General features: G+C 33.9%; 4 protein-coding genes across 5 annotated transcripts in view; 2 read left to right on the top strand and 2 right to left on the bottom strand.

Moving 5' to 3' along the window:
* The first annotated feature begins 27,469 nt into the window (after positions 1-27,469).
* LOC120174076 (small nuclear ribonucleoprotein E-like) lies at positions 27,470-46,353 on the top strand. Of its 2 annotated transcripts, XM_039181048.1 has the most exons (8): positions 27,470-27,622; positions 27,712-27,738; positions 27,849-27,911; positions 28,382-28,460; positions 28,542-28,587; positions 28,667-28,676; positions 39,585-39,590; positions 46,343-46,353. In XM_039181048.1, the coding sequence occupies exons 1-6, from the start codon at positions 27,581-27,583 to the stop codon at positions 28,674-28,676; spliced, it is 267 nt and encodes an 88-aa protein (XP_039036979.1). In that variant the 5' UTR covers positions 27,470-27,580; the 3' UTR covers positions 39,585-39,590; positions 46,343-46,353. The 2 variants fall into 2 exon arrangements, with proteins under 2 accessions (XP_039036979.1, XP_039036978.1); XM_039181047.1 differs by lacking the exons at positions 39,585-39,590; positions 46,343-46,353 and having other exon boundaries at positions 28,667-28,937.
* Positions 29,980-30,739, bottom strand: LOC120174068 (anther-specific protein LAT52-like). The gene is made up of 2 exons (XM_039181041.1): positions 30,580-30,739; positions 29,980-30,308 (listed from the first exon to the last, which is right to left on the bottom strand). The coding sequence occupies exons 1-2, from the start codon at positions 30,737-30,739 to the stop codon at positions 29,980-29,982; spliced, it is 489 nt and encodes a 162-aa protein (XP_039036972.1).
* Positions 46,354-48,656: 2,303 nt separating the features above from the next.
* On the top strand, positions 48,657-50,732 carry LOC120174107 (protein LIGHT-DEPENDENT SHORT HYPOCOTYLS 10-like). The gene is made up of 2 exons (XM_039181076.1): positions 48,657-49,371; positions 50,510-50,732. Exon 1 carries the CDS (start codon positions 48,797-48,799, stop codon positions 49,346-49,348), a length of 552 nt encoding a protein of 183 aa, XP_039037007.1. The 5' UTR covers positions 48,657-48,796; the 3' UTR covers positions 49,349-49,371; positions 50,510-50,732.
* A 20,660-nt stretch (positions 50,733-71,392) lies between these two features.
* The window catches only part of LOC120174074 (tubby-like F-box protein 7), a 3,905-nt gene continuing 3,208 nt past the window's right edge, over positions 71,393-72,089 (bottom strand). Inside the window, exon 4 of the mRNA XM_039181046.1 lies at positions 71,393-72,089. This exon is cut by the window's right edge and continues 23 nt beyond it. Within this exon, the coding sequence (XP_039036977.1) occupies positions 71,536-72,089 (554 nt within the window). The 3' untranslated portion in view covers positions 71,393-71,535.

The following is a 72,089-nucleotide window of genomic DNA, read 5'->3' as shown; positions in this document are numbered from 1 at the left end:
TTCAGCTCAACGTATAAGCTACAATGTTTTCTTTTCCTGGGTGATAATCAATAATGTAGTCATAGACCTTTAACAATTACACCCATCTACGCTGTCTCAAATTTAACTCCTTCTGGGTAAGCGGATACTTTAAGCTCTTATGATCAGTGATAATGTGGCATTTCTCTCCATATAGATAATGTCTTTAAATCTTGAGCACGAAGACTATAGCTGCAAGCTCTAGATCATGGGTGGGATAATTCCACTCGTGATTGCTTAAGTTGGAGGGATGAATAAGCTACCAAATTTCCCTCTTGCATCAACACGCAATCAATATCGTTTAGTGATGCATCACTATACACGGTGAACTCTTTTACCGATTCAGGCTGAGCTAGAACTGGGGCTTGGGTTAAAAGGATTTTCAACTTCACGAAACTGCTCTGCTTCTTCTCACACCACACAAACGACACTCTTTTCTGAAAAAACATAGTTATTGGGGTTGCTATCATCGATAAACCATTAACAAATCTACAATAATAGCCCGCCAAACCTAAGAAACTGCACACCTCTATTACACTCTTTGGCGGCTCCCACCCAAGTAATGCGCGAATCTTATAAGAATTGACTCGAATACCGTCTACTACCACTACATGTCCGAATAAAAAACCTCCAACAACCAAAACTAGTACTTTCTAAACTTTGCAAACATCTGTCGAACCCGAAGAGTCTGAAATACTATGAGAAGATGCTAGTCATGCTCATTCTCTGATCATGAATAGACCAAAATGTCATCAATAAAAACCACCACGAACTAAACCAAGTAAGGGTGGAAAACTCAGTTCATGAGGTCCGTGAATGTCGCTGGGGCATTGGTAAGTCCAAAAGACATTACAAGGAACTCATAATGAATGTATCCGGTCCTGAATGTCATCTTTACAAAATTTACCTCTGTAACCTTTAGCTGGTAATACTCAGATCTCATATCTATCTTAGAGAAAACACAGGCTCCTTTAAGCTGATCGAAGAGGTCATCGATTTTAGGAAGAGATAATGGCTCTTAATTGTCAACTTATTTAACTGTCGATAGTCGATGGACCCACTTTCTTTTTAACGAAGCGAATTAGTGTTCCCTAAGGAGAAATACTCGGTCGGATGAGTGCTATTTCCAAAAACTCTTGAAGTTGCGATTTCAACTCCTTTAGTTATCTCTGTGCCATGCGTTAAGGAGAAATGAACATCAGAGTGGACCTTAGCATTACCTCTATTCCAAACTCCAACTCTATGTTCAATGGTAACCCTGGAAACTCCTCCATAAACTTATTTGGGAAGTCTCGGATAGTCCAGATGTCCTCTATCCTTGAAACTCCAACTCTGGTGTAAAAAATGTGAGCCAAGAAGGCTTCACAACCCTGATCTAACATTCATTACGCCTTAAGTACTGACACAACCCTTGCACCCTTGGCCTTCTCACCAAAAATTATGATCCTAGTCCCATCCTTCTTCCTGATTTTAAACCATCAAAGTTTACAACTAAAACTCGCGTCGTGCTCTGACAACCAATCCATGCCCAAAATCATATCAAACTCTCTAAAAGGCATATCCATAAGATCAACAGGAAAGATCTCACTTTGAATTTCCATTGGATATCTACGATGGACTTTGTCTACAAGGACATTTAATTCTAAAAGGTTGGACACTCAAACTCTTATCTTTAGATTCTAAACTGGGATATTTCTTTCTTGCACTAGGGCATAACAAATGTAGTGGGTGGATCCGAGCTTAATTAAAACAATAACTAGAAGGGAAAACATAATAAAAGTACCTGAAATCACGTCAGTAGTATCATAATCTTCTCAAGCTCAGACTACATACTAACGAGTGGAAAATCTGGGCTAGGCATTACCATCAGACCGGGCTGTACCCCTATTAGTTTGACTGGATGCAAAACATCCACCTCTCTGAGGTCCTCTAGAACCGAATGTGATGACCTTTATGTCGAGGCTGGAGTCACATCCTGAGCCTTCGGGCAATCTCTGATGAAGTGGACCAGGGAACCACAATGATAATATCCCATTGATCCCTGCTAGCAAACCCCTAAATGCCTCTTATCACAAGTGAAACATACAATATGAGTCTGTAATCTCGAAGATCCTCCAGAACTCACAATTGATATGGTGGGTAACAGTCTTCTACTCTGATTCGTTCGACCTTTAACTCTGCTCGTACTAGGATAACACCTACTAGACTGGCCTACCAGAGCTCTTAAAGACCTCTGGGAATCTCTCACCCTCTTAGGTTGTTAGGATAATCCTGAAGACCCTGCCACTCCTCTGTTCTGACCAAGAGTAGCCTTTACCTCAGTTCTTTTCCTCTCTAGAACCCTCTCGATAGCGTTTGCATGCCAGACTAATTCAACAAATACTCTCGGCGAATCGGCAGCTAGGTGGGTCAGAATATCTAAATGGAGGCCCTTCTTGAACCTCTTACAACAGGTACTCCAATGAAATCAGCTCTGGTGCATACTGACTCAAAAAAAGAAACTTTACTTCATACTCAAACACTATATAGTCCCCATGTGTCAACTGGATAAACTGGTCTTTCAAAGTGTCCATATAAGCCTCCCCTATATATTTCTGATGAAATTCTTCTAAGAAGCGATCTCAGGTAGGTCGCTCAGGCTGTAGGACATCTAAAACACCTCCTACCAATCTATGGAATCACATTTTAGCAGGGAGATGACATATTCTAACATACCCTCGAAGGTGAGGTGTAGCTAGTAAAGAGTCTGAATGGTCTCTCTAAGCCACTGATCTACTGCTACTGGATCGTCGTCTCCCGTGTCGAAGAAATATGTGGTATGGTATCTCTAGAGCCTCTCAACTGGGGTCTCCTAAGATGCTACTGCAGGTGGGGCTAGCTAAATTGGTTAGGTAGGTAAGTAGAGGGTGTCCGAGGTAGGGCTCTGTATACGCATAAGGGTCTCCCTCAAATTTCTAAAGAATGTCCCCTCCTTGACACCCTGATCCATAGGTTTCTCAAAGTCTATATCGAGGACAATGTCATCACCTAGATCATCCGCAAGGGATTCCTTACTCTCATGCCTACCCTGCTAACTGTGGCCTGGGCTCTTATCCATATCTCAACTTCTGTTTTGAAATTTAAACAATAACTGGGGTTACTAACAACATTTTCAGAACCATAAGTACTCTTAACATTCCTAGAGGCATGTATATTCATAAACTTTTACTGACTCTGACCAGTAGGTCTTAAGAACGTCTAAACTTCGCTCTGGTACCACTAAATGTAACACCCTACACGAGTACGACACATAGTCTACCGATAAGAGTGGGTAACCAAATTTTTCTTAACTTACTTAATTGAAAACATTCATTTATAAATATTCATGATAAAATAAACAATAATATTTACATAAATTAGTTTACATCGAAAGCTCTCTAAATATCAATTCAAAATATATAGACCATTAATTTAAAATGAGTTATGACTCACTTATACAAAATAGGGTTTCAAAATATACAAAATAAAGGTTTCAGAAAGTACAAGCCCTTTAAAGAACTTGAGATATACTCTGGTCTGGATCACTGCTACACGAAATGTTCTTCTACAGCTCCTTACCTAAGAATTTGTGTATGGAAACAAAATTCCAAACGCTCAGCTAAATATCCAGTGACACACTAACAACTAAAACATACTAAAAGGTGTTAATTAAATCATGCTCAAGCCAAATGATTAAATAATATAGCAAGTATAGTCATATACTCACTCTCTACTCCATGGTAGACATCATGGTGCTGTTGAGGGATTTCTGCATCTCAGAGCTCATGCACCCCTTTAGTTTATCGAGGGTGAGGCCTGAAATTCTATGCATCAGACACAACACCCTCGACTATCCCACCCCTTGCGAGTGTCAGACCTTGCACCCTAGCTAGTCAAATTAAAGTTTCTTGCACACTCCCTAAGGATATTCAAACTTATTCTATACATTCGACAACCTAAACTTTACTAGGGGAACTCAGGTATCCTGATCGTTTCACGAGCATCAAGCAATACTAGTTTTATGTCACCTTAACTTGTTTCATTTCTACGTGTAATTAAGCATTATAATTGTTTCCACTTATAATCTTATCTAAGAGTAATTTTATAGTTCCTGGGAACATCATTTCCCCTTTACAATTCCTTAAAATTTATTACCCAAAATGTACGCTAGTACCAATACTGGAACCTCGGTATCGATACTGATTTCAGTTTGATATTTTGATAATATGCACAGTATTGATACTTCTACCCTTGGTACCGATACTCCCCTGAGTACCGATACTAAATTTGGCTTTGATGTTTTAAAAATACTTCAGTATCGATACTGACCCTTGGATTATCGATATTGGACCTTGAGTGTGACGCCTCATACCCGGTCCAAGAGTATGAGCCGGATAGCTGAACGTACATTAAGTTCCAATCATATTGGACAGATCATGATCCACATTACGCACATTTCGCGGATGCAAACAAATTAAAATCTCTTAATATTCATTACACATAACATTCAATGTAACAACATGCAATTGAATCTCAATTAAACATGCAAACGTTTAATTTAAACATTTAGGGTATTATGGTCATTTCATATTGTATAATAAATAAACAAGTCAAATCACCCAATTAAGGTTATCACATGTTAAACATTGTCATTAGGAAGTAGCACACAAAATTTCATACCAATCGAACATCATACAATCACTCAATTGATCATACAAGATTAGAGACCTAAACATAAATATGAAAAACTTACGTACAAAATAATAACTTGTAATTGAGGGTTCCATTATGTAATTAAGTGTGTTTAAGAAGTGATCACTCAAATCTCATCAAATTTCCAAATTAAGAGTTTAAGTAATTAAACAAATCAATTTCTGGGTTAAATTGAACTAAGACAATCATTCAGGGGTCAAATTATAATTTAAGAACACTTCATACCTTTAATGAATGTAATTTCACATTTTTTTATCGAGTAAAACAACGAAGGGATCGATCCTTTCTTGAAAGGGATCAATCCTTTTGATCAATCCTTTGCACAATAGAAACTTTGGGATTGATCATTTCCCCTAAGGGATCGATCCTTTATTTTTGGAAAAACTACATATTTATCAAGAACATGCATATTTGGTCAAATAATCACCCACATAAAAGTATTCATGGACTAGGAAAATGCTTGGATACTATTCAACCACTTCATACATGTCAAAATAAAGGTATAACATGCTTTATAACAAAAATCAACACATTGATAAAGGATTCGACACCTAAATTCAACAATTGCATAAAAGTTCATTTCAATCACAAGTCACCTACTCATTTTTGGCATTTAAGGTCGTTTCATGCAACCTAAGAGTCTACACATTTAGTTTACCAAGTTATACTTAACTAAACACTTTAAATGCTTCTTTAGGGTCTAAAACAATATTTAAGTAATCTCATGCTTCAAGCAACAAGTTCATACTTATAAATCCAAAGTCAACGAATCAAACTAACATCAAATCCCAAACGTATATCCACTAATTACAAATCAAAATCCAGCATTATAAGTCAAACAAAGTGAATAATAGGTCTAAGTCCCAAACGTCCCAAAATTGCCACAAAAAGTTTCTGAAAATCACATACGTATTGCTTTATGCCTTAGCCTTTCTTGATCATACTGATGCCAAGCTTTCCGCCTCCAACTCGACTCTAATCCTCTGAAAAGTGTTAACAATGAGTGTGAGTTTATAAAGCCCAGTGAACTACTAACTTTCAAAGCAATGCACATAACTAAGATAAAGATCAATCCTATATGTTCATACGTAAGATGTTATTCACTCTACACTTATAATTCAACATCTCATGCTTGAATAAAGCTAACGTTTTCCAAATCACTTGATTTCTAGATTTAACAAATATCAAGAACCATATAGTTCAAAAGCATTCATAAGCACGCATGCACAATTACCTTCCTTGGAAAATCACACACATTTTTCCATTTTAAGATCAATGGCTTTTGTTTGAAACACAACTCACTTATTGGATAAACAGACTCCATACAACTCCCATTTTACTTACATACACACGTAGGTCCAAAACCATGAATTACGAAGCAATCTTAACACCAAACCTTACCCCGTATCTTCTCAGAGTAAAGCTCAACGTACCATCCAAACCCCGTATAATCCTAAATCATACACTAATACAAAACACATAGAGTACTCTTTCCTAGGCATGCCTTTCATATCCAAAGGTCCTATCAAGAACAATAGTTAATTAATCCAATTCACCAAGAGCAGTTGTCAATGATGGATAGTTTTCACATATTGATTCAAATACATTTTGAAACACACTTACAGATGCTTGTCATGATCAACCCATATATTTGGATAGTGAGAAAGTTCAGCCATCCAATTCACATTCATAATATACAAAGATTTTCTCAAACCGTTTCCAAAATCCTATGCATCATTTGCAACACATCAGATTCATAATTCACATTTTCATTTCCGACACAAGTGGAATCGTATGTAAATCAACATAATTCATATTACATCATCATAATTAACCAAATAACACAATATATATCGGAATTAACAAATTCAATACTACACAAACCTGAACCTTGAATCATGTTCACTCCCTAAGAATGAGAGCCACTCACCTTGCTGTTCGGAAGCCGAAAACGCTTCCAAACACTATCTCAACATTCACCAAACTCAAAACACCAAGTTTCCACAACTAACAAAACAATAAGAATTTTACAAAGCAAATTAACATATCACAATCTAATCTAAAAGAGAGCATAATCATTTGTTTCTAAAATAGAGTGCAAATGTAAAAAACCTTACCGAAACATCACTCCAGAAGCTTCAATCCGAAACACGAATCTCCACACTAAAAGCTTATAAACTACAACTATAATCAATATATAACTCAGATATAATCAAATATATTAAAATCTACAAATCTAAATTCCTGGATTCCCAAAATATCAAAAATCGATATTGTTTTCAAGAAATCGATCCAAACATTTGCAATCAAAAAACTGATTTAATATGATTATAATCACTCCAAAAAAACTCAATTTCTTTGAGAAAACCTAAAAACAAATTTAAGAAATTAGCAATTAAATCAACAATTCAATAGAACCATTAACACATGAATGAAAACCATTAACACATAGTCACTTGCCCTCGAAGCTTGAATGAAAACCAAGGAAAATATTCTTACTTGCTAGAAATGGATTGAAATTGAGATCACCAATGGAACTCCATTATGATCAAGCTTTAAAAACAAGAACATAAAAGAAGAGAAACTTGAGAATTAAAATCAAGATTGAGATGAGTGAATTTAGAAATCAAGAAGAAAAAGAGAAAGAATTGATAAACTTATTTGGGTGAAAATGAGTGAAAATGGGGGAAGTTAAGAAAAGTTATTAAAATGTAAAACGAGAAGGAAATGAAAAGCACATGAATGATAACAAGCAAATAAGGAAATGTAATTTAGATTAAAATAAATCTAGATGAAAATGGTAAAAAGGGAAAATTAAAACATTTTAATTTAGGAGGGAAAGCGCTAAACATAAGCCTTGATATAATTGCTTCATAGACTTTGGATATTGTGAAAATTTACAAAATGATCACTGAAATTATAATTTCCAATTCCTTCAATCCACTCACCAAATCATTTAATTAATCTTCCATAATTAAAATTAATCATCTAAAATCACTTACAACCTTTCCAAAATATTTTTAAAACCAAAATATGAATTTTAGAAAATTTTTTCCATTTTATCAGAAATCCGGATATCGATCCGAAACCAATCCTAACTACCAAACCCGACTTTAGGACGTTACAACTCTCTCCCCTAAAAGGAATTTTGTTCTCAAAATTACCTTAACTAAACAACTATGGAAACTGAGTTCTCATCGACTCTTCCATCTCCCATGTCGCCTCCTTAGTATTGTGGTTACGCCACAACACTTTTACCAACAGAACGGACTTGTTTCGAAAAACTTTCACATCATTAGCCAAAATCTTAACTGGTTCTTCCTCGTAAGAAAAATCCTCGCGTACCTCAACATCATCAACCAAAATGACATGAGTAGGGTCTGAGCTATATTTACGCAACATTGACACATGAAACACATAGTGAATACGATTGAGCACAGATGACAACCTCAAACGATACACAATTGGCCTAACACACTCTAACACCTCAAACGATCCTATAAACCTCGGACTAAGCTTACCCTTACGCCCAAAATGTAACACCTTCTTCCAAGGTGAAACCTTAAGAAACACCAAGTCACCCATAGTGTACGCAACCTCTTGACCCTTTAAATTGACATACTACTTTTGTCGATCAAAAACAACCTTTAACCGATCTTTAATTAACTTTACTTTATCCTCAGTCTCTTGAATCAATTTCGGACCAACAATACATCTCTCACTCAACTCTGTCTAACACAAAGGAGTAAAACACTAACGCATGTACAATGCCTTAAACAGAGCTATCTGAATACTAGCCTGATAATTGTTATTATAAGAAAACTCTACCAATGACAAATAAAGCTCCCAAAACCAACAAAATCAATCATGCACACCTAAAGCATATCCTCCAGAACCTGTATCACATGCTCGGACTGCCATTTGTCTACAGATGATAAGCCATGCTCAAACTAAGCTTCAAACCCAAACCGTTATGCAAACTTCACCAAAACCTCGACGTAAACAGTGGATTGCGATCTAAAATGATCGACAAGGAACTCCATACAACCTCACTATCTTAGCTATGAATAACTCAGCCAACCTCTGTAACGAACACGTAGTATGAACCGGCAGAAAATGCACACACTTAGTAAACTTATCAACTATCACCCAAATCGAATCCTTCTTCGATGGTATCAATGGTAAACTCATCAAAAAATCCATCATAATTCATTCCCACTCCTCTCAGGAATACTAATTTTTTGCAACAAAACCGAAGGACATTGATGCTCGACTTTAACATACTGATAAAGCAAACATCATCCGACACACTCAACAATAACAAGCTTCAACCCAGGCCACCAAAATAACTCACGCAAGTCCCGAAACATCTTCGTACTACCAAGATGCATCGTAAACGGTCAACTATGTGCCTCCACATGAATCTCACACCTCATACCCTTATCCCTCGGCACACACAACCTACCTCGAAAGCACAAAACACCTTCAGAGTTCAACGATAAGTCACCTCCAACACCATCTCGCACTAGCTTAAACTTGGTTGTAAATCCTGAATACGTAGAGACCACATAGACTTAACTTGCAACTCAGCTACTAACACTCCAGCCTCGGCCAAACTCAAACGAACAAACAAAGTACGTAACTCACCCATCGATTTATGACTCAAGGCATCCGTAATCGAGTTAGCCTTACTCGGATGGTACTCAATCACACAGTCGTAGTCCTTCAACAACTCAACCCAATGCCTCTGCCTCAAATTGAACTCCTTCTTAGTGATAAGGCATTTGAGACTCTTGTGATCAGTGTAAAGAATACACTTCTCACCAAACAAGTAGCGTTGCCAAATATTTAACTCAAATAGTACTATGGCCAACTCCAAATGGTGCGTAGGATAGTTACGCTCATGCGGTTTCAACTGCCTTGACATATAAGCAACAACATTTCCATCTTGCATCAACACGTAGCCAAAACCCATAATCGATGCATCACTGTAAAACACAAATTCCTTTCCTGACACCGATTGAACCAACATCGGAGCCTCTATTAAAGTTGAATTTAACAACTCAAAACTATTATGCCTTTTACTCGTCCACTCAAACTTAACATCCTTTTACAACAACTTAGTTAACAAGAAGCTACTCACGAAAAACCCTCAACAAACCTTCTATATTACCCCGCTAACCCAAGAAAACTATAAAGCTCAACAACACTCCTGGCGGCTTCCATTCAACTATCGTCTTAACCTTACTCGGATCAACCCGAATGCCCTCGGTGAAAACAATATGAGCAAGAAATCCCACTTTGCCTAACCAAAACTCACACTTACAAAACTTAGCATACAACTTATTTTCCTTCAAAACTTGTAAAACAACCCGAAGATGTGAATCATGATCCTCCTAATAAGCTGAGTACACCAAGATAACATCAATGAACACCACCATAAAACGATTAAGATACGGATGAAACACATAGTTTATCAAGTCCATAAAAGCAGCTGGAGCATTAGTTAACCCAAACAGTATCACGAAGAACTTGTAATGACTATAATGCGTCTGCAAAATTGTCTTCATCACATTCGATTCACTAACCTTTAATTGATAGTACCCAGAACGTAAGTCAATGTTCGAAAACACCTTTGCACACTTAAACTGGTCAAACAAGTCAATGATCATTGACAAAGGATATCGATTCTTGATCGTCAACTTGTTCAACTGACAATAATCAATACACATTTTCATTGTATCGTCATTCTTCTTTATAAACAAAACTGGAGCACCCAATAGAGAAACACTCGGACGGATAAAACCTCAATCCAACAACTCTTGCAACTACACTTTCAACTCCTTAAGTGTCATGCAATAGGGCATAATAGACATACGGGTTGAACCGGTATAAGTCTTTATACGAAACTTAACCTCGCGATCCAGTGGTAAACCTGAAAGCTCTTTTGGAAACACATTTGAAAAGTCCTCAACCGTACAAATATTCTGAACACGCAACTCCCGACCACCCAGATTTAGCACGTAAGCCAAGCATACCTCACAACCACGACCTAGCACCCTACTTACATCCAAAGCCTACACAATATTAGAAAGAAACTTCGGTCGTTTACCCACAAGCACTAACTTATCATCATTCGTCGTCTTTAGAATCGCTCGAGATAAATTAAAATCCAAGTGCACATAATGCTTACGTAACCAATCCGTAGCCTGAATGATGTCAAAACCATGGAACGATAACTCAATCAAATCGGCCGTAAAAACCTCACCTTGAAAAACCAAATGACACTACGGTACACACGATCTACAAATACTCTCTCGCCCAAAGCTGCAGTTACAACCAAACCGACACTCTTAAAACAAACAGGAACACTCAACCAACTAACCAAACAACCAATGATATAAGACTTTGTAAAACTAGAATCTATTAAGGCAAGCAAAGGAAAAGACTATTGCAAAAAAGTACATGTGGTTACGTCCATCAGAACACGATCCTGAGGCTCACGACTCGCGTACACTCTAGCAGGTCCACCAATCTCAGCTACCCCGACAAGACCATAGCCTCTACAAAAGCCTGACCCATCGGACCACCTATACCAACTCGACCACCTCCTCTGGCAGGAACATGTGCACCGTCTATAGGCTCAACTCTCCTCGAACAATCTCACAACCGATGTCCCTTATCACTACAATAAAAACAACATCCAATAGTGCACCAACTCTCATCCAGATGACTTTCACCACAAGACAAACAAAGTGGGAACTATTGCCAACCTCCAAATGATCCAACAACCCTACTAGACTGACCCTGACGAGAATCATGTTGATATGATCCTCGACCCCTCTTAGCTGAATGACACTAAAAACTAGTGTCACGAGACCTCCTTCTAGAGGACTCCCTGACTGGTCCACCCAAAGTACTTTCATCATCCCTCGCTTGATCTACCAGAACGTCGAATACCTCTGAAGACCCGGTAACCAAGTAGGCATGAATCTATCTCCTTAGACTATCCTTGAACATCTTGCACCTCGCAATCTCAGCCAGTACAATCTCTCAAGCATACTCACTCAACGAACAAACTCGGTCTCGTAGTCAGATACAGGTGAACAACCCTGTACCAAGTCTAGAAACTCTTTCTTCCTCACGTCCGTATGTTGTGTACCCAGAAACTTATGCCTAAATACTACAATGAAGTACATCCACATCAGTTTATCCTTAGTAGCACTCCTCCGAGTCGTGACCCACCAACGATAAACGTCACCCTAAAGTAAGGACGTAACACAACCCAAGATCTCTGTGTTAGTACAACCCATCTGATCCAAAACTGGATAACACTCTCTAACCACTCTTCTACCACTATCGGCTCGGTACGACGAGCACAACTAAACTTTCTGGCTCCTAAAGCCTTTAGATGCTCTAGAAGCAATCCTCTAGCAGCTGGTATCGGCATAGAAGTAGGCACCTCAACCGAAATAACTCGATCCAAGGATCCCAGAACTACCTCATTCAACACATCCACATGAGGGTTTGGTTGGGGAACTATTGATGAGGGTCATTAGTAACACTTCCGACCTCAGTCGTATTTCCCCCGATAACAGTACCACTCGACCCCAAAGCTCCCAAAATAGTACGTCGCTATGGTTCCATCAGTCTAACTAGATATAATACAAACCAACATCAGAGTGAGAAGCACACTAGTGATCAAGGCAAGACCTGCAAAAAATTTTCAAAACATTGTGGCAATCTGGTTCCCATTTCCTACCATGACATTCAATAGCATACACATCATTAATCAACACAACATTTGTGTAACCTGGCTCTGATAGCAATAAATGTAACGCCCAATACCCGGTCTAAGAGTCCGAGTCGATACATGAACTTACATTAGGTTCCAATCGTTTTGAACGGATCAGGATACATAATGTACATTTCACGAAAGCAAACAATTTAAAATCTTTTAATATTCAACAAACACATCGTTTATTGTAACTAACATGCAATTGGATCTCAATTAAACTTACAAACATTTAATTTAAATATTTAGGGGTATTTTGGTTATTTTACATCGTATAATAAATCAACAAGTCAAATTACCCAATTAAGATTACCACATGTTAAACATTGTCATAAGGAAGTAGCACGAAAATTTCAAACCAATCTGTCATCATACAATCACTCAATCGATCATACAAGATTAAGGACCTAAACATAAATATACAAAACTTACGCACCAAACAATAACATGCAATTGAGGATTCCATTTTGTAATTAAGTGTGTTTAAGAAGTGATTACCCAAATCTCTTCAAATTTCTAACTTAAGAGTTTAAGTAATTAAACAAATCAATTTCTGGATTAAATTAAACTCACACAATCATTCAGGGGTCAAATTAGAATTTATGAACACTTCATACCTTTAATGAATGCAATTTCATCTTTTTCCATCGAGTAAAACAGCGAAGGGATCGATCTTTTTTAAAAGGGATCAATCCTTTGCAAAATAGAAACTTTGGGATCGATCCTTCCCCTAAGGGATCGATCTTTTTTCTGAAAAAACTATAGATTTATCAAGAACATGCATATGTGGTTAACTAATCACCCACATAAATGTATTCATGGACTAGGAACTTGTTTGGACACTATTAAACCGCTTTATACATGTCAAAACAAAGGTATAACATGTTTTATAACACAAGTCAACACATTAATCAAGGATTTGGCACCATCAAGAATTGCATAAAATTTCATTTCAAACGGAAGTCACCTATTCATTTTTGGCATTTAAGGTTGTATCCTGCAACCTAAGAGTCTAACTCGTTTGGTTTACCAAGTTACACTTTACAAAACACTCTAAATGTTTCTTTAGGGTTTAAAATAATATTTGAGTAATCTTATGCTTCAAGTAACAAGTTCATACTTATAAATCCAAAGTCAACGAATCAAACCAACATCAAATCCCAAACGTAAATCCACTTATTACAAACTAAAATCTAGCATTATAAGTCCAACAAAGTGAATAATAGCCTAAGTCCCAAACATCCCCAAATTGCCACACAAAGTTTCCAAAAACCATATATGTATTGCTCTATGCCTTAGCCATGCTTGATCACACTGATGTCAAACTCATCGCCTCCAACTCGACTATAATCCTCTGAAAAGTGTTAACAATGAGTGTGAGCTTATAAAGCCCAGTGAATGACTAACTTTCAAAGCAATATACATAACCAAGATAAAGATCAATCCTCTATGTTTATACGTAAAATGTTCTTTACTCTACACATATAATTCAATATCTCAGACTTGAATGATCAACTAATGTTTTCCAAATCACTTCATTTCTATATTTAACAAATATCAAGAACCATATAGTTCAAAAGCATTCACAAGTACACATGCAACTCTAATTTTGCTTACGAATTAATGTCTTTTGTTCGAAACACAACTCACTCATTGGATAAACAAACTCCATACAACTCCCATTTTGCTTACGGACTCACATATATCCAAAACCATAAATTACAAAGCAAACTCAACACCCAACCTTACCCCGTATCTTCTCGGAGCAAAGCTCAATATACCATCTGAACCCCGTATAATCCTAAATCACAAACTAATACAAAACACATAGAGTACTTTTTCCTAGTAATGACTTTCATATCCAAAGGTCATATTAAGAACAATATCCAATTAATCCAATTCACCTAGAGCGGTTGTCAATGATGCATAGTTTTCACATATTGATTCAAATACATTTTGAAACACACTTACGGATGCTTGTCATGATCAACTCACATATTTGGACAGTGAGAAAGTTCAGTTTATGCAATTCACATTCAGAATATACATAGATTTTCACAAATCGTTTCCAAAATCCTATGCATCATTTGCAACACATCACATTCATAATTCACATTTTCATTTCTGACACAAGTGGCATCATATGTAAATCAACATAATTCATATTACATAATCATAATTAACTAAATAACCCAATATATTTCGGAATTAAAAAATGCAACACTACATAAACCTGAACCTTGAATCATGTTCAGTCTATAAGAATAAGAGCCTCTCACTTTGCTATCCGGAAGCTGAAAACGCTTCCAAACACACCTCAACGTTCACCAAACTCAAAGCACAAAGTTTTCTCAACTAAAAACACAATAAGAACAATGCAATGCAAATTAATACATCACAAACTAATTTAAAACAAAGCAGAATCCATTGATTCTAAAACAGAGTGAAAACATCAAAAACATCGAAAACATTACCGAAACATGACTCTAGAAGCTCCAATTCGAAACGCATGAATCTCTACACTAAAAGCTGATAAACAACAACTATAATCAACATCTAACTCAACTATAATCGTACAAATTAACATATAGAAACCTAAATTCCCAGGTTCCCAAAAATATCGAAAATCAACAATGTTTTCAAGAAATCGATATCCAAATCATTTGCAATCGAAAAACTGATTTAATATGATTATAATCACTCAAACAAAACTCAATTTCATTAATGAAACCTCAAAACCAATTCAATAAATCAACACATTACTTAGCTCCAAAAATTCAATTAAAATTTTAGAAATTCTTTCAATTAAATCAACAATTCAATAGAATCATTAACACATAGTCATTTTCCCTCGAAGCTTGAAAGAAAACCAAGGTAAAGATCCTTACCTTGCTGAAAATGGATTGAAATTGAGATCAGCAATGGAACTCCATTATGATCAAGCTTTAAAAACAAGAATAGAAGATAAGAGAAACTTGAGAATTAAAATCAAGATTGAGATGGGTAAATTTAGAAATCAAGAAGAAAAAGAGAAAGAATTGATCAACTTGTTTCGTAGAAAATGAAAGAAAGTGGAGGAAGTTAAGATAAATTACTAAAATGTAAAATGAGAAGGAAATGAAAAGCACGTGAATGAAAACAAGAAAATAAGGAAATGAAATTTAGATTAAAATTAATCTAGACAGAAAAATGGTAAAAAGGGAAAATTAAAACATTTTAATTTATGAGGGAAATCTCTAAACATAAGCCTTGGTATAATTGCTTCAAAGACTTTAGACATTGTGAAAATTTAGAAAATGATCACCGAAATTATAATTTACAATTCCTTCAATCCATTCACCAAATCATTTAAATGAACTTCCGTAATTAAAATTAATCATCTAAAATCACTTAAAAACTTTCCAAAATATGAATTTTAGAAAATTTTCTTCTTTTTTTTTTTTATAAAAAATCCTGAAATCGACCCGAAACCGCCCTAACTACCAGACCCGACTTTAGGACGTTACACTGAGTATCGATACTACCCCTTTGAACTTGAACCATTTTTAAGCTGATTGAAGATCCGTATCGATATTGTTTAATTTTGTATCGATACCCTCACTAGAAATGCCCTTCTTTGGTCACTTAAATTTACCCACATTTTTACTTTGAGGTTCCCAATTATTATTAGTGCTTATGTGAAGGATCATAAATAAAGCTTTATTACATGCCAATAACATAAAACATAGCATTTACCATAAACATCCTCATCAAGCTTTAATACGAATCTCTATTCTACATTGCACTTCAGTATGACCCACTAGAGAGTATAAAAGAGTTGTAAGTGAGGTTACCTTGAATTATTTGATGCTAAACTTTCCCCAAGTCAACTAGGAGTCACTTTATCTTTTCCTTTTGCTTTAGAACTCTCTCCTACCTCTTTCAGAAAACAAGGTAGAGAATGGTTCATTAACTCAATTAAAAGTTCAAAATAATATAATTTTACTCCCTATAATGCAAATCTTCCTAAAAAGAGTTAGAATATTTAGATTCTCATAATCCCCACAAAAACCCATTTTTGGTTTCCAAGGCTAAAACTTACAATGTGAGCTTAAATTAAACCTAGAAGAATAAGGATTAACAATCTTACCTTAGTTGAAACAGACTAGACTCGAATTGCATGATATCTTACTTTTGGAAGGGAAGAAGAAGAGAAGAAAATGGAAGGAAGAATAAGAAGAGTTTGGTAAGAGATTATAAGGTTGGTTCACGTAACCTATAAAAAATAAGGGGTTCCAGCTTTCAAAATAAAGAATGGGTAATTTACACTTTAAGTCTCTACACTTTTCAAATCATAAAATTATCATAACCTTTCATTATTCTTTTGGGCTCGACTCAGCCCAATTCCAAATAAACCTGGTCTAAAGTATTTTAATAAATATTTTGGGCTCTAAAATGGATCTCGGGCTGACCAAAACTATCAACCCAGTTTTTGTGACGTTACAACTCCCCCGTTCGAATAAGAAATTTTGTCTCGAAATTTTATATGGGTAGAAGAGATGCGGGTACTGGAGTTGCATGTCTTCCTCGATTTCCCAAGTGGCTTCTTCGACACCACGATTTCTCTAAAGCACTTTTACCAAATGAATCTTCTTTTCCTTAATTCTTTCACTTCCTTAACCAAGATTCTTATTGGTTCCTCTTCATAGGTCATATCGATGCTCAACTCAACTTGTTCCAAGAGAAGGACATGCGCTGGGTCTGAACGATACCTTCGAAGCATGGATACATGGAATACATTATGGATGCGGTCCAGTTCTAGGGATAAAGTTAAACTATAGGCTACTAGCCCAACTCACTCAAGTACTTCATATGGATCGTGAAACGCGTGGACAACATTCTTTTACGTCCAAACCGAAATACTTTCTTCCATGGAGATACCTTAAGGAATACTTTGTCACCCACATCAAACTCGATTTCCTTTTACTTCACATCCGCATAAGACTTTTATCTATCTGATGCCTCTTTCAGTCTACTCTAAATTATTCTGACTTTTCTTCAATTTCTTTGATCAGATCTAGTCATACTATTTTTCTTTCACTAAGCTCGGTTCTACAAAAAGGAGTTCTACATTTATGCCCATATGGAGCCTCATATGGGGCCATCTGAATGCTCGATTATTAACTATTATTGTAGGTAAACTCTACTAAAGACAAGTGATTTTCCCAACTACCCTCAAGATCAATGATAACACATCTAAGCATGTCCTTAAGAACTTGAATAGCACGCTCTGACTGACTATCTATATAAGGGTGAAATGTGGTGCTAAAATGGAGCTTGGTGCTTAGGGAATCGTGAATAGCTTCCCAAAACTGAAAAGTGAACCTGAGGTCTCTATCTAAAATGATCGAAATTGATACTCCATGCAACCTCACTATTTCACGGATGTAGAGTTGTGCTAACCTCTCCAAGGTGAAGTCCATCATAATCGGTATGAAGTGAGCGAACTTAGCCAACCGATTTACGATCATCTAAATGGAGTCATGCTTGCATCTAGTCATTTGTAACCCAGTCACGAAATCTATAATTACTATGTTCCATTTCCAATGAGGTATTTGAATCGGCTAGTGTAATCCTGAAGGAACCAGATGTTCTGCCTTAACTTTCTAGCACACCAGACACTTTGCCACAAACTTGGACACCTCTCTTTTTATTCCTGGACAAAAATACAACGGCCGTAGTTCTTTATATATCTTATTACTTCCTAGGTGAACTGAAAGTTAACTGTAATGGGCCTTATTAAGAATCTTGTTACGTAGTTGCTCGACCCCAAGTACATATAATCATTATCTAAAGTGTATCACGTCATCTTCTCGAAAATCAAACCCTGGTGCCTCGTCTCGGTGGACTTACTCCATGCGAGCTCTTAAACAACTATATGAACTTTCTAATCTCTTGATCTCACTTATTTATCTCGGGTTCTACTTGAACCTCTGCTAACAAACCACCCTCACTAGAAATGCTCAAACACGCTAATATCTCTCTCAAATCTGACATCGACTTTCGGCTCAACGCATCCGCTACAATGTTTTCTTTTTCTAGGTGATAATCAATAATGCAGTCATAGTCCTTTAATAATTCCACCCATATACGATGTCTAAAATTTAACTCCTTCTGGGTAAGTAGATATTTTAAGCTTTTATGATCGATGAAAATGTGGTATTTCTCTCTATATAGATAATGTCTCCAAATCTTGAGCACGAAGACTACGGCTGCAAGCTCCATATCATGGGTGGGATAATTCCGCTCTTGAGGCTTAAGTTGGAAGGATGCATAACCTACCATTATTTCCTCTTGCATCAACACGCAACCAAGACCATTTAGCGATGCATCACTATACATGGTGAACTCTTTTCCTGATTCAAGCTTAGTTAGAACTGGGACTTAGGTTAAAAGGGTTTTAACTAGTCGAAACTGCTCTACTACTTCTCACCCCACACAAATGACACTCTTTTTTGAAGCAACATAGTCTTTGGGGTTTCTATCATTGAGAAACCCTTAACAAATCTACGATAATAGCCCATAAAACCTAAAAAACTATACACCTCTGTTACACTCTTTGGTGGCTCCCACTCAAGTACTGCGCGAATCTTCTAAGGATCAACTCGAATACCGTCCCCTGTAACTACATGCCCCAAAAATGAAACCTCCAACAACAAAAACTCATACTTTCGAATCTTTGTAAATAGTTATCGATCCCGATGAGTTTGAAGAACTGTGCAAAGATATCTGTCGCGCTCATTCTCTGATCGCGAGTAGACTAAAATGTCATCAATAAAAACCACCAAGAACTGATCTAAGTAAGGGTTGAAAACTCAGTTCATGAGGTCTATGAATGTCATCGGGCGTTGGTGAGTCCAAATGGCATTACAAGGAACTCATAATGACCGTATATGGTCTTAAATGTCGTTTTTATGATATATGCCTCTTTAACTTTTAGCTGGTAATACCCATATCTCAGATATATTTTAGATAATACACAGACTTCTTTAAGTTGATCGAAGATGTTATCGATTCTAGGAAAATGATAACAGTTCTTGATTGTCAACTTGTTTAACTATCGGTAGTTGATGCTTAGCCTCATCGACCCGTATTTCTTTTTAATGAAGAGAACCAGTGCTCCCTAATGAGAAATACTCAGCCATATGAACCCTTCTTCCAATAACTCTTGAAGTTACAATTTCAACTCCTTTAGTTTCATCAGTTCCATGCATTAAGGAGCAATGGGCACCGGAGCGAACTCAAGCATTACTTCTATACCAAACTACAACTCTCGGTTCAACCGTAACCCTGGAAACTCCTCCGAAAACATATCTGGAAAGTCTCTGATGGTTCAGATGTCCTCTATCCTTGAAACTGCAACTCTGGTATCAACAATATGAGCCAAGAAGGCTTCACAACCATAATCTAACATTTATTATGCCTTAAGGACTGACACAACCCTTTCACCCTTGGCCTTCTTGCCAAACATTATGATCCTAGTCCCATTATTCTTTTTGATTTTAAGCCATCGAAGCTTACATCTCAAACTCATGACGTGATCCAACAACCAATCTATGCCCAAAATCATATCAAACTCTCTAAAAGGAAACTCTATAAGATCAGCAGGAAAGATCTCACCTTGAATTTCCACCGAGCATCTACGATGAACTTTGTCTACAAGAAAATCTATTTCTAAAAGGATGGACACTCGAACTCCTATCTTTAGATTCTCAACTGGGATATTTCTTTCTTGCACTAGGTTATAAAAGATATATGAGTGGGTGGATCTGAGATCAATTAAAACAATAACTGGAAGGGAAAACACAATAAATGTACCTGAAATCACATCAGCAACATCGTAATCCTCTCGGGCTCGGTACTGGCCTAAGACCGGGCTACACCCCTACCAGTCTAACCTGATGTAGAACTTTCACCTCTCTGGGGTCCTCTACCCCTCTGAACCGACTGTGCTAACCTCTAAGTTTTGGTTGGAGTCACATCCTGAGCCTTTGGGGAATTTATGATGAACTGGTCCAGGGAACCACAACGATAATAACCCATGGGTCCTTGTTGACAAACCCCTGAATGCCTCTTATAGCAGGTAGGACTGTCGGGATGAGTCTACGACCTCAAAGATCCTCTAAAACTTGCAACTGATGCGGTGACCAATAGTCTCATACGTTGATTCAATCGACCTCCGCCTCTGGTCATACTATGAGCAGACCTGCTATATTGGCCTACTAGAGCTCTTCAAGACCCTTGGGATTCTATCTCCCTCTTAGGCTGCTGGGACGATCCTAAAGACCATGCCACTCCTCTGTTATGACCAAAAATAGCCTCTGTCTCATCTACTCTCATCTCTAGAACCCTCTCGATAGCTTTTGTCTTCCAGACTAATTCAGTAAATACTCTTAGTAGATCGACAGCTAGGTGGGTTAGAATATCTAAACAGAGGCCCTCCCTAAACCTCCTACAGCAGTAGTACTCCGATGAAATCAGCTTTGGTGTATACTAAATCAGGCAAAGAAACTCCACTTCATAGTCAAACACTATATGGTACTCATATGTCAGCTGGATAAACTGGTATCTCAAAGAGTCTATATGAGCCTAACCTATATATTTATGACAAAATTCTTCTAAGAAGAGATCCCAGATAGGTCGCTCGGGTTGCAAGGACATCTCGACCGTCTCCCACCAATCTATGGCATCGCCTTTTAAGAGAGAGATAACACATTCTAACATATCCTCGAATGTGAGGTGTAGCTGGTTAAGAGTCCGAATGGTCTCTCTATGCCACTGATATGCTGCTACTGGATCGTCATCTCCCGTGCCGAAGAAATCTGTGGTCCGATATCTCTGAAGCCTCTCACCTGGGGTCTCTTGAGATGCTACTATAGGTAAGGCTAACTCAACTGGCTGGGTAGGTAAGGTAGAGAGTGTCTAAGGTAGAGCTCTGGCTATACGCCTAACGGTTTCCCTCAAATCTCTAAAAAAAGTCACCTCCTCGACCCTCGCATCCCAAGGCTCTTCAAAGTCTGTATCGGGGACAAATTCATCACCTAGATCATCCACAAGGGACGCCCTACTCTTATGCCTACCATCATGACTATGGTCTGGGCTCTCATCTATATCTCAACTTCTGTTTTTGAAATTTAAACAATAAGAGGGGTTACTAACAACAGTTTCAGAAGCAGAAGTACTCTTAATATTCCTAAAGGCATGTGTATTCATAAACTTTTATTGACTCTGACCCGCGGGTCCTAGGAATGTCTAAACCTCACTATGGTACCACTAAATGTAACACCCTACACCAGTACGACACACAGTCAACCGATAAGAGTGCCACACGGAACCACCAGAGTGGCCAACCAAATTTTTCTTAACTTACTTAATTGAAAACATTCATTTATAAATACTGATGAGAAAATAAACATAATATTTACATAAATCAGTTTACATCAAGAGCTCCTTAAATATTTATTCAAAATATACATACCATTAATTTAAAATGAGTTATGACTCGTATATACAAAATAGGGTTTCAAAATATACAAAATAAAGGTTTTATAATATACATGCTCTATAAAGAACTCGAGACGTACTTTGCTCTGAATCTGGTCTGGATCACTAGTGCATAAAATGTTCTTCTACTGCTGCTCGCCTAAGAATCTATGTATGGAAACAAATTTCCAAAAGCAGAGCTAACTAGCTCAGTGCCACAGTAATAACTAAAATATACTAAAAGGGGTTCATTAAATCATGCTTAAGCCATCTAATAAATAATATAGTGAGTATACTCGTATACTTACTTTCTAATCTATGGCAGACATCATGGTACGACTGAGGGATTTATGCATCTCGGAGCTCACACACCCATCTATTTTACCAATGATGAGGCATAGAAATCTCTGCATCGGACACAACACCCTCGACTAACCTACCCCTTGCTAGTGTCATACCTTGCCCCCTAGCTAGTCATTTTAAAGTGTCTTGCGAACTCCCTAAGGATATCTTGACTGATTCTATACATTCGACAACCTAAACTTTACTAGGGGAACTAGGGTGTCCTGATCGTTTCCCGAGCTTCCAGCAAGGCTAGTTTTATGTCACTCTAACTTATTTCATTTCTACGTGTAATTAAGAATTATTATTGTTTCCACTTGTAATCTTATCTGAGAGTAATTATAGAGTTCTTGGGAACCTCATTTCCCTTTACAATTCCTTAAAATTTATTGCCCAAAATATATGCTGGTACCGATACTAGACCTTCGTATCGGTACTGATCCCTTAGTATCGATACCTCCCCTTTGGTATCAAAACTGATTTCAAGTTCGATATTTTGATAATATACACAGTATCGATACTCCTATGTAGAGTACCAATAATCCCTTGAGTATCGATACCAAATTTACTTTGATGTTTTCAAAAATAATCCAGTGTCTTACCCTTGGATTATCCTTACTAAACCCTAAGTATCGATACTTCTTTAATGAGTATCATTACTACCCCTTTAAACTTGAACCATTTTTAAGTTGATTGAAGAACTGTATCAATATTATTTTATTCATTATCGATACCATTGCTCGAAATGCCCCTATTTAAACTCACCCACATTGCTACCTCGAGGTTCCCAATTGTTATTAGTGTCTTATGTGGTAACTGAGGCTCATAAATAAGGCTTTAATACATGCTAATAACATAAAACATAACACTTACCATGGACATGCTCATCAAGCTTTAATATCAATCTCTATGCTACATTGCACTTCAAATTGACCTACTAGAGAGTCTAAAAGAGTTGTAAGAGTGATTACCTTGAATTTTTTTATGCTAAACTTTCCTCCCCAAGTCAACTAGGAGTCACTTTGTTTTTTTTCCTTTTGCTTTGGAACTCTCTCCTACCTCTTTCATTAAACAAGGTAGAGAATGGTTCATTAACTCAACTAAAAGTTCAAAACAATATAATTTTACTCCTTATAATTCAAATCTTCCCAAAAAGAGTTAGGATCCTTAGATTCTCATAAACCCCACAAAAACTCATTTTTGGTTTCCAAGGCTAAAACTTGCAATGTTGAGCTTAAATTAAAGCTAGAAGAATGAGGATTAACAATCTTACCTTATTTGAAACAAACTAGACTTAGATTGCTAGATATCTTACTTTTGGAAAGGAAGAGGAAGAGAAGAAAATGGAAAGAAGAAGAATAGGAATTTGGTAAGATATTATAGGGTTGGTTCATGTAAACCATATAAAAATAAGGGGGTTTCAGGTTTCAAAATAAAAATAGGTAATTTACACTTTAAGTCCCTACACTTTCCAAATCATAAAATTGTCATCACCTTTCATAATTCTCTTGGGCCCAACTCAGCCCAATTCCAAATAAACTTGGTCTAAACTATTTTAATAAATCTTTTGGGGCTCTAAAATATATCTTGGGTTAACTTAAACTACTAACCCGATTTTCGGGGCGTTACAGACTGGAAAGGGGTTGCGACTATTACATGTGAAGGTTATAATTATTATTACTTATGATAAAAATCATAATTAGAATTAGCAATTATCATTTATGATCATTTAGGAAAATATAAAGTGAGATTTGAATGGTTATAAATGCGGAACTTATAATTTCTTAAATAATTATTAGTGTGAGTATCTATTTGATCAAAAGTAGTTTTAAATGCTATTTTAAATTCTGTATTGATGTTTAAATGAGTTCATAGCTTTTAATAATTATTAATAGCATTAAAATTATTTTAAATTTATACTCTTAATAATTAATATTAAGTGCGTGGTTAATACTAATTATTGAAGGAAATGAACGAATTTTCAACGAGTATAACGATTTTTTTTGGTTCTTTTCTTTAAATTAATACTAAATTTATATTGTCATGTTATATGAGAAGTGAACCATATGACATGATATTTGATTTAACATTCAATTTTTCTTTTGTATGAATATAACATGGTGAAATATGACAAGTGATGATGTCATACAACAATTATTTTTGTTGTTGAGAAATTTGAAACATACATAACAATTGCAATTTTAGAGAGAGATGAAGCTGAAATTAGAAGATTTCCTAAATCAATTAGTTGACAAATCCTAAAGATAAGGATTTTATTATTATTAGTAATTTTTATGAAAATTTATTACCGCTAGTAAATTTCAAAGTCTAATATTATTGAATTTATACTAATTATTAGATTTGGTGTAATTCTAATTAAAGAAAAAGTTGACGTTGTAGGCATTGTCGGAATGAACAAGTCTGCCTGAGAATTATGATTCTACCTGCGAAGTCAGATCATTTAGACTGGTTGCTTGTTAATTTATGTTTTTAAAATATATGAATTAGAATAAATGAACCTTTAAATTAATCTTTACAACTTAGTGGAATATGAAATGAGATAAATCACTAATATAGACAAAAGGTAGTAAAAAATTACTAAGGCTAAGGTAGTAGTGAGCCCAAAATGTGTATGATTAAGAAGATACTGTTGTGAGCAAAGTTACCAAGTATAATTCTTAAGAAGTATTAAGAAATAGAACATTCATAAATGATCTATTGGAAAATAGTTGAATAAGTATAAAAGTGTGTGTCTAAGATTGGTTCTATGAAGACCTGATATTTAAGTGTGTCTAGTGCAACACCTCTCTTTCTTAAACACCTACCTAGTGAATTGTTCATTACCATGCTTGCTATTCCTATTTATAAAATACTACAACAAGTTAAACTCTTTTAAACTTAGCGTAGAAGTTAAAAGAGTAGAGATTAATTTGATTGAGTAGAATATCAAATTTAGTACTAGCAAATAAAATATGTGATGGTCTCTTTAGGACTAATGAATAATTTGAATGAGAATATGATAGACTTTAGTGCTACTAAAAGATTGTTTGTAGTTACTAAATCTCTTTGAATTCTTTTCCAAAGTAGAAAAAAGAAAAAAAATGTTTATCTATCCTAAGAAGTTATGTTGGAATCTATTTGAGAGATACTTGAGATAAATTTCCTATTGCTAAAAAAAAGTTAAAAAACTCCTAATAAATTTTTTCATAATATTCATAAATTTTTAAACATTTCTTATGAAGAATTAGGAAAAATTGAAATTTCTTTTGAATGAGAAAGAATATGAATAAATACCGATGAGATATAAGGAATTTCATAATCGTTTGAGATTATACATATTAATTTTAATGATTAGTGACTTCTCAAAATTAAAAAATATAATCATGTGTAAACAAGATTTGAGTTTGTTAAAGCATAATTGTGTGGTTAAAACTCACAACAGACTTTACACTAGGATGATTGAGTATGTGTAAGAGAATTTGTTTACACGTTGTTCAATACACTTATGAATTTATTTCTATCCTAAAAATGTTAGAAATACAAAGTATCTTAAAATGATGATTAAAGTCAAAGATGAACGTTGTTCAAGATTTGTTCATTTATCTAAGAGAAGAATTACTCATCTTAACTATGTATTAGTTCAATAGATGTTCACCAGTGCTTAAATAACTAATACGTTATTGCTCTTCTCGTGTTTTAACTTCAATGCTCTCATTTTTACAAATAAATTATTTCACATTAGTGGGGAAATGTTGTTGATGCTCAAAATGTAACTCACTCCATAATGACATTTTATTTTATTATAAATAGTCTTAAATTGTGCTTTGAAAGTGACATGTTTGCCCTCACTATTTAGCCTATAAATTGTGGGAAATTTTACTCTTTTGAAAGACATTCCAAGCAAATATTTGCTTTGAAACACTCTTCCTCTTTTGAGTGTTGTTTTGAGTTGAGAGAAGGGTAGTACCACCAAAATCCACTCTATCTTTTGAGTGTACAAAATTTGGAGAGTGTGCTAATCTTGGAGGGTCATTCGTCCATTGCAGCGAGTATACACTTCGAGATGAATTTACCTGTAATACAGCTGTTAATACCACGATAAAGTTATCATTCTATTTAAATATTTTATGTTATATTTTTCAATCAATACTAATATTTCGTATCGCAACATACAGATTTTCCAATACAACCTTCTTGATTTCAACCTACAAAAAAGGAATAAGCCGATATAAGTTCAATTTTCAAGTAAACCATCTCGACAATCTGCCTCGAGAAGAAACTACTTAATAAAACAATCAACTAAACCAAACTCAACATTTTCGAAGTTGAAAAAGTATCTTCTAAAACCAACATAAGTGCATGATGGCATTCAACTAAAGAATAACAATAATCGTTAATTCCGTTCAAAGAGTTTGACACGCCACTTCGCACAATCTCTGTGCAAAGAATATATAGATAGCAGTGATCAACGTTGGTGGTGAGGAGCATCCTAATGATAATTTTGATCAAATTCATGAATTAAATTAATATTTTATTTCAAGTCTCAGATAAAATTACTATTTTATTTAATGTAGAGATCATATTTTATTTAAAATTTAAGAATCAAATTAAAATTAACATTTTTTACTGACGTGTTATAATATTTAATTTTTCAGTGATCAAAATATCATAAACTGAAATTATAAAATGATAGCATAAATGACCAAAATATCACTTTTTAAAATTTGATGATCAAATGTGTATATTTGTAAAAGCCACTGTCCGTTTCAATAGTTTTTCCTTAAAAATAGTTAAACATAATTACTAATTTTTTAGAAAAATAAACAATTTAAAACATAGAGTTTTTTTTAATCTTTTATATATATATATATATATATATATATAAATTTTATTACATAAAACAAATTTTGATTGAATGGAATGACTTTTTTTAAATGGACAAAGGGTACCATATAGGGACTAAATTGAAAATTAAGTAAAAATTCAAGTGAAAAAACAGCATTAAGCCCAAAAAAGAAGGAAATGAGATGAAAGGAGTGGGGCTCGGGTGGCTTTTTGTTTCCAACTTAATACGAGCTATTCTCTTTGAAACTAGGGTTTAAGAGCTCATTTCATCAACTCAAAACCTTTCGACAAAGAGGAACGAGGCGTTCGAGTTTTTATTTTGCAGCCATGGCGAGCACCAAAGTCCAGAGAATTATGACTCAACCCATTGTGCGTACATCTTTCTTTCTTTTTCTTTCTGAATATATCCTTAGTTGCTGATTTCTTTCTTTTCTTTCCGGGTTATTCTGTGGCAACAGAACCTGATCTTCAGGTTTCTTCAAAGTGTAAGTCTGTTCGTCCCGCTCTGTTTTCTTCATTCTCTTTTATGGGTATGCTTGTTTGTTAACTAATTGTTCGACTTTTTATCTATCTATTTTGAATTGGAAATATTTAGAAAGCTCGCATTCAGATTTGGCTTTTTGAGCAGAAAGATTTAAGGATTGAAGGCCGAATCATTGTAAGTTTTATATGCAATTTTCTTTAAATAAACATTTTGAAGCTACTTAATATGCTGAAGATTTGAGGAATTTTAATTTCCCCAAAAAAGGTTTTGGCCTGGAATCCCACTTTAATTTTTGCATCTGGGTGCATTAAGTCCTATGTTTCTGAAATATCCCATATTCCTTAGGTTTCAGGTGAAGTAAAGATCTTAAATTCCATGTATGCACGCATACAATAGCAGGGTTTCAAATTGAGGTCGTGTTTTTGTTCATTTCGGGTTTACCGTGATTCGAAACTGCTATTTCGTGGACGAAATCACTTTTTCTGACCGTGATTTGAAACCCTGTTAACAATAGTGAATATTGGTATGACTCCCAAATTTTGTAGAATTGTTCTGACAGACAAAAGTATTAAAACTCTTATATGCTTTGTGACTTATTGACGATCATATTCAGATTCTTATATGCCCAATTCTGCACATTATAGGGTTTCGATGAGTACATGAATTTGGTGCTGGATGATGCTGAAGAAGTTAACATCAAGAAAAAAAGCAGAAAGACATTAGGTGAATTGGCTTACTCTTATAATCTTACCGTTCCTCTCTTGTTGTTTGCGTACCATCTTATATGTTTGTTTATAATTTCAGGAAGGATTCTTCTTAAAGGAGACAACATTACCCTTATGATGAATAGGTGAGTGAACTTAAATAAACTAGCTTGCTTTCTTTCTTTAACACTCAGATTTGAATTATTTTATATTTTAATTCTGCAGTGGAAAGTGAGTGTTATCCCGACTGTTATTTGGATCGGCCATGCAAATCTCCTCAATATCATATAGGTCGAGCCACTATGACTCTATTGCACTATCTTTAAACATATTTTCACCTTTCATGTATTACAACTCGCCTTATAAAAGGTGCTTGTATTTCAGACAGGCATGGATGCTTGCTTAGTTTATCTAATGATTAACTTATATGATTCTGCCCTTTGATCTGCATTGTAAGATTTGGTTAAGTCAGCATCAAAAATCTTTTTTATCTGTAGCCTGAGTTCTTGTTATTTTTATGAACCATGCATGTAGGCTGTCAAGTTTTGAATTTCATTACTTCCTGCATATGTTGGGTTTTCTGGTAAACATCGGCTTGTTCATCGATGGGAACAAAATATTTTGAATTTTTTTTGCCAGAGTTTGATTTGTGTTCCGGTCAGCTCTTCATGATCTCAACCATGGCTGCATTCTTCTTCACACTGTTATTTTATCTCTTATGAAGACCAGGATTCAGATGATCTATCTGGCTACTATTACTTGTTAATTTTGTTGCCGAGTCTTCATTAAAGTACCCGTTTCCACTCTCTTTCTTCCCTTTTCCCACCTTCACCTTCTCTCTCTCTTCCCTTCCTTTCACCTTCATTTTTTCGTATTTACCGTCAGCTTCTCTACTATTTTCTGTTTGGCCTGCCACTCCCCTGGGTGGAGATCTGAGGCATTACGCGTATGTCTCGTTTAATAAAGAATATTAGCTTTATAATTTATCTTAGCCTATTAAACTAGCTATTTGTTTCGTTGTGAAATTCATTACACCACTTAAACTCTTAAAGAGGTCGTGCAACATTTTTTTTCTTTCTTGAATACATAAGCTTTTCTTTTCCAATTTTTATGTTCATGAGTAGATTGGGTTTAATTTGATTAATAACGTTTTTGATACAATATATAAGAGGATATAAGATCAAATATGTTAAATATGCTTAACTTAGTGGCTAGATGCTTGATTCCTTTCCTAAGGGTCTGGCGTGAATCACGTTGTACCCACTTTTGAAATTTTCTTGAATTTTATTCTTAAAACTTGCATACAATTTCTAGTAAAACTTATATAACATGTGAGAAATATGTATTGAATTTTATTAAAGTGGCACTTGGTTACATTTACAAGATGAAATGAGAGGATCTGCTGGCATGGAGGCAGGGTGGTATTAGATATTATGTGCTTCTTCATATATGTTACGACTTATGACAGGTTGTGCACAAACATTGAAAACAGCTAAGTATCAAGTTTTCCTGGTAAATGAATCCAACATTTAAAATGTTCAGGGAGTGAGAGGAAAGCCCATCTCTTTAAGAACTTGAGGGCAACCAGGAAGGGCTTCCTTCTTCATGAAGCCAAGATTGTTAGCAGTTCTAAGAGGGTCAGCTAGGCCATCTTGGGTGGTGAGCTCCACCTGAGATTTTTCCCATGATTCCATCTTTTCATTGCAATCTGGGCGGGTACTCTTGTCCACGCTTACCTTGCAAATCTCGGCTTCGTGGTCTCCCTCCACCGGGATGCTGTATCCACCCATCACATTAGTAACTGCCTCTCGACTGAATGTAACTGCTTCGTCCCTTACCTTCCTGCATTCCAGCTTCACCGTCGCACCTGCAAACACACAGTGGCGGATGCACTAAGCTCCCTTAGGGGCCAAGTGCATCCCATTATTTTGGAAAATTGGTTAAATTTAACTTAACGTGTTAAGGAAAAAAGAAAAAATTACAATTTTTGCATACCTATTATTTTTAAGAAAAAAAAATTAAAATTTTGGACCCTATTTTTAAATTTCTAGATCCGTCACTGCAAACACACCCAAGCTTAAGCATAGTAGTAGGCCATCTTTGATGAGATTTAATGGGAGATGTGGCGTTCAACAAACCTGGAATGGGTTCACTGAGTTTGGTTTCGAACTCCACTCGACAAGTGTCACAGTAGACTTTGCCCACTACATTGAACTTCTCAGCGGCAAGGGCGAAGCTGATGAGGGACGAAATGCTGATTGACGTTAAAACCATGGTCATAAGCCATGCTTTTGCCATTTTCTCCTCTTTTATAATTCTTATTGGGTTAACTAAGCTTCTTAAAAAGTAAAAACAAAGAATTTATAAAGAAACACTTCTCTTTTTTGGATATCATTGAAGGGATTGTAGAGGCTTGAGTGATTGAAAGGAAATGAATAAATGATGACTGGATGAATAAAAAAGATTGTATGAAGCTAAGGTTAAATTGATTTGACATTTTTTGTTCGGATTTTTTTAGTCTTATTAAAAAAAGTAACATATTTTTTAGAAAATGGCTTATAATTTTTTACAAGAAGTAGCTTGTAATCAGGATATTCATGTTCAAAATACAATGGAGCATCCAAAGAAATAGCAAAGGAAGCCAAGGTTGAGAATGTTGTGATGAGTTGGCAGCGCCTCACCGGAGAAGAAGAAATAGCGAAACAGAGATTAGAAGCATCACTCTCTACCACAACGGAGTGGAAATGCAAATCAGTAAAGAGTTGCACGCCATACGTAATAGCTGAAGCTTCAACCATGGACTGGAATCACCTGACCCAACCCAAGCCATAACAGTCCCATCCACACATATCTTCAAAGCCCCAAGATTTGGTTTCCAATTTATAATTGAATTCTAATGAAATTCAACCTAAACGATGAGTTCGAAAAATGAAAAAAAAATACATTTTTTATAAGAATATATGTAAAACAATTCTCTATATATTCGATTGGATTGTTGTCCAACTTCACTCAAGTTAACCCAAAGATCCAAAGGTTCACTTGAACTTAAAATCGACTAATCCGAAATCTAATCAATCAATATGATATTAACTCCAATTAAAAATCAGTCAATATGATATCGATCTAATCCAACTTACTGTAGATTCAAACTAAATCTGAACTAAGAATAAATCTATCCAAATCAAATCTAAATCAAATATAATTCAAATCATAAATAATTTGACTTGAATCATACTCGACCGACCCAAATGTCATCCTACTATTTATTTGTGATAGACTTTATATAAATTTAAGATTTTATTTTAAACATTTTATATTTATCTTTTATCTTTTAGTTATTTCATCTTTTTAGGGATTTTTGGGTATAAATAACCTCAAAGTTCAAACTTTGAATTCAGATTGTATTTTGCATTTTTCTTGGTTATTTTATAGTTCTAATTTTTTTTGTCTTTTTACCTTCTTTTATGTTTATTCTTCCATGAAAATGCTATGCATGCTACAACCATGAGAATTGAGTGCACTTCGCAACTTTGAGATAACATTCTTCGATAGTCTAAAAAACTAGAAGTGACAATCGATCATTCCTTTAAAAGTCACGACAACTTCACTTCAAAAAGTGCACATTGATTTGAAGATTGTTTTGTCATAAAGTTTGGAAGTCGGATCGGTTAGTCATAATTCGGCTTCTTACGAACAAACTTAATGGCAGTTCACTAAGGGGAATCAAGATCGAGCTTGATTCTCGGTGAGACATTATAACTCGAATCTAGCTTTTCCAGTATTTAAAGTTGTTTCGGTGCTAACAACAATAAACATGGTTAGTCCAACAAAGACTGAATTACAAAGATAGATTTGGAAATATCAGTTAATCGAAGAAAAAAAAAATTAGCAGCAAGAGTTGATCCTTGTTGAATGTAACTGGTGTATATCAACGAGTGAAAATTATTTCGATGATCAATCGAGATTAAGACAAAAACAAATCTTAAGGTTATATCATCACTATCAAATTCTTTACTGTTATTTACTTTTATTTGCCTTTAATAATTTTCTATTCGTCATTTACTTTTACCCTTATCACTTTTATTATTACTAAACCCCTTTTTATTATTTTCACATATTACTCAATCTAAGAAATGACATTGTTAATTTCTCTAATCCATGCGGATTGACTATACTTTTTATACTACTTTTTTCATATTTATTTGACAAATTTTAACGTTTGTCATATATATTCAAAAAATTGTTAAATATTTATTTAGTTGTGAATTTGAAAAATCCTAATATTGTATTGAATCTTAATTGTTTTAACTGAGTATTCATTTTATTGTTATCATTTCATTACGAATGAAATTTAAAATTTTAAATCCATATTTTCCAACGAAACATTAAATTATTTATTTTTTGTGAACAAAAGGAAAGCTAACTAACTAACACGAACCAATCGATATGAGTAGTTAAAGAATGGTTATTATCATTAAAGATCTCAAATTCAAACACTAATGATTGTAAAATATTTGTACGTTTATTATCAAATGATTGATAGTCTTTAAAATATATACTGTCACTTATATTTACCTCATATTAATGAAAAATAAAAGATAATAACGGAGATAAACAATTGGGTTACTTGGACTCTTGTAATACAAATTAGGTAAAATTGGCCAAATATAGTAGGCGGACTAATTATTTAGTCTAATACAGCACAAAGTAAATTATATAGGGATCTACGATATTTATTAGAGTGATTTGGAACTCGTCACATCGATATGACGAGTTCTAATAAAATATATATTTTTTTAATTTTTTTTATTTCGATGTGATAAATTCTAATAAAATTTATATTTTATTAGAACTCGTCACGTCGAAATGACGAGTTTAAATAAAAAATACTATTTGGGCAAACTCATCACGTCTTGCATTGTAGCATTCTCGTAGTAGATTGTAAAATAAATTTTGAACTCGTCTATTGGACCAATTAATTTTTCAGCCAAAAAATCGTACTAATTAATTCTTTGGATTTCATTATTAGGCTATAAGGCCAGTTAAAATTGTTAATATCAGAGGCTCAAGGGTTGTCCGCTAAGAGGATAACATTGATATAAGTTTAACATAAAAAGTAAGTATGATGAATTTTAGAAAATTTAATTTTTAAAATTTTATGATATTTTATGATATTATTTCTTGATATTATGATTGTGTATTTAATTTATTGATATTAAATTTAAATTTATGTATCCATACAAATTATGTTGCTCGAACTCGAATAATAAAGGAAAAAAATCATTATATAAAAACTAAAGAATAAAAAATGGAAACTTTAACCAAACTCAAATCTTTAAAGGATATGGATGATAAAAGGCGGAATAAATTTTAGGCCAAGAATATTGTAAGCCGTCACTACCTTAAAAAGGAATAATTCCATTGGTTATAGGGTTATGGAAAGAGGATGATGACAAATTTCATTGTTTAAAAACCCTACCATAACTTTCCTTTTAGATTTATTAATTATTACATGGTCAATAGCCAGCTTTGAGCCATTATTTCCTTGGAATTATTTGGATTGCCTCACAACTTCCTCTACTTATGACACATTGTAACACTCATCTGTAGGCATTGATTCTCCCACAGTAACTCTTTTCCATATGTTTTTGGCTACAAAAAACTGCCCCTTTTCTTTTATATTTGAATACATTTGCAACTTTGTTATAAAACAACGGTTGCTTTTATTTTTGTTATATAATCATTCCAAAATCTCATTCAATGTTTTTAGTGATTGTGATTGATGATAATACTAGTTTCTTGTATAATTTGTAGCATTTATCATCGCCCTTGTGTGCATGGATCCCGAGTAAAATGAAATCCCAACTAATAGCCTATAGGAATGGGAATCGAAGAATGTATACATTTTTCTTGCAATACCTATTCAAACTGGATTAATTATGCATTTGATAAATATTTATTTTTGTTGTATCTCTTTCGGACCTAAATAACAAGTTACTATTTATAGACACTCATTTTCGTCCATATTTCTTTATTTTATTTTATTTTACACATATATCTATATATATATATATATATTATAGTTTGCAAACAGTTTTTGAAAATATATATATATATAATATATAGTTTCTAAAGACATTTTGAAAATGTATATAATATATAGTTTTTAAAACACTTTTGAAAACTATATAATATATAGTTTTTAAAAAAATTTAGAAAATATATATAATATATAGTTTTTAAAATCATTTTGAAAACATATATAATATATAGTTTTTTAAAACATTTTTTAAAAACTTATATAATATATAGTTTTTGAAAACATTTTTGAAAACTTATATAATATATAATTTTTGAAAACATTTTTAAAAATTATATAGTTTTTAAAAACATTTTTTTTGAAAACTATATAGTTTTTAAAAACATTTTTTGAAAATTATATAGTTTTTTTAAAAAAACATTTTTGAAAATTTATATGTAATATATAGTTTTTGAAAAACCATTTTTAAAAATTTATATTATATAGTTTTTTAAAAAATACTTTATTATTATTATTATTATTTGTTTATTACTTATTTTTTTTTGTTTCAAGTCTAAAATAGGGTCCAAACAGTCTAATAACTTAGCTTGAACTAGCCTAGTAATAAGATAGGGTTTCGTCAAGTCCAGCGCAACACGCCAAGGTTGCAAAAGGCTAGGGTTTCATTCAACCCTCATCATGCCACAAATTTAGGAAACCAAACGGTCAACAGTGCCAACGACCGGTCGAGATCCCCGAGACTGACCCATCCCAGGGTGACCGATCACAACGGCCATGAGCACCCCTATTTCGAGACCAAACCAACCAACACCGGGGCTATAAAAGCCCCCGGTTAGGCCATGAAAAAAAACCGAGGGAATCATCAAAGCCAAACCATAAACACCAGAGAACAATAATCGAACAACACACTGCCACCAAAAGAACCATCAACATCGGGAACACAACCAACGACATCAACAACACAAAATCATAACATCCACAAATACAAGCCAAATGCCGAAGCCCCTCAGTAAACAAACCAAAAAGCACATAAAAAACCCAAAAAAGCACATAGGCAACCCCGATATAAGCCCGGAGAGGAGAAAGCGGCCGGAAAACCGAAAGGTCATCACGAAAAAGGGTGAGAACCAAAGTTCATTTTTTAGATCTATGAGTGTTGGGGTCTATTTTGACGATTCGAAGACCGGGTTTGGTATCGAGGAGGTCGGGAGAACATATTGGGCTAGTTTGGTTTTTTTCGGTCGCCGGAAGCGACGGCCAAAGCGACGGGCATCAGCGGTGGTGGTGGGCATCGACGGTGGTGGCGGTCGACATCCCATCGGTGGGAACCTGCTAGAGAAAGGGTGGAGAGAATTTGAGTTCTCTCCTCCTTAGAGAGAGAAGAGAAATAGGTGAAATTAGGGGGGAAATGGGAATTTCTGGGCTTTATACAACCCGTGAACACCGACCCGCGCGTGACGTGACTTGACCCGTGTCTAGGGTTTATGCCTTTTTGAGATAAAAAGGGGAAATTCACTTTTGGTCCCTCGAGCTTTATAAGGATTCATTTTGGCCCCTAATTCGAATTTAGCTTTGATTTCTCTTTTAATTTTGTTCCCTAATTTTATTTTCTTTTAAAATGTCCATTTTCTTTTTTCATATTTTATTTATTTATGATATTTTATGTAACACCCCAACTCGTATCCGACCCGGATACTAGTCTGAGATGTCACATTGACATTTCAAAACCTTTATTCTTGCAAAATAACAGAACATTTGGACTTATATTAAGAAAATGCAGTCATATATGATTAAATTGTGTTTTATTATAAAAATTTAAGTCAAAAACGTTTTTATGAACAGTAATATATGGTATGAACAATACTATACTATATGAACAATACTGTGAACAGTGATAAATAGTACCGTGAACAGTACCGAAAGTTAAAATTTTTCAGAATTGAACAATGGTATAGATACCCTGCTACAGTGTACCGATACCCTTTCTACAGTAACTTTCGGCAAAACATATAAAGCTCACAAAATACTTAAACTTTCAATAGTTTAAGTTACCGTTACATATATACGTTTAAACATTACAAAACTTGTCAGAGCATATATCATTTAAAACATTAATTATATGCCAACTACTTTAAATATCCAAAATACATATGATTCAAAATTCTTTTCTGATCTGATCTTCGGTAAGAAGAAACTGACCTGTCTTGCTCCACATTGCTCTTTATTCTTCTCGAAACCTATGTGTGAAATAATCACACGCTAAGTCTACGACTTAGTGAGGCATATAAACATATAATGGAAATCATAAAACATTTCATATAACAAATTGTATATATGCACATATACCATCATTATCATGATCTCTATCATAATAATTAACCCATTTATCAAATGATCTTCTACTTATCATTTATGTATATCATGTATCCTTTCATATAATCAATTTACACATATACATATATCATTAACATGCTTATCGGTACTTATATTACTATCACTAATTTCTTTTATCATATAAGCATATATTGAACATTTCTATACATATCATGAAGCACATACATCATTTCACAACAGAGCACACATAGTATCACATCAATTGATTTATTTACTCTTAAAATCCCATGTATACTTTTGTGAACTTAAGGTATGTGAGTACATTGAGGTTGTGGACTACTATGCTGTCACCACAGCCGTATAAATGTCCCGAATGACCTATCCAGTGGTTATAAAGAACCTCAGCAACTGTCCATAGGTCCCAAAGAACCTAGGTAAACTGTCCATATGTTCCTTAGAACATAGGTATAATGTCCATATGTACCGAAAGACATAGGTAATTCTGTCCATATGTTCCGTAGAACATAGGTAAACCCTCGACTCTTGGCATGCCAACTATACCCCTTGCTCTCATATCACATAACATGGGCATTATCATTTATGACAGTTCACATCACTTGTATCATATAAACATGTAATATTATATATCGTTCTCATATAACTTGTATATCATTCTTGTCATATAACCTATATCACATAGGTTCATATCATGTGACATATATCACATATGCACGTAATCACATAGTTTACTTTCATGTCACTTTTCATATGATTTCATATTCATATGTCACATAGCTCGTATCACTTTGCATGGTTTCACATAAACATATATATCATATCTCATTCACATATTTTTCCCATATAACTTATCTTACATATTCATATAATCACTTATGTCTATTCTCATAACTTAAATATTGTTCTCATAGAATTTCATAATCTTTCTCGTGTACTCACTTATACTATATAGTATAAATTATACTGAGTCAACTTATATTCACATGTTCATTTCATTCCTTATGCCTTTATCACATAACTTATCTCATATTTTTTATCATCATATAAATCATTTGTATTGTTTCATATAACTTATCACACTAACATATATTTATACAAATCACATAACATACATAATAACATGTTAACACATATACTCATTCATACATATAAATCATGTATCATCTATCGAATCATGTAAACACATATAACTTATACATGTATTGTAAATCAAATATAATTTTAGGAGTTACTTCTTACCATAGTAACTCTGTCACTGGCTCATCGCAAGCCAATGTTTATTCGATAATATAAGTACAAATTAAATTTGCACTCACCTTAGCCTTGCTTTGATTCGATCCTAATTCTTTGATTATTCCGAAACTTGTTTAGGCTCAATATCTGTATAAACATAATTTCTGAGATGATTATCAGAAGCCTAAACCTTATAACTTGATGTTAATAACTTAAGCTAGTTTAATGAACCAAAATTCCATTTTTCCTTTAGGGGGTATCGATACCCTCCCTAAGGTATCGGTACCCTTATTACATTCTGGAATTTTTCGTTCAAGAGGGTATCAGTACCTATTGAATGGGTACCGATACTCTTTGCCCAGAAATCACATTTTTAAGCCCGAAAATCATCAACTCTTCACTTAATTCTTCTATTTTAAACCCATATCTTTTCATTAAACCAAACTATCATTACATAAACCAACTTATATCCATATAAACCATCTTTATCTTCCATATCTCATCATGATTCTTAAAACCAAGAATCTTCCTAAATTTTCCATGTAATCCAAACTTTGATTTAACACTTATAACTTCTTATTCACACCTATGACAAGTTAAATTTAGTTTCAAATTCAACTTATCAACTATTTTCCAGAAATTCACTTAAAAGCTCATTCTCTTTAATTTTCATAACTCCTTTATCTTTTGATTTTTAAGATAACTTAAGCTTTCCTTAAGCTTAGTTATTATCTAATGATCAAAACCCAAACTTTAAATCAACAAATCAGAAAACTTAACTTTGCTTGGCTCTCTCTCATGTATAAAGAAGAAGAACCAGAAGGAAGAGATTTCTGGAGAAATCTCTCAACCTTATCCCCACATATATATCATTATCATATCATTTCCAAGTCAAATGACCATTTTGCCCTTTAATTCCTTTGATAATTATTAATAACTTTCAGGAAATATTTTCAATTAAATAATTGAACTATTCAACTATTCTACTTTTATCATCAAATTATGAAATTTTACAATTTGGTCACTAACCTGTTATTGAGGATGTTACATTTTATTTTAATTATATATATATATATATATATATATATATATATATATACATTTATTATTATTATTATTAATTATTTACTTCTTATTCTTTTTCCTTTTATTTTATTTTATCTTATATATATTTTTGGTTTATTTAATATATTTTTTATATTTTTTATTTTTGTCCCTTGATTTATTTTTCCTTTTTTTCTTTCTTTTTCTTTCTTTTTATTTATTTATTTATTCCCTCTAACATTTTTTTACTTTATAGAGAAATTTCAATCGATCAAAGGTAAACGATTCGAATCAAATGTTTTAAATTTTAATTTAAATTTCCAATTTTCGCAAATAAAGACAACCGACAAATTAATTGGTACCGAAAGGGCGGTTCAAGGGTGCTAATCCTTCCTTGACCGTAACCGACTCCCGAACCCGACACATTTTTGGTAAAACACAGATCAGGTAAGATGGTGTCCGATCCACCTAAAGTGATCAGTGGCGACTCCAATCCATTTTCCCAAGTCGAAGCCCAATTCCGGGACCAACCGAAAGACGGTTGCGACAGCTTGGCGACTCCGCTGGGGCAGGTAAGTGAGTCAGGCCGAAATTAAGTTTGGTTGTCTTTTTATGCGAAAATAGTAAATTTAAATTTATTCATTCGATTCTATTTATTTACCTTTGATTATTTTTCAAATAAATAGTTGTACTAACGATTTTTTTCAATGATTTTAGATTTTTGAAAAAGTTTCATTTCTGCCTTTATACCCGAGCTCCGAACCCTTTTAAGTGGGGGTGAAAGCGACGCCTTCGTGAGAATTTATTCTCCGCACAGGCTTAGCAAGTAACCTTCGAGATTCATATACCTTATGTCTTCGTGTGAATTTATTCACCGCACAGACATAAGGGAATGTATCGTCTTGAGTTTAACTTAGTCCACATAAGCTTGTAATGGGCTTAGGACTAAGGGTCTGACAAGCCCAAGGGGGCACCAGCGAGGAGAACTTGAGTACCCTTTTTAGAACCTAAACTGGGAGAGTACAAGAAATTAGAGCCAACCCCAAAACCTAATTTCAAACCCTAGGATTCTTGAATTATTTCCTTCTTTATTTTTTGTTCAAAGCATGTCAGCTAGAAATTTATGCGGTTAGGATTTGTTCAAAATCAACTTGTGGGATAGAGATCATGTCCGAGTAGGAATAATAAGCATGTGTGGTAGATATCATATCGGGTAGGACATTTTCATGATTGTTTTGATTATTATCTTTACCTTGCTAACTCTTTTCATTTTTGTTCTCTTTTATTTTATTTTCATCATTTGCATCATTTAAAAAGAGGTGTTGATCCACTAAAAACGTGTTCGTTAAACATGAATAATATGTATTAATGGACAAAGGGGTTATAATACAAATAGATGAAAAACTCAGAAGTCCAACCGTGGTTAAAGAATACTCAGAGGCAAAGGTTGCAGGGGCAAGATGAGGAAAAGGTTACTGACCCGAACAATCCTTTCAAAAACTACGAGAACAAGATGGTGAAACCCTAGCTAAGCTGGAGACCATTATTCACAAATTCAAGAAACAAGCCGATAAACTTCGGATGGATGGCTCCAATGGTACTTTCGTTAGAAACAAGCTCAGCAGAGAGTGAAAGTAGAAGATGCAGTCATTCGAGACCTCTTTTTGGGGCAAGCAGCTCGTCACTGGCATAAGTTTAGCCAAAGAAGCCGGAACGGTTCGACTGGGTATTCAACCGGTGACAAAAATGACGGAAGACGAATCAACTTGTCATAGGTTGTTCGGGATCTATACCGTCAAAATGTTTTTTGTCTCTTCAGACGTAACACTTATGTCCCCAGTAAGGATTATTTATAATAACAGACACATTTTTTGGATCAATACCTCAAACATTGCAAGCATTATGCATTTAAACATATTTTGTATTTTGTTTTCTTTACATCCGCATTAACTAACAGAAGTATCTCTCCTCGAAAGGAACAAACATTGGAGACACTACCTCAAGCATTGGACACACCTTATCCGCATAACACTCGCCTGAAAAAGAAGAAGATGGAAGCAAGAACCACAAATCGAGGAGAATATGCTGAAATTACAGAGAGAACTAGAAGATAAGATAAACCAGAGTAGTCTGAGTACTCTAAATACAATCATGAAAAACCAAGAGTCCTTGGTCGATCAAATTATGGCCAAGTTGTTGATCTACATCAAGCAAGTGCACTTAGGGCAGGATCATCGGAAGGGGTAACTATGCCACCTACCCCGCAAGTGGCTGTCTCACCTAGAATCTTACCTGGACTTCAAAATAATTTGAATGGTTACCGTATTCTGAAATTTGGGGAAGAAGTCAAAATGACTATTAAACTAGGAGTTAGTCGAGTGGAAAGCCTCCCCTGAAGAAGAAAGAAAGAGAGATCATCAGCAAATCAAAACCAATTGCAGCTGTATCATCTTCTAGACAAGATTCGAGAGAACCAATGAGAGAAAAAGAGCATTTCGTTCCCATTCCCATGATGTACAAGGAGCTCTACCAATTATTGTTTGACGCACATGTGGTGTCACCCTATCCAGAGACACCTCTAAATCTCCCATACCCTAGGTGGTATGACAAAAATGTGCACTATGAATATCATGGCGGTGTTTCGGGACATGCTATTGAAAATTGCCTCACCTTTAAGAGGATTATCCAAAGAATATGCAACAGGAGTTGGATTCATTTCAACACTATAAAATCACCCCATATTGCACAGAACCCTCTGCCTAATCATCAAAAGAATGAGGAAAGTGCAATCACCGAGGAAAAGGGTAAAAAGGTCAAAACCAGAGTTTCAGAAGTGAAGTCACCTCTTGCTTGGGTATGGAGACAAATGATAAATGTGGGGTTTCTTGCACCACATCCTAGTACATCAGATTCCAAATTTGGCAGTCATTGTTGTTATTACAATGAATATGGACATGATATACAAGAATGTACCGAATTTAAAGCCTTGATCCAGCTAATGATGGACATAAAAGAGATGGAATTCTACGATAAAAGCAATGACACTCCCAAAGTAGAAAGATTCAAGGCAAGTGGGGCATCCTAATGAGGCCTTATTCAATTTTGAGGCATCTTGTTTGAATTTATTTTTTGAACTTTCTCATATTTGGAACTTGTTTTTGAACTTTCTTTGATATTTCAATGAATTTATGCGGAGAATTGAATCAACTTTACAACTTGTAATTCTTTTAATATCAACTAAATTAAAAAACTCTGTAAATGATTCAGAGTTACAAATCTTTGACAAGTTAACATATTCAAAAACTGATAAAACAATCACTTTTGACCTTACCCAAAAGATACGCTCAAACACCGTACCCTTCTCTTGCAAATAACCAATGTAACCTTTTCCTTTCATAAGGTTTGGTATTTAGATGTGCATAGGTGCGGACAACATGAGGCATCGTTTGCATATGAAAATTACTATACTTTTTGTTTAAGACATTCAGTGATGATAATGATCTTCATAGATGGAATAGTCGAGTAAGTGAATCTAGTTTAGGTCAGTTGCTTGGAAATTGAACTCTAAAGATGAGATTCCTTGACTTTCAAAAACACTTAGACTATAACATGTTCTTCTTAACAAACTTAAAAAATTGGACCCCTATACCCATATTGTAATATTATATATATAAAATAAAGCTTGAGCTATCCCTCTAGAGCAATTGGTTAAACTCCCCGACTTTATGGATAAAATTCAGCTAGCATGATAAATGTGGTTATAATATACAATAAAGCTTGAGTTGTCCCTCTAGAGCAATTGGTTAAATGTCCCGGCTTTATGGATAATATACAGCTAGCCTGATAAAGGTGATTATAATATCTATACAATAATATTGAGCTGTCCCTCTTGAGCAATTGGTTAAACGCCCCGACTTTATGGATCTAGCTCGCTAGACAATGGCAATTTTAAATAAGAAGTTTCTATAAAAATGGACTAAGGGAGTTAAGGAACATATGTTATAGCCAATTTCACACGAGCACTCAAGAATTTCATTTTTAGACCGATATTTCTGCACTACCTTTGTTACAGGAGCTTACAAAACTTGAACAAATGGAAGATTTTATAGAACCAAAATAGAAGGTCTAGTAATCGATAATGTTAGTTGCATCATTTTGTACGCATCCAATTAAAATGCCAAGCCAAAGAAAAACATGTTGCAATAACAAAAAAAATGACTTCTTTTTTTATGGCTGAACCTTAGGTCAACCTAAAGCCAACTCATCCACTTGAACATTTTTTAAAGATCTATAACTCTGAAAGAATTAAAAGAGCTATTGATTCCTTTGATATTCTTTGAACTCATGTTTATGATTTGATTCCATTGCGAGCTTGAATTAAAGAGCAATGTTTTATAGAATTCTTGTATTTTCCCTCTCCTAAAATAAGAGAAAGGAGAAAAATATTTTCAAACATTCTCAAATGTGAAAGTCTGCAACCCGAGAAGAAAATGGGGGCATGGTCATTTCCAAGGACCAGATCAGCAATGAGGCTTCATCCTAATTTATGTTGCATGCATATTAGGCATACTTAAGTGCATTACATTTATCATTTTTCACATGCATAAGTTTTTGCAGCTTTCAGAGTCAAGTTTCGACTTCATGACGAAAGATTCTCGATTCGAAAACTCTTTTAAAGATCGATGGTGGTTGCTTGACTCATCAGTGAGAAGCTACACCTCAACCGAATTGACATATCTATAGATCTCAGAATCAATATCAGATGGGTTCGAGAGCCAATTCAGAAAAAATCCAGTTCAACTCAACTCAATAATGAGTAGTAGGTTTCCAGTTAATATTCTCAAGCCAGATTTCCATTCCACAACAGAAGATATCCAGCCGTCAGAATTTATCATTGGGCTTTCCCGTAAACGGGGAGTCATTCAAAGATCATCTCACCTGGTTCAGATTTCTCTTAGGGAAACCACCTGAGAATTAAGATCAGCTTAGAAGGAAGTCATTTCTTTATTTATTTGTAGCATAACTCAAGGCTAGAAGGGTTATATGCCAACCAAAGACCTTCGAGTTTGACTACGCTCAGCTCCAAAGCATATCATTTGTAACATAACTCAAGGCTAGAAGGGTTATCTGCTAACAAAAGACCTTCAAGTTTGACTACGCTCAGCTCAAAGGCACATTATTTGCAGCATAACTGAAGTCAAGAAGGGTTAACTACCATCAAAAGACCTTCGAGTTCAACTATGCTCAGCTCAGAGGCACATCATTTGCAGCATAGCTTAAGTCGAGAAGGGCTATCTGCCGTCAAAAGACCTTCGAGTTCGACTACGTCAACTCAAAGGCACATCATTTACAGCATAACTTAAGTCGAGAAGGGCTATCTGCCATCAAAAGACCTTCGAGTTCGACTACGCTCAGCTCCAAGGCATATCATTTGTAGCATAACTCAATGCTAGAAGGGTTATCTGCCAACAAAAGACTTACGAGTTCGACTATGCTCAGCTCAAAGGCACATCATTTTCATCATATCTTAAGTCGATAAGGGTTATCTGCCATCAAAAGACCTTCGAGTTCGACTACACTCAGCTCCAAGGAACATCATTTACAGTATAACTTAAGGCTAGAAGGGTTATCTACCAACAAAAGTCCTTCGAGTTCGATTACGCTCAGCTCAAAGGCACATCATTTGCAGCATAGCTTAAGTCGAGAAGGGTTATCAGCCATCAAAAGACCTTCGAGTTCAACTACGCTCAGCTCTAAGGCACATCATTTGCAGCATATCTTAAGTCGAGAAAGACTATCTGCCATAAAAAGACCTTTGAGTTCGACTACGCTCAGCTCCAAGGCATATCATTTGCAACATAACTCAAGGCTAGAAGGGTTACCTGCCAACAAAAGACCTTCGAGTTTGACTACGCTCAGCCCCCAGGTACATCATTTGCAGATAACTCAAGGCTAGAAGGGTTATCTACCAACAAAAGATCTTCGAGTTCGACTACGCTCACCTTCAAGGCACATCATTTGCAGCATAGCTCAAGTCGAGAAGGGTTATTTGTCATCAAAGACCTTCGATTTCGATTACATTCAGCTCAAGGGCATGTCAAATTTATAGTATAGCTTAAGTCGAGAAAAATTATCTGTCAATAAAAATTGTCGAGTTCGATTCCATTCAGCTCGATGACACATCATTCACACTACTTACTGGTTGCAGTCGAGGTTTTCAAGTCGAGAAGAAAACTTGGGTTAGTCGTGCCTTAGTGACAAGGAACCGTTTTCCGACAGCATAGCTTAAGTCGAGAAAAGCTATCTGTCAACGAAGACTTTTCGAGTTCAATTTCATTCAGCTTGAAGGTCTATCAAACCACATGGTGGATTCAAAGAATTATTTTCTAGTCGAATGTTTAAACCAAGGTTTTTAAACCGAGAATAAGAACGAAGTTGACTATAATTTGGCAACGAGAAGCCGCATTCCGATTCAAATTTCGAACTACGGCTTCAATTCCATATCATTTCAAGATGGACTCGACTTTGCGATGGAGGAGACATCTGCAACTCAATTCGACAGGAGTTATTCTTTAACTCCACCGAACGAAAATTTGTGTCTTTTTATCTTTGTCCGATTTTTCGTTCCACGAAAAAAGACAAAGAGGGGCAGCTGTAGACACTAATTTTCGTCCATATTTCTTTATTTTATTTTATTTTATTTTACATATATATATCTATATATATATTATATAGTTTGTAAACGGTTTTTTGAAAATATATATATAATATATAGATTTTAAAACACTTTAGAAAACTATATAATATATAATTTTTAAAACATTTTAGAAAATATATATAATATATAGTTTTTAAAATCATTTTGAAAACTTATATAATATATAGTTTTTTAAAACATTTTTTAAAAACTTATATAATATATAGTTTTTGAAAACATTTTTGAAAACTTATATAATATATAATTTTTGAAAACATTTTTTGAAAATTATATAGTTTTTTTAAAAAACATTTTTGAAAATTTATATATAATATATAGTTTTTGAAAAAAAACATTTTAAAAATTTTATATTATATAGTTTAAAAAAATATTTTTTTATATTTATTTATTTATTATTATTATTATTATTAATATTTATTATTATTATTATTATTTGTTAATTACATATTTTTTATTTTTTTTGTTTTAAGTCCAAAATAGGGTCCAAACAGTCCAATAACTGGGCTTGAACCAGCCCAGCAGTAAGATAGAGTTTCGCCAAGTCCAGCGTCGTATGCCAAGGTTGCAAAAGGTTAGGGTTTTATTCAACCCTCATCACACTGCAAAGTTAGGAAACCAAACGATCAACAGTGCCAACGACCGGTCGAGATCCCCGGGACTAACCCATCCCGGGGTGACCGGTCACAACGGCCACGAGCGCCCCTATTTTGGGACCAAACCAACCAACACCGGGGCTATAAAAGCCCCCGGTAAGGCCATGCAAAAAAACGGAGGGAATCATCGAAGCCCCACAAACACCAGAGAACAGACATCGAACAACACACTGCCACCAAAAGAACCATCAACACTGGGAACACAACCAACGACATCAACAATACAAAATTATAACATCCACAAATACAAGCCAAAGGCTGAAGCCCCTCAGTAAACAAACCAAAAAGCACACAAAAAAACCCAAAAAACACAAAGGCAACCCCGATCTAAGCCCGGAGAAGAGAAAGAGGCCGGAAAATCGAAAGGATATCACGAAAAAGGGTGAGAACCGAAGTTCCTTTTTTAGATCTACGAGTGCTGGGGTCTATTTTGGCGATTCGGAGACCGGATTTGGTATCGGGGAGGTCGGGAGAACGTATTGGGCTAGTTTGGTTTTTTTTTCGACCGTGGAGGTGACGGCCGGAGCGATGGGCATCGACGGTGGCGGCGGTCGGCGTCCTATCGGTGGGAACCTGTTAGAGAGAGGGCAGAGAGAATTTGAGTTCTCTCCCCCTTTGAAAGAGAAGAGAAATATGTGAAATGAGGGGGAATCGGTATTTCTGGGCTTTATATAACCCATGAAAACCGACCCGCGCGTGACTCGACCCGTTTCTAAGGTCCGCGCGTTTCTGAGATAAAAAGGAGAAATTCCCTTTTGGTCCCTCGAGCTTTGTAAGGATTCATTTTGGCCCCTAATTCGAATTTAACTCTGATTTCTCTTTTAATTTTATTCCCCAATTTTATTTTCTTTTAAAATGGTCCCTTTTCTTATTTTCATGTTTTATTTATTTCTGATATTTTATTTTAATTTCGTATATATATATATGTATATATGTACATTTATTATTATTACTAATTATTTACTTCTTATTCTTTTTCCTTTTATTTTATTTTATCTTATATATATTTTTGGTTTATTTAATATTTTTTATTTTTTGCCCTTAATTTATTTTGATTTTTTCCTTTTTTTCTTTCTTTCTTTTGATTTATTTATTTATTCCCTCTAACATTTTTTTACTTTATAGAGAATTTTCAATCGATCATAGGTAAGCGATTCGAATCGAATGTTTTAAGTTTTAATTTAAATTTCCAATTTTCGTAAATAAAGACAATCGCAAAATTAATTAGTATCGAAAGGGCGATTCAAGGGTGTTAATCCTTCTTTGATCGTAATCGACTCCTGAACCCGACACATTTATGGTAAAACGCAGATAAGGTAAGATGGTGTCAGATCCACCTAAAGTGATCGGTGGCGACTCCAATTCGATTTTCCCAAGTCGAAGCTCAATTCCGGGCCCAACCGAAAGACGGTCGCGACACTATTATTCATCCGTGGTTCCTTGAAGTCTCTAGTGTTCTATATCATCCAATCAACTACAATCTATTGACATGATCACTAACATGTTCATATGTTATACCAACTAAATTTGTTATCTAACAATATTTACCTTATCGGCTGGCAAATAGTTATTATTACCCTAGACTTGACATTGGCATTAAGGGCATGAATGTAAATTACCATACAAGGTTGTAGTGGGACTCTCTCTTTTTCAAAGACGATCGTTATTCTCACTTTTACATCTACTGAACAATTGTTTATCGCTCTCCAATCAAATCAAAAGATACAAACCGTTAGAAATTCAACCCCATTTCTCCCACCAATAATTTTATTTTGTATCAAATTATGATCTTCTAAAATCGAAGAATAATTTTTTAAAAAAAATAAATGTTTATGTCAAACTTATAGTTGTATTCAACTATTTTCACCCGAGTTCGGTAACTTATATGTATAAGAGAATACAATTAATGGAATGACTTCTCATCTAAAAGCATTTAGCTTGCCATATTGGAAAACTATTAATAATCAACTCACTGAAACTAATTCAATCAACAATGGAAAAAACATGATAAGAACTTGTAAATTAACCATAGTGCTAATTAAGCTAATGTACTGGATAATAATTGCTTGGATGATGGAAGCATAATTATAAATAAATATAAGGGAGGGAAAAAGAAACACATACTTAACGCTAATAGTATGTTAAAGGAAGAAAATAATGCTATATAGCAAGAAAAAGAAGAGCTAAAGCACTTTCAAGGGACCCACTGCTTGTCCTCATATTACCCCTCCATTGATGTGATCTTCATTTCACCTCTTTCCTTTTGCTTTCTTCTCTGTGTAGGGGAGAAAAGAAAAAACCCTTCATGAAAAACAATGATGTCAATAAACAAAGGGAAAGAAATTGCTCAAGGGTCTTCGAGATCAGCTGCTGTTGTTGTCACTGCAGCCGCTGATCAGCAAAATCCGCCGCCGTTGAGCCGATATGAGTCGCAGAAGAGACGGGACTGGATCACTTTCGGTCAGTACTTAAGGAACCGAAGGCCACCTGTGGCTCTTTCTCAGTGTAACGCTAATCATGTTATCGATTTCCTTCGTTATCTCGATCAGTTCGGAAAGACTAAGGTGCACTTACAAGGTTGCATGTTCTTCGGCCAACCTGAGCCACCGGGGCCTTGTACCTGCTCTCTTAGACAAGCTTGGGGTAGCCTAGATGCTCTTATCGGCCGACTCCGTGCCGCTTATGAAGAGAACGGTGGATCGCCGGAGACCAACCCTTTCGCCAATGCTATGATACGTATTTACCTTCGTGAAGTGAGGGATTCTCAAGCTAAAGCTAGGGGAATTCCTTATAAGAAGAAGAAGAAGAAGCGGAATCCATTGAAGTCTAATGAAGATAGCTCAAGCTTCCCTACTCAGCAACCTTGACATGGATTTCCCTTATAAAACTGGTAATAAATTATTGCTTTTCCTTGGGCACTTAAGATCTACTACTAATTGCATGGAACTTGGACTTCATGGGAATGAAATACAAGAAAATAATTGAACCTTTTACCGTAACCAATAGATAAAATACTGAGATCTGTCAAGCCTATACACAATATGAACATAGTTAGGCCATATATGCTCTTTCCCTTTCATAATAAACCCTAGAGGCAAGGGGATTTGGAAACCCTAATTTTGTATAGTAATTTACTTTAAGAAAGACAAGAAACAATAACAGTAATCACTAACTTTAACTTAATACCAATAGCTAACATTAATTGCTATGATCATAATGAACACCTCTTTTTTAAAATTTCTTCTTTCTATCTCCCTCACATGCAAATGTCTTGTATCCAAATTTAATCCAACAATATAATATCTCACCTCCGATAATCCCGTCACCCTCTTATTAAAATTACATAACATTAATGTGAATTATAGTTTATATCAAGTATATAATCTATTTTAGGATTGTGCACTATTTTGTGCCCTCCATGAATTGCCATGGATATAATACAAATGTCATTTTCATGATTTTAAGAAAAGTTATATGATTGAAGATGTACAGAGAGTAGGACAAACCCACATTATTATTGGATTCTCTGTTTATCTGATACCGATAATAATTAATAACACAATTTAGGTAAATTATCACTAAGGAACCTATTAAAGGATCTCGATAATAAAAATGAATGTTGTTCTCTATAAAGGTATCTGGTTCAACTAGTTATGTTTGTTCATAATCTTTCTTAATGATTTACAACACACACATCCGCGGATGTAACTATTTGAACCTAAGATCTCTAGGAAGAACAACACTTTAGCCACTGAGACCACTTGATGATCACCCAATATTATTTAAGAAAATAAGTTATCACTATGATATATTACATAAAAGCTCTTGAACTTTATAGATTTATAATGTATACCTTTGATCTTTTAATTCGAATTGTCATTATATCATTTTCCGTTTATGTGATACTACTTCTATATATTTAGATATGCAGTTGACCATTGTTTTTCTGAAACCATCAGAAAAGGTGCTAATTATTTTCCCTATTGTAGTAACCTATAAACGCTTTTATTTCATTTGGATAACTTCAGGCACAAAATAAAATTTCAAGAGTTTGATCAGTTTACAACTCCCAGAAATCACAACCAATTCCTCCTTGGATCAATATTCTGGGTGTTATATATATATAAAAGCTGGAATTGAAGAGGTAAGTTGCTTCTGTCTTGTGTTATATTTCCTTTCACATTTCAGTATGTTAATAAGAACTGTTTGGTCCAAGTTTGTCCTAGGAACTATTCTCCATGTGTAACTACATTGATGCCAATTAATCACTATTATACTATTGAACTTCCAACTATTTTAATTTTTTTTATGAATTTGTCTAAAAAGTTGAATGTTACTGATACTAGGAGGATGGTACCATAAATTATCATAAGGAAAATTAATGATTGATTTGGTTGGCTCTCAATTCATATGATATTACTGAATATGTAATCCTTTATATGTTTCTAAAACGTATAAAATATACACATTTTTTGTATGCAGAAATATATATGAATATTGTATTTTAAATAAATTGAATAATATATTAACATTTAACCAATTTGAAATTTGAATCTTAATATTTACAATCAATTATTTAACTATCACAGCCAAATAAAATATAAGAGATTATTGGAGAAATTTTTAGAAAACTTTTTGATAGAACAATTTTAGAAATGTTTTTCCCATTTCATAGTTCACACTGGTATCCCCCACTCATATAATATCTTTGTCCCACCTCTTCATATTGTCCTTTGATTTATTCAACATCGATCATTGGGTTCCTCTTCAAGGTTAATCAATAATTACATAAGATAGTAATTAATTACTGTAATTACTCAAAGGTCAACTTCTTCCACCATTTTTTATTGCTTCTATTTCAAAATCCTTTGAGCTTTTGATCTTATAGGGTAAGTCTTATTGTCTGTGATTCATTATTTTATATTGAAAAATAGCTTCTGAATACATATAAAAAGTTTATTATTTGGTACATAGACATTGAATATATTAGGTGACGTTTTGTTATTAGTCCCTGTACTATCTATAAGTTATGAATTTAGTCCATCTACTCTAATTTAGTCAGTTTTGCACTTTGTGCTTTTTGAATTCTAAAAGTTTCAATCATTACCTAAATAATACACTAATAATATAACTAAATTAATGTACCTAATTGGAGAATATATTAAATAAATCTACAACTTGCATATGATATTGAAATTAATAGCAAAATTTGATTTAACACCTTTCACTAATGTTATTTGGTTTATAACCAAAATTTTAGAAATTAGAAGGTATAAGGGCTAAAAATTATCCAAATTTGATTACAAGAACCAAATTCACAACTTAATCATTATAATAGAACAATTTGGCCAAATTTTTATGGTAGAATAAGGATTTAACGACATTTTTGGACTTTAGCATCCTTTTTTCTTTTACCCTTTGATCATTTGGCCAAACTTGATTTTGATCTTATTTCCATATGGGTTTGAGAAACATTAGTACTATTTACATCTGCTCTTACAGATTAAATCCTTATCTTTCATTTTCTATTCTTTTGATTCATGATGAAGCTGAACTTTGTTGGTCATTTGTGTTGGTAAATCTAGGATGATCATTTCCTTGTACAAGAAACCTACACATTGATAATATACTCCTACATTGGAATATTTCATCATTGGAAGTGATAATGTGACTAAGTTTATTGAAAAGGTCATCATAATTAATTATGACCATAATGTACATTTTACAATCTGATTCAGAAATTATATAATAAATGGAATGCCCAAGACTATCAACATTTGTTATAGATGAAGTGAAACGTCCAAAATTACCTATTCTCTCTTTAGACATCAACAAATTGATACGATAGAATAACTAGAGATAATATCATCAATTTAAAATATTTAATAAGAGCAAACATCATGGCCCTCCATATTTTATTTTCTTATAAAGAGAACACAATACAGGAATCATCGAGTAAAAAATGATTACTTGTATACAAAATTTCTTTAAAAAAATGATGATTTCCTTAAACAAATAATCCAGTTGCTTATGAAATCTTCTGTTTTCTCTAGTTGGATGCAGCAGAGCCATTGTAGTTATCCTCTTGCTTTTCATCTGTCGGAAAAGTTAAATATGATAATGTAAGACGTATATTAACATCTAACACTTACGTTCGAATTCGCTTTATGTCCCATATAATTGCATTTCTTCTCAAATGAGACTTAAATTATTTCATAAAAAAATATGGAAAGAGTATATTTGAACTTTGATGAAGGTTTTTGGAGCTTAACTTCCATTTTATGGCTGAGGGAAGAGATTCAAATAATCACATCAAAAGGCATATATGCGTCCCTACTTATCGAACCAAATACTCTATTTTTTTCCTTCTCAAGATAAAGTAATAGTCTGAATCATTCATGTACGTAACATATGAGATTCAATTCCTTGAAATTGCATTAAAATAGAACCCCAAACACATAGGTGACGCCAGGAATTTGTATTGGGTTGCAGAAAAGATTAAAATTTTGTGTAAATTGACTAAATTGAATTATTATATTTTTGGAGGGGTTAAAGTTGTAAAATTTCCATTTAACTACAGAGATAAAATGTATTTAATTAAATAATTATTATTTTGGTTGGGTTAAATAGCAATTGTATGAATTTTAAAAAGTTAAAAAGAATTAAATTGAATTATTGTTCCTTGCCTCTCGGCAAAATTTGAGAAATAGTTCTCGTTAGAAGGAAAAAAAAACCTTGGGAAATGAGGATGGTTTAAGGTCATTACTATAGTGGAGACTGGACTAGTCACCGCCTACTAACGACATTCCAGAAGTCATCAATCATGTAGATCACTTTCTTTTTGGTTTTTGTAATTTTAGGATTAAAATGAAAGAAATGAAAGTTAAAGGATTAAAACATGAAAATACGCGATATAACGATTTATATAAATTGTCAAAGGAGTGATGAGCATGATTTTTCTGTCTTTTCTATTTTCAATATGTATATATGATCCCAAATCAAGTTGAGACACAAAATGGGCTACGTACATCAATTTGGGTTGGACCAAATGAAGTTGAGACACAATATTACATTCGGTTTTATTGGCCCAATACTCCATGCGGGTCAATTATTTTGGGTTTTAGGGAAGCTTAATTTTTATTTTGAGAAATACGACAAAAGCTACAGTGGACATGGAACTTATCACCTCGAGGGACGAGTTTATCAAAAAAATATTTTTTAAAAAATAACCAAAAATTATAATTTTTATATTTAAAAACTTCAAATTCAAAAAAACTAACCATTTTATAGCCGTTGGTCAACGAGAAATTGGCCAACGGTCACTTGGAACTCGTCACCTGAAAGTGACGAGTTCGACCATATATTTAAATCAACTAGCCATTTATAGCCGTTGAGGCTAAGGTTATAATTAAGGGTTTGGGGTTTTGATTTTTCACCAAACCCTAAATCCAAAAAAATTACAAAAAAATCATATTTTCTGTGAAAATCCCAAAAAATGGTTTACATTTTTATATGGACATGGGCTATCTAATACTGTTATAGTCCTGGGCTTGGTACCGATTTCCATTTTTACGCCAATTACCACAGCCCCGATCGAGTTTCCTCTGGCTGCAAGGTAATTTTTTAACTTCATTTATTTAATTTATTTAATTTGATTAATTTAATTATATTTTATTTGATTATAATATTTTTTAAATTTGAAGTATTTTAGATGATGTCATAAAATAGTTGAGACGAAGTTGTCGGGTGTCACTGCATAAGATATTCGGATGAGGATCGACATCGTTAGTTGATATGTGGTATACATTTGTTTATAATCTTTTTTTTTTTGAAATTTTTTAACTTTATATACTAACTTTAACATTTAATATTTATAGTTTTCTTGGCTTCCGTATGTGGACTACGAGATCAACCAGTTATTGCCAGCGTAATTTTTTGAGGGGTTTGAGTTATGTTGTGTTGTGATGCTATTATTACAATTTGCGATTGTTGAGTGGCATACCACTGATAGAGTAATGCGATTGTTTGTGTCGCATCAATCGATTCCTACGCAAATTATTGATATGGACGCGTTCTATATCATTGATACGCGTGAGAAACATACCAAAAATTGGCATGTAAAGCACACTTACTACATTAGGCTATGGAATCAGCATCAACTTTGGTCCCTTCGCATTACGACATTACATCGTTAGACCTAGATTTCGATCATTCTCTCTATCTCCGAAATTATGAAGCAAATGGGAAACCATATATCACGACACTGAAAAAGAGGGGAGAATGGAATATCATCATGCCACATGCATCAATTCTGTAACATCCTCAATATCAGGCTAGTGACCTAAAGGTGAATTTTGAAAGCATTATGTTCAATTTCGAAATAAGTTAAAAGTTTAGAATTTTAATTGAGAATTTTGAGGTTGGATTTAATAGTAAAGTTTGAAAGTAATAAGGGTATTATGGTCTTTTCTAAGAGAAGATTTTTATTTTTCTTTTAGGGTATATAAAAACGTGGGAAATGAGGGAAATGAGTTTCCAGAGTTTTCTTCTTCTCCTTTCTTCTTCACGCGTGGAAGCCAAGAGCAAAGGTGAGAATTTTTATTAGTTGATTATTATTTGAATTCTAAGTTGGTTTTGATTCTTTGGAAAGTAAGAAAGCTTAAAGAAGTCTAAAGATAAGTGAAAACTCAAAGATGAAGAGGTTAGAAGAGATTAAAGAAAATGGGTTTTTAAGTGAAATTTTGAATAAGAAGGTTTAAATGAATTAGGAGGATGAATTTGACTTCTCATCTATAAGAATAAGAAGTTAGAAGTGCTAGAATTAAGTTTGGATAACATGGAAAATTGGGTATGATTATTGATTTCCATATGAAAGATGGAATTTAGAGGTTAAAGATGAGATAAATGAATATTAATGAGTTTAAGTATATATATGTAAGTTAGGAATATGAAAGGGGTTGAAATATGAAGGATTTAATCCAAAAAGAATGAATTTTCGGGTTCAAAAAGAGGATTCTGGGCAGAGTGCATCGATGCATATTCATAGTGCATCGATGCATCAAGGTTAAAACCCATGCACTCTTTTAAAAATAAAAACATAGAATGCAATTAGTGCATCGATGCATAAGGCATGCATCGATGCATCCCAGTAATAAACAAACATCGAATGTATTTTATGCATGTGCATCGGTGCACCGATAGGGAATGCATCGATACACTGTGCAGTGCATCGATGCATACCTTCATTAAAAGATGAAATGAGCTTTTCTTTTAGCCTAAGAAGTGATAATTTAGAAGATATCAATTAGTATACCGATATGTATCAATGTATTATTATGACGTAGATATAGAATGAAGCTTGTTTCGGAACAATCTAAGGATTAAGATTGATTCAAAGCAAACAAGGCTAAGGTGAGTGCACATTATTTAGTATATGAGGTTCAATGGAAAATAAGACTTGCGATAAATCTATTTCCAATAGTAAAAAACATGAATTCATAGAAGTATGTATTTGTTATGATTTATATGTGTGCATGAGTATATGTGTTATTGATATGAATATGGTAAGTAAAAGGGATTAATGGTGATGATAAGAATAATAATAAGGATAATGAAATGATAGGTATATGTGAGTATAGGTATTGATGTGTTTTTGTATGTATTGTAAGATGATATGTTTATGTGAAAACATGATAAGATGACAATGATTTACATGTCATATGAACACATGAGAAATGTTATGAGCCATATGAAAGAGAAAGTATATGTGATACATGAGGGTGAATCCTATGTTTATATGAATATGAACTCATATGAGAATTGACATGAACTACGTGATTACATGTATATGTGAATGAAACCATAAGGTTATATGAATATATGATATGGTTACATGAATATGTAAAAGGATATAAAAGATAATGCCCATGTTATGTGTCATGAGAGCTAGGGGTATAGTTGGCATGCCAAGAGTCGAGGGTCTATGTGATCCTTCAGGACATATATGTATTCTTTGGAACATGTGTGAAGTCTGGTGAGACACATACTTGATCCTTGGCATATGTATATGATTCTTAAGGAATGATATGTGGTCCTTCGGGACATATATGTATTCTTTGGAACATGTGTCAAATCTGGTGAGACACATACTTGATCCCTAGTATATGTATATGATTCTTAAGGAATGATATATAGTCCAAATGAACATTATTATATGGCACTACGGTGCAATTCTACGCGGCACTCCGGTGTAATTCTACTTGGCACTTCGGTGCAATTATATGAGCTGTGGTGACAACATTAGTGCACAACCTCTATGTACTCACATATCTTTAGTTCTCACATGTGTATCATGGGCTATTAAATAGATAATATTAATAAAGTGATATGATAATATGTTTGTTTCCTTGTGGAATTTCATGTGTGATATTGATTGTACAAATGGTAACTTATAAGACCATATGATGAAAAGAATCAATGATAGTGATAAAATAAGAAAGAAATGAAGATGATAATATAGTTTCTTGGGTGTACGTGTTTTATGATAGTATATATATATGGTTTACATGACATGATATGTATATGTGCATTTGGTTATGGTATATGTTATATGATATGGACATAAGAGATCATAGGAACATGAGATAAGAGATATGAATGATAATGACATATATGTATGCATATATTCGTTACATGTAAAAGTATGAGTTGTATGAAATGATAGTAGTAATTGTTTAGGTATGATTATTAGTTACCTTTTACCTTATATGTTGATATGCCTCACTAAGTCTTTGACTTAGCTTGTAAGTGATTTACACGTAGGTTTCGAGAAGAGTAAAGAGCAATGTGGAGCAAGACATGTTAGTTCTCCTTACTAAAGATCATATCAGAAAAGAGGTGAATAATATGTATTTTAGTATATAAAGTTCTAGTTGGCATATTTTCAAAAGAATATATTGTTTAAGCTATGAACAGTTTTATAAATGTTTCGAATAGTTATATGTAAATTAATAAGTGAAATATACACGCTCTGATTGGTTTTGTAATAATGAAAATGTCTTTTATGTAAATTAGTCATTTATATGTTATAAAAGTTTTAAATTACTCACTATTTTATACAAGTACATGTTTTAAAAGGTCAATGTGACACCTCGGATTCGTATCCGGGTCGGATACGGGTTGGGGTGTTACATTTAATGGTATCAGAGCCACGGTTTAGCTGATTCTAGGCATAAATCGAAGTAAACAATGTTTTAAAAAGTATACATGCCAACATAGAGTGAATAATTTCTGATCTGATAGTGTAAGGAGTGTATTGTCTTGCTAATAGAATTAAAATGTTATGTTATATTAGATGTATGATCATGAGAGCTTCCAAAGTGAAGCACAAGGTAATAGACTGAAGGTAATAGCATTCACCTGCCCTGGCCAGGCAGGGAGAAGAGCGAAAAACCTCAGGAAGTGCCTGTATAAATTTAGGGAATGCCTTCACCATGTTGAAGAATATTCTGATGAATTTTTCAATTTATATTTTTTAACTCATAGAATGAATGTATCGAATTAGTTGAAAATTTAAGAGCACCCGAGTTCAAGGATGGATTTGAGGAAGGTTCTGTTATTACAGACCTATGGTTAGATGATATGATAGAAGGTTTTTATTTCTCCAAAGAGGAGAAATTAAATTGAGTAGTTTCGTTACTACTTTGACAAGTTAGAGTATGGCGGATAAATGAAGCTCGAATATATGATCTTGAAGCAAGGGAATTACCCATGCATGTGTATGAAAGTATGTTTGATAAGTTAAGCAGATTTATTGTTGAATTGATTCTGATTAAGAAGGATAAAAAGGATACATGTGATTGATTGTTTAAGACTCGTGCCTTAAATTAAAAGAGTTTTACTGGTTTTGAAATTGTTCTCATTTCAAGAAATGGTTGATCGTGTTAAAGCTCTAGAGAGAGCTAAGAATAAAAGGATTGGGAAAAAAATCTTAGATGATTAAGAGAATTAGTGCTTCATAGAATTTTAGCACCATCAAATAAAGGTAGAGATTCTAGTTCAACTTTAAACCAGACATGGATTAGTTGTATTCTCCGTTAGAGAATCAAATCAGATGAGAGTTCGACAGACTCCAACAGTAGGTTTGATCTTGAAAAATTAAACAAAGAGTTAATTGAGGATAAGTCAGGGTTAAAGACAACCCTTGTGAATTTGGTTAAAAGCTCTTTCAGAAGTTATGTAAATCGAAGCAGAAAAAGTATTTTAAATGGATTAGATGAGTATTGAAATCTGGTGATTTTTGAAACAAGTGGAGGAAGTGATTAAGTGCTTTGCTAGAGATTAAATAATGTGAAGGATAAGAAGTATTTTAAATGTATCAAGTGAGGTAGATACTGTTTTTTTTTATTTAAGATGGAAAGAGTTAGCGTTGGCTAACAAGATTATGGGACGGAATGTATTGAAATTTCAAGATTTCAAGATATGGTAGGTTATGTTAACCAAATATGAAGTGAATCTGGATACAGTTGTATGTTGTGATTATAGTAATGTGATAGAGTGAAGGAAGTGAGGATTCAAATGTTTGAGTAAAACTAAGGATTGATAAGAAGAGTTTAAGTATGGGTACATCAATGATAAGTTTATAAATAAAGGAAGTTAGAATGTTAAGCTTGAATAATGGAAGTGACATGATGTATGAGATTGAATGTTTATTTGATTAGTTGAGTAAACTATTGTTGAAATAATTTCGACTGCAAAGAATGTATATGAATGGTTCGATGAAGGTTTACATTTTAGATTGGAAGAACCAATGTTGACTAACATAGTTATAAGATAGTAGTGTATTAAAGTTAAAGGATTAGAAGATGATTTCAGGGTAAGCTAATTATGTATGGTGTGGATTGAGATATGGTTATGTATTTTAATCATTGAAATGAAAGGTAATAAAGGAGACAAGGCATAATAGTGTATATGAATGAGAGTATGGGTTCAATAAGTGAATTACACTGGGTTGATTTTAACTGAAATGATGTTTATGATTAATTTGATCAGGGCTTACGCCCTAGATTGAAAAGTTGTTATTAATTAGCTATAATGACATGGATGTTAGAGTTATCAGATTTGAAGGAAACATAAAGTAAGTTAATCAAATGAGATACGAATCTAGATGTGGTTGTGTATTTTGATCATATAGATATTATATATAGGCAAGGAGATAAATATTTATGTGTTTTAAAGAAAATTTTGGAGGAAGAAAATACAAGCAAGATACGATAAGAATGAGGTTCTGTATAAGTGAAGTTGATTAGTAAAGTTATAAAGATATAATAAAGATTGGTAATCAGAGATAAGTTTAAGTGATAGGAATAGAGTATGTGAACATGAAAGAAAGATATGATTGGTGTATAAGAAGATTTCAATTTATAAAGGAAATGAAAGGATGAAGTTTAAAGAATCATATGTGATAAAGGTTATGTTGAGATATAGATTATAAGTTTAACTAGAAGTAAGAAAGGTATGTCAGGTGATATGAGAAATTGTTTAGTTATGCAAAGTGTATGTTTAATCAGTTATGATGAAGATTTAAGGTTATGTTTCTTGGTCAAGTGGATGTAGTCAGAGAAATAAAGAAAGATTTATATGTATTAAGGAAGTTTTGGAGCCAGTCAAGTAAGGATGAAATAAAAATTTGGTGATTCTTGAAAGACAATTGAAGATTGATAAGGAATTTGATTGATTTATGAGTTTGAGTAATAAGAATTAATGTTATTGTCTATCTGATAAGTGACATGATAGGAGATATAAAGTAAAAAGGTAGTTGAATAATTGAAAAGATAAGAACTAAGTTATTAATGATGATACAAAAGATTAAGTTCAGAAAGCAGCATGAGAACGTTAGAAGATATGTTCTTCTCAGGATGTGCAGTGAAAATTTGGGGATGAATTTTCTTAAAAAGGAGGGAAGATTTGTAACATCCTCAATATCAGGCTAGTGACCTAAAGGTGAATTTTAAAAGCATTGTGTTCAATTTCGAAATAAGTTAAAAGTTTAGAATTTTAATTGGAGAATTTTGAGGTTGGATTTAATAGTAAAGTTTGAAATTAATAAGGGTATTATGGTCTTTTCTAAGAGAAGATTTTTATTTCTCTTTTAGGGGATATAAAAACGTGGGAAATGAGGGAAATGAGTTTCCAGAGTTTTCTTCTTCTCCTTTCTTTTTCACGCGTGGAAGCCAAGAGCAAAGGTGAGAATTTTTATTAGTTGATTATTATTTGAATTCTTAGTTGGTTTTGATTCTTTGGAAAGTAAGAAAGCTTAAAGAAGTTTAAAGATAAGTGAAAACTCAAAGATGAAGAGGTTAGAAGATATTAAAGAAAATGGGTTTTAAGTGAAATTTTGAATAAGAAGGTTTAAATGAATTTAGAGGATGAATTTGACTTGTCATCTATAAGAATGAGAAGTTAGAAGTGTTAGAATTAAGTTTGGATAACATGGAAAATTGGGTATGATTATTGATTTCCATATGAAAGATGGAATTTAGAGGTTAAAGATGAGATAAATGAATATTAATGAGTTTAAGTATATATATGTAAGTTAGGAATATGAAAGGGATTGAAATATGAAGGATTTAATCCAAAAAGAATGAATTTTTAGGTTCAAAAAGAGGATTCTGGGCAGAGTGCATCGATGCATATTCATAGTGCACCGATGCATCAAGGTTAAAACCCATAAATTGTTTGAAGGTGTATCGATGCACAGGTAGTGCATCGATGCACTCTTTTAAAAATAAAAACATCGAATGCAATTAGTTCATCGATGCATAAGGCATGCATCGATGCATCCCAGTAATAAACAAACATCGAATGTATTTTATGCACCGATGCACAGGTAGTGCATCGGTGCACCGATAGGGAATGCATCGATACACTGTGTAGTGCATCGATGCATACCTTCATTAAAAGATGAAATGGGCTTTTCTTTTAGCTTAAGAAGTGACAATTTAGAAGATATCAATTAGTATACTGATATGTATCAATGTATTATTATGATGTAGATATAGAATGAAGCTTGTTTCGGAACAATCTAAGGATTAAGATTGATTCAAAGCAAACAAGGCTAAGGTGAGTGCACATTATTTAGTATATGAGGTTCAATGGAAAATAAGACTTGCGATAAGTCTATTTCCAATAGTGAAAAACATGAATTCATAGAAGTATGTATTTGTTATGATTTATATGTGTGCATGATTATATGTGTTATTGATATGAATATTGTAAGTAAAAGGGATTAATGGTGATGATAAGAATAATAATAAGGATAATGAAATGATAGGTATATGTGAATATAGGTATTGATGTGTTTTTGTATGTATTGTAAGATGATATGTTTATGTGATAACATGATAAGATGACAATGATTTACATGTCATATGAACACATGAGAAATGTTATGAGCCATATGAAAGAGAAAGTATATGTGATACATGAGGGTGAATCCTATGTTTATATGAATATGAACTCATATGAGAATTGACATGAACTACGTGATTACATGTATATGTGAATGAAACCATGAGGTTATATAAATATATGATATGGTTACATGAATATGTAAAAGGATATAAAAGATAATGCCCATGTTATGTGTCATGAGAGCTAGGGGTATAGTTGGCATGCCAAGAGTCGAGGGTCTATGTGGTACTTCGGGACATATATGTATTCTTTGGAACATGTGTGAAGTCTGGTGAGACACATACTTGATCCTTGGCATATGTATATGATTCTTAAGGAATGATATGTGGTCCTTCGGGACATATATGTATTCTTTGGAATATGTGTGAAGTCTGGTGAGACACATACTTGATCCCTAGTATATGTATATAATTCTTAAGGAATGATTTGTGGTCTTTATGGAAATTATTATATGGCACTGCGGTGCAATTCTACGCGGCACTCTAGTGCAATTCTACGTGGCACTTCGTTGCAATTATATGAGCTGTGGTGACAGCATTAGTGCACAACCTATATGTACTCGCATATCTTTAGTTCTCACATGTGTATCATGGGCTATTAAATAGATAATATTAATAAAGTGATATGATAATATTTTTGTTTCCTTGTGGAATTTCATGTTTGATATTGATTGTACAAATGGTAACTTATAAGACCATATGATGAAAGGAATCAATGATAGTGATAAAATAAGAAAGAAATGAAGATGATAATATAGTTGCTTGGGTGTACGTGTTTTATGATAGTATATATATATGGTTTACATGACATGATATGTATATGTGCAATTGGTTATGGTATATGTTATATGATATGGACATAAGAGATCATAGGAACATGAGATAAGAGATATGAATGATAATGATATATATGTATGCATATATTCGTTACACGTAAAAGTATGAGTGGTATGAAATGATAGTAGTAATTATTTAGGTATGATTATTAGTTACCGTTTCCCTTATATGTTTATATGCCTCACTAAGTCTTTGACTTAGCGTGTAAGTGATTTACACGTAGGTTTCGAGAAGAGTAAAGAGCAATGTGGAGCAAGACAGGTCAGTTCTCCTTACTAAAGGTCAGATCAGAAAAGAGGTGAATAATATGTATTTTAGTATATAAAGTTCTAGTTGGCATGTTTTCAAAAGAATATATTGTTTAAGCTATGAACAGTTTTATAAATGTTTCGAATAGTTATATGTAAATAAATAAGTGAAATATACACGCTCTAATTGGTTTTGTAATAATGAAAATGTCTTTTATGTAAATTAGTCATTTATATGTTATAAAAGTTTTAAATTACTCACTCTTTTATACAAGTACATGTTTTAAAAGGTCAATATGACACCTCGGATTCGTATCCGGGTCGGATACGTGTTGGGGTGTTACAAATACCAAGACCAAGCATCGTCGTCGTCTTATTATGCTTCAACATCTACAACTGAAGATTACTATTATGCATCTTAGGCTAGTTTCAGTTTCTTTTCTCCATATCATACTTTAACTGAGACTCGATCGACTTTGGATTGAGGTACATGGGATGCATTTCAATACACTTATTCATCTTCGAAAGAACATGCGGTTGCAGGTGTTGGATCATATCCTATATGGTCAACAAAGTAGCAGCCAAGTTGAATCAGTTACGACAATGATGGCGTCAATATCATAAACCCATCAATGTATTTCGAAGGTGGATCTTAGAGTGTGTTAAGTATACCTCATATATTGTTTAAGCTATGAACAGTTTATAAATGTTCGAATAGTTATGTAAATAAATAAGTGAAAATACACGCTCTAATTTGGTTTTGTAATAATGAAAATGTCTTTTTATGTAAATTAGTCATTTATATGTTATAAAGTTTTAAATTACTCACTCTTTTATACAAGTACATGTTTTAAAGGTCATATGACACCTCGGATTCGTATCCGGGTCGGATACGTGTTGGGGTGTTACAAATACCAAGACCAAGCATCGTCGTCGTCTTATTATGCTTCAACATCTACAACTGAAGATTACTATTATGCATCTTAGGCTAGTTTCAGTTTCTTTTCTCCATATCATACTTTAACTGAGACTCGATCGACTTGGATTGAGGTACATGGGATGCATTTCAATACACTTATTCATCTTCGAAAGAACATGCGGTTGCAGGTATGTTGGATCATATCCTATATGGTCAACAAAGTAGCAGCCAAGTTGAATCAGTTACGACAATGATGGCGTCAAATATCATAAACCCATCAATGTATTTCGAAGGTGGATCTTAGAGTGTGTTAAGTATACCTCATCGCGACAACGATTAAAGCCTACGACCCGGCGTACTCGACGAGCTTTGCGCCATTATCATTCGTAAATCCTCTGCTTCATAAAGAACTTAGAAAATATAGATAAATGTTCTTTGTAATTTTTCTGTAAATTATTTACTTTTTGATTATTTATTTACTTTGTATTCTTAAAATATAAATCAATTTATTTCCTTTTATTTTTAATTTTTTCAAAATTTTATCCGATCAAACTCGTCACCTAGGTGACGAGTTCCAAGTAACCATTGCCCATCTGCATGTTGACCAACGGCTACAAAACGACTAGTTTTTTTTTTCAATTTGAAGGAACTCGTCACCCCCTCTAATTTTTTTAAATTTAAAAATTATAATTTTTTTAATTTTAAAAAAAAAACAATTTTTAATATACTAATCACTTTGAGGTGACGAGTCACATTAAAGAAATTAAAATAATGGCCCACATTGGGCCCACTCATCGAGGACCATTAAAAAATAATATTCAAAGGAATTCGTTACCTCGAGGTAACGAGTTCCATGTCCACTGTAGCTTTTTCCGTATTTCCTAAAACAAAAATTGGGGTGCCTAAAACTCAAAATAATTAACCTGCAAGGGGTATTGGGCAAAAAAAAAAAAACATTGTTCCATACATCAGTGCATATACAGACTAAAAAAAAGGGCAAAATTGGCCCAATAATACAACCGAATTATTTATTTGGCAAAATATTCCAATTCCAACTTTATCTTGAAAAATACATTAAATGCTACATTGTTTAGTAAACTCGTCATGTGAGCATGGCTAGTTTGTAAAAAAAATATTTTTTAATAGACTCAGGTCCATGGATCCTATGGGGTCCAATATTATATTATTTTTCTTGGAACTCGTAATGTCGTTATAACGCGTTTTATTAAAATATAATAACTTTTTTAATTTTAAAAAATAATTTTTAATTAAGAAATTTATTTTTTAAATACATAAGTCATGAAGAGTTCCATTTGAGTTTAAAATTTATAGTAATTACATGAACATTAGTCAATGGTTGAAAATTAAATGGAACTCATCATGTGGGAGTAACGAGTTCCATAGGTCACTTTGATTTTTTTGGGTATAAATATAGGTGATTTGATGGTGTTATATTTATGAGTAGTGAGAAATAAATTTAAGAATCAAATTATGAATATGTGGGAACAATTTTCGTATGATTTTGTGAACTGTCTTTAAGGTTGTACGACTCAGACTCCAACTCCGATGATTTGGATTCAAGCTCCTCTTTAGTTGAGAAATGGATAAATCAGGAAATAAAGTCGATAACTAAGGAACATAAACAGAAGAAGAAAGTCAAAGAAGACGATGAAAATAGAGAAGAAGAAGAGTTGAAGAATATGATGAAAATCAAGAAAACAAAGAAGTATGGAGATTTACTAATCCGATGTCTAGTTTACCGCCTAAGAGAGAATTAGAGTTAAAAGTTGAATTATATTCAGGTACCGCACAGGTGTATATGGCACCTTATCGCATGTCACCTAAGGAATTGAGAGAGCTTAAGGTTTAGTATTAGAATTTGTTGGATCGAGGTTTTATTCAACCCAGTACCTCTCTGTGTGGAGCTCAAGAGCTCTTTGTTAAGAAGAATGATTGTACGTTATGATTGTGCATCGATTATCGAAAGCTGAATAAGCTGACGATTAAGAACAAATACCCGTTATCACACATTGATGATTTGTTTGATCAGTTATGTGGTGCAACTATTTTCTCTAAAATTGATCTTCATCTGAGTATTATTAGCTTAAGGTGAAAGATTGTAATGTTCTGAACATAAATTTTTTAACTTAATATGGCCATGACGAGTTCTTAGTGATGTTATTCGGGTTGATTAATGCCTCTGATGCTCTCATGGATATGAAGAATTAAACATTTAAATGTATATGAATTAGTTCGTCATCATTTTATCGTAATATCATGATTTATTTTAAGTTTGAGGATGATAACGACGAACATTTGAGGATTGCTTTACAGACCTTAAAGGAAAAGAAACTTTATGCAAAGTTTAGTAAGTGTGAATTATGTCTTAGCGAGGTAATGTTTTTGAGACACATTGTCTCTACTAAGGGTATTTCCATTGATCCGAAGAAAATCAAAGCTATTATGAACTAGAAGCAAAACCTCAGAGTGTGGCTGAGATTCATTGTTTCCTAGGTTTAGAAGGGTATTATCGAAGGTTTGTAGAGGTGTTTTCTATGATTGTAGCTCTTTTGATGAAGCTTATGAGAAAAAATATACCTTTTTTGTGGGGTGAAGCTCATCATTCGAGTTTTAAGCAATTGAAATCAATTATAACACAAGCTCCAATTTTTATTTAACCTGAGTTTGGGAAAGATTATACAATTTACAATTATGCTTCTTACATTGGATTGAGTTATTTTCAAATGTAGTATGGTAGGGTAGTGTAACTTATCCACCTCGTCAGTTAAAGCCGCTTGAGTGTAACTACCCTACTCATGATCTTGAGTTAGCTGCAATGGTCTTTGTGCTGAAAATCTGGTGGCACTATCTTTATGGCGAGAAGTGTTATATCTATATCGATCATAAAAGTCTAAAATATTTGTTGACTTAGAAAGATCTTAATTTGAGACACCGTTAGTTAGAGTTCTTGAAAGACTATGATTTTGAAATTGGGTATCATCTTAGAAAAGCTAATGAGTTTGTATGAGGATGGTACTTTGTTGGCTAAACTCCGGGTTAAGTCCACTTTGGTGACTGAGATTAAGTCAAAGTAACCTCTCGATACATCCTTGTTTCTGTTTGCAAAACGAGTTGAGAAGAGTTTGGATTCAAAGTACACCTTCAATGAAGATGATGTATTTGCCTCTGATGACGTTATTGTGTTCTGGATAATCCTGAGTTGTGGAGTTCTATTTTGCGAGAAGCTCATGATAGTCCTTATTCTATGCATCTGGATGGTGTTAAGATGTATCGAAATATTAGAGAAATGTACTATTGATATGGTTTAAAAAGATATGTCATTGAATATGTGGCTAAGTGTCTAACTTGTCAGTAAGTAAAGGTCGAGTATCGATTTTTTTTGGTTTACTTTAACTCATTCAGATTCCCGAGTTGAAATAGAAGCGAGTAACTATGGATTTTATCAATGGATTGCCTTTATGCATTCCAAGAAGGATCCAATTTGGGTTATTGTTGACCATCTCATTAAGTCTGCTCACTTTATTTTGGTTTGGACTAATTATATTATAGATAGATTGGCTTGATTGCATATTTCTGAGTATGTTCACCTTCATGGGGTTCCCTTATCCATTATTTCTGATCAATATCCAAGGTTTACGTCGCGTTTCTAGAAGGCTCTTCATGAGGCTTAGGTAACCTATTGAATCTCAATATGGCTTATAACCCACAATATGAGAGATAATCTGAGCGGTTTATTCACATTCTAGAGGATATGTTGAGTGGATGTGTTATGTTGACTGAGTTATCTAAGAGGAGGGTTGTAGGACTCGATCTTATTCAAGAGAATAGGGCTACAGTTAGGTTAATTCGAGATAGGCTTAAGGTTGTTTTCGATAGGTACAACTCTTATATTGTTCTGAAGAGACAGGATATTGAGTGCAATATGGCTGACTAAGTTTTTCTGAAAGTATCTCCGTAAAAAAGGTTCTTAGATTTGGCCGTAAAGGCAAGTTGACTATAAGATTTATTGGACATTTGAGTTTATCCAATTGCTTATTAGCTTGAGTTACTGCCTAATCTTGAGCGCATTCATGATATCTTCCATGCTTTATGTTGAGATGTTATTGTTCTGATCCGTCACATATCATTTATGTTAAGAATGTTGAGATAAGACATGATTTAGGTTATGAGGAGGAGCCTATTCATATTCTTGTCTATGAGGATCGAGTTCTAAGAAGTCGATGCATTCTGAAGATTAAGGTACTTTAGAGTAATTGCAGTCTTTTGGAGGCCTCAGAAGACTAAAAATATATGAAGGAGCAACTAATCTTTTTCCGCCTGGTAAAATTTTGAGGCTAAAATTTATTAAGGAGAAGAGTTGTCACATCTCTAATTTTTGGGGGTTAAATTTCAAATTGTGAAAGTGTTATGATAGGTTTTAAATTTATGAAAGTTCGAGGATTAAGGTCTTAATTAATCTAAATTTTTGGGGTATTTCAAATACCCACTCTTTCTTCTTTATTTCTTTTTTGCCTTCTCTCCCATGCAACCCACTGTGCATCTCATTTTGCTCCATTTTGTCACAATCATGCAGCTGTTAATCTCATGTCCGACACCATTATGCTCGAATCATCATCACCAAATGTCCGGTGGTCTCGTTTCCATCGTCACTGATGTTAGATTTCTCAGAGGAGGTGAAGTTTTAGGTTTCGTTAAAATACAACCTCCGTCAATCGTTTTTAGAAATCGGAGCTTATAAGTGACTCTCTGTAGTCCAAAGTGAATTTTTAGATTTTTTGTATATTTTTGATCGTCGTTGAGTGCTCCACTTGCTGTCATGTATGCGTGGGACTGCTCCAAGCGATCTAAAATTTTGAATCGTTGAACCTATCTGTCTGGATCGATCTACCTAAATCGATTGATCGAACTGTTGAATGAACCATTGATCGAACTGAATCATTGATTGGATTGTTGACCAAACCAAATCAGACTATTGGCCAAATTGAACTGTTGATTGTCGACTGTTAATTGTTGACCTTTCATTGTTGAATTTTTTTCATTGATTAATTGATCGCTACTTTTATGTTTCTTGACGTCCTGAGTTAGTTTCTATAGTATCTTTTTCCAAATTCTCATATGAAAGTTGTGTTACTATAAGGTCCCCAAGCCACAAAACCTAATATTGTCGATCCTCTAAAACGTATGAATTAGCTAGCATAGATTAGCGACTATATGTTTGTCTTCTTGACATGATCGATACATTTAATTTTTCATGTTATTGTACAACATGTTGCTATTGAAACGCGTGTTTGTAACCTGATTATATTTATTCGTAATATGTCTGATTTCTTATTAATGTTGCATCACTATTAATTTATATATTGATGAATTTCTGTTTTTGCATGTGATTATATCCTAGTCCTTTCTCTGCAATGTCCTATTTCTGCATGGGATTATATTCCCATTCTTTTTCTGTTTGGGATCCTTTTCGAAAGGATAAGTCCATATCCGACTTCTGTTTCTTACTGGGATTCTCTTCGTAGGGTAACGTCAACTGTCTGAATTTAAATTGCATCATTATGACATATATGCTTTACTTTAGAGGACACGTTGAGCTTATTAGTTCACTTTTTAGTTTTTGTCTTTTCATATCTCTTTGACCTTTAGACTACGACTAGTACTTGAAAGATTGTCCAGTAGCACATTTTCCTTTCAAACACCGTATGAACGTTTTTAGACTTTATGTTATATATTTTTCATTGATTTTTATTATACAAATTATATGGGATTTTAGGATACTGTGTTTTCATATATTTTGGACATTTAACTCGTATTATAGTTTGTTTTATGAACTCTTATTATGCTAACATGAATTAATATGGTCTCCGAGATTCGGTCGTAACGTCTAGGTCGGGTTTAGGGGTCACACGCTTTATGCTAATTAAGTAATAAATTTGAATATGCCATATTAGCCGCCTGAGAAGCGGTGCGTTTTGGTATCATGCAACCGTAGTCCAGACATTCTGAAGCAATCAAATTGGCGAGGTATATGAGGTGATTTACGGCAGTGGAGAAAATTATTGGAGTGAAATTGATAGAATGAAATCTAATTAAAGAATAACTTGTATGTATACTGAGATTACCTTGATTCGAATACGTGTCGAGTTCTTTGCACTAAATAACTGCTTATATATAGTAAGTAAATTATTTTCACTAATGTCTTAAAAGTAAAGAAACAATTATTAGTATTACGAAAAACAACCAAACGGTAACAATCGCTAATGCAAACAATGGGAATTGATTCTGAGATCTCTTGAAAGAGATATAATGTTCAACTTCTAAGTGAAGATAATGACTTAATATGCTTTTCAACAAAATATTTGAAAATAATAATATAAACTCGGCGTCCAGGGAAATTCAATACCAATTGGTGTCAAGGCGATAATTTCAATAGAACTCAACATTCTGATAAATAAATTTTATAAGCTGAATGTTGATGCCAAAAAGTCAATCAATTTCAAAATCAAATTAAATGATAAAAGATATTTTATCAAATTGACAAGTAATAATATAAAATAGGGCAAACTATAACATAACCACCCAACTATAACCCCCTTTTCATTTTGGCCATCATTTTTGAATTCTTTTCAATCAGGTCACCTAATTATTTAAATGCATTCAATCAGGCCACTAGCCGTTAACAATTAACGGAAGTGCTGAGGCAGTTGTTAGTAAAATTGATATAATTATACATTTGGTCATCGATATTTATACATTCTTTCAATTTGATAACAATTTTAATTCAATTTAATAAATTTAGTCTCCAATTAGGCTATGACACGTGTCACTATCATATTGGATGATATTTTATTAATTTTAATTATTAATTTTATTTTATTTTATATCCAATCAGATAGTGACACGTGTCACCTTATTTGATAAGGAAAAGGCTTGGAAATGTAATCGGCTTCCGTGGTGGATCAAACCAACAATCTAAAGTAATAGCAAGCAGGCTGGAACCACTGGGCTAAGCCTCTCTATTGGATATATTTTACGACATTCGTTATATAATCTGTTATATATGTTTATACTTGATTAGAGGTCAAATTGAATTAAAATTATGACCAAACTGAAAGAATGTATAAATATTGAGGACCAAATGTGTTATTATATTAATTTTATTAACTGACACATCATCATTTCCATTAAATATTAACGGCTAGTGGTCTGATTAAATACATTTAAATGTGTCATTGTACCAGTTTTATTTACTGTGAAACAGTAAGAACGAATCATCACGTCAAAAAAATGGATCAGTCAATGTATAAAACATTAAAACTCCGCTAAAATATAATGAATACAAGAAACGTAAACAAATGACGTCAAATTTTAAGAGAGGAGAAAGATGCCTAGCTTGTATGTAAAATACACCGTATGAACTGTATGATAAATATATTTGCAGCCAAAAGTTACAGACAAATGTTAAGATACAATAGGAACATTTACATGATTTGCCTTTGTCCCATCAAAACCAAATCTTGTAAGCATGAAACTTATATATGTAACATAACAATATAAAATCACTCGCAAGCCAATTTCGTACCAAAGCTGGTAAGACAGATGGCAAAAGCAAGAAAGGCTGACAAGGGCTGCCTATAATCCATGGTGAATGTATCGTCCCCTACCTTCCCAAACTGGAGGACAACCGTTTCCTCGTCTCCTTTCCCTCCTGGTTGGCTCGGGTCTACAGTCGCACTCAGCTGAAAGTTCTTCACCGATGCTACTGTCACCCGACCATGGAAATTCAAGCACCAACATTGTAAATGGTCATGCCATCTTGGAGCTTTGTTCTTCAAAACTGTATGAGCAGAGGCAGCATTCGCAGGCATTTTCATCTCGGTGTCATCTAAATGCTTGTCATCGGCCTTCTCTTCTGGCAAAGGGCATTTTATCAAGCAAACCATTCTCCTAGGACCTCTTGATTTCAAGATATTGAACTTGTAAGATACTTGACCGACCTTGAAATTGCCAGCTGGAACTTGGGGGCTGATTTGCTTACTTGCAAATCTCCGACTGGCTTTACTGCTTGCAGGCTTTGCACCACTGTGAGGTGACCGACTATCAAAGATAGTAA

The sequence above is a fragment of the Hibiscus syriacus genome, unplaced genomic scaffold (assembly GCF_006381635.1).
Source record: "Hibiscus syriacus cultivar Baekdansim isolate YM2019G1 unplaced genomic scaffold, ASM638163v2 tig00112000_pilon, whole genome shotgun sequence".
NCBI lineage: Eukaryota > Viridiplantae > Streptophyta > Magnoliopsida > Malvales > Malvaceae > Hibiscus > Hibiscus syriacus.
This window is presented reverse-complemented; position numbering and strand designations above follow the sequence as displayed.

Coding starts and splice junctions, on each gene's coding strand:
- LOC120174068 (XM_039181041.1), bottom strand. CDS start 30,739: ATGGCAAAAGCATGGCTTATGACCATGGTTTTAACGTCAATCAGCATT. Junction 30,309..30,579: donor ACTCAGTGAACCCATTCCAG/GTTTGTTGAACG, acceptor GTGTGTTTGCAG/GTGCGACGGTGAAGCTGGAA.
- LOC120174107 (XM_039181076.1), top strand. CDS start 48,797: ATGATGTCAATAAACAAAGGGAAAGAAATTGCTCAAGGGTCTTCGAGA.
- LOC120174076 (XM_039181048.1), top strand. CDS start 27,581: ATGGCGAGCACCAAAGTCCAGAGAATTATGACTCAACCCATT. Junction 27,623..27,711: donor GAATTATGACTCAACCCATT/GTGCGTACATCT, acceptor CTGTGGCAACAG/AACCTGATCTTCAGGTTTCT. Junction 27,912..28,381: donor GGATTGAAGGCCGAATCATT/GTAAGTTTTATA, acceptor TGCACATTATAG/GGTTTCGATGAGTACATGAA.